Source organism: Staurois parvus, unplaced genomic scaffold (genome assembly GCF_062004578.1).
Source record: "Staurois parvus isolate SC_StPar_1 unplaced genomic scaffold, SC_StPar_1.0 ptg000147l, whole genome shotgun sequence".
NCBI lineage: Eukaryota > Metazoa > Chordata > Amphibia > Anura > Ranidae > Staurois > Staurois parvus.
Window position 1 is genome coordinate 20,215,902 of NW_028317943.1, and position 52,473 is coordinate 20,268,374.

General features: G+C 41.6%; 1 protein-coding gene across 1 annotated transcript; it reads right to left on the reverse strand.

The window, feature by feature from the left end:
- Window positions 1-21,921: 21,921 nt before the first annotated feature.
- On the reverse strand, window positions 21,922-52,105 carry RAB21 (RAB21, member RAS oncogene family). Its single transcript, XM_089674100.1, has 7 exons — window positions 51,744-52,105; window positions 38,906-38,965; window positions 34,263-34,370; window positions 32,759-32,822; window positions 31,437-31,491; window positions 31,247-31,335; window positions 21,922-26,380 (listed from the first exon to the last, which is right to left on the reverse strand). The coding sequence occupies exons 1-7, from the start codon at window positions 51,894-51,896 to the stop codon at window positions 26,244-26,246; spliced, it is 666 nt and encodes a 221-aa protein (XP_089530226.1). The 5' UTR covers window positions 51,897-52,105; the 3' UTR covers window positions 21,922-26,243.
- Between the last annotated feature and the right edge of the window lie 368 nt (window positions 52,106-52,473).

Consider the following 52,473-nt stretch of genomic DNA (forward strand, 5'->3'; position numbering starts at 1 on the left):
GGAAGTTTATCAGAAACTTCTCTGGTCTGGCCTCCCCAGTCACGCAATTGACTAAACAGAGGACCCGCTTTAAGTGGACTCCTGAAGCACAAACTGCCTTTGAAACTCTCAAGGGACTATTCACCTCCGCTCCTATTCTCAGCCACCCTGATTCATCTCTACCATATGTCTTGGAAGTGGATGCCTCCGAAAACGCGGTAGGATCAGTTCTGTCCCAAAGGAAAGGTACCAAGGAGCTCCTGCATCCTGTAGCGTTCTTCTCTAGGAAACTGACACCGGCAGAACGAAATTACGACATTGGTGATCGGGAGCTCCTGGCTATAAAGACCGCTCTTGAAGAATGGAGGTATCTGCTAGAAGGAGCCACACATCCAATCCTCATATTTACCGATCACAAAAACCTTGAGTACCTGAGAACAGCAAGACGTCTGAGACCTCGCCAGGCGAGATTGGGCACTCTTCTTTTCTCGATTTTCATTTCATATCACTTACCGACCCGGCTCTAAAAACACGAAACCAGATGCCCTGTCTCGGATGTTTGAAGACCCCGAAGTCACTCCTAAACCAGACACGATCTTACCCTCCGGAAAGTTCTCATTCTTCAGACGGAGTTGCGCTCCAAGCTTCTTGACGCATCCGTGGGAATGCCAACTCCGCCTGGGACGTTCCTCCAGAGCCACGAGGGGTTGTTTTGGAAGGAAGGACGGATCGTAGTACCAGAAGGAATCCAAACTCTGGTCCTGGGCCACTGCCATGACCACCCAATGGCGGGCCATTTCGGAATCACGAAAACTCTGGAGCTGCTGCAGCGCTCGATTTGGTGGCCAAACATGATCAAGGACTGCGAGCTCTACGTCCAGACTTGTGCTACCTGCCAAACAAATAAGCCCTCCAGAAACAAGGCTTGGGGATTGTTGCGCCCTTTGCCAATACCCAATCGAGCCTGGCAAAGGATTGCCATGGACTTTATTGTCGAACTCCCACCATCTCAAGGCTACACAGCAATATTCGTGATCGTGGATCGCTTTTCTATGATGGCCCACTTCGTACCTCTAAAAAATACGCCATCAGCACCAGAAACAGCACAGATCGTTATCCCCAGACAAATGGTCAGACGGAAAGAACCAACCAAACATTGGAGCAGTACCTGAGATGTTACACATCCTACCTACAGGACGAATGGCTGACGCTGTTACCAACAGCAGAATTCGCATATAACAACTCGAACCACTCAGCTACGGGGCAATCCCCGTTTTTTGCCAACTACGGATTTCATCCTACTTTTCTTCCCGATCTGATGCCCGAAAGTTCTGTACCTGCATCTCAAGATACCTTGAATTTTTTTTCTGTCAATAATAAGGCACTTCAGGAGGCCATTGCAAAAGCCCAGGATGATAGCAAAAGGGCTTTTGATAAGAAGAGAAGGGGGGAGCTTTTGCTACAACCTGGAGATCAGGTTTGGCTGGCAACAACCAACTTGAAGATGCTGTGTCCATCAAGGAAATTGGGCCCGAGTTTATTGGCCCGTTTCGGATCAAGCGAGTAGTCAACAAGGTGGCTTATGAACTCGAGCTTCTGGAGACCTTCAGGATCCACCCGGTGTTTCATGTGTCACTTCTGAAACCAGCCAGGCCAGATCCCTTCCCGGATAGAGAATCCAGACCTCCAGAGGCAGTCGCCATTGGCGAGCAAGAGGAGTTCGAAGTAGAAGCGATCATAAATTGCTGAAAGAGGGGGGGCCAGACGCAGTTTCTGATTAAATGGAAAGGTTATGGCCCTGAGGAGAACTCATGGGAACCCGCTCAAAATGTTCACGCTCCGAGGCTCATCCGGGAGTTTTGTTATGCCCACTCGTGGTGGAGGAATCAGTGGGGCTCCCGGAGGGTGCCCATAAGGGGGGGGGCAATGTCAGGGTCCGCCGCGGCATCGCGCCCGACGCATGCGCAGTCTTGTCAGCTCGCGCCGGGATACGGGCACTAGGTCCCGGCCGGCCGCGGCTGAGGGAGACTCGCGTATGCGCAGTAGGCGCCGCAAGTCTCTGCTGGGCGGCCAATGACAGCGCAGGGCGCAGTATTTAAAGATGCCCTTCGCTGTCATGGATTGCCGCAAGGTCTCTTCCTGTACCTGAGTTCCTGTGTTCCTGTGCCTGTACCATTGTTGACCCGGATTGCTCTGACTACGCTGCCTTCTCCTAATATTGACCTGGATTGCTCTGACTACGCTGCCTTCTCCTAATATTGACCCGGATTGCCCTGACTACGCTGCCTTCTCCTGTCCTGACCCCCGGCTTGTTTTGACCTCTCTGCGGACTGACCTTCCCTATACTGACCCTGCGTGTGACCTGACTATCCTTTGCCTGCCGTTTCTGTACCTCGCTGCCCCCTCGGTGACAACTGGCTAGTTTGACCACGATCCGTCCATCCATCCATCCATCCTGCCTGGGCCTGCCGGTCTCCTCACATCTGGCTCTCCACCTGTATCCATCCCCGGGGGTTCCCTCTGCCACGGGTGGGATTGCTCGGAGGTCGTGACCGGGTCCTGGTCTGCTTCAAGTCCATCCCCACCATCAGGGGCCCTGGCGAACACGCAGACCGGGACTTAGACTCCACGCTCTGGGTAATCCTGCCTAGTGGGCTGCCAGAGGCACCATCAGGCGGATTCGTAACAATCAGGAACCAACTTTGGGAGAAAAGGTACCTTTTTGTTCAGGACACTTGAGCTCTGCTTAAACCAAGGACTTCTGCAAGTATCCTACCTTCTTAAACTTCTGTCTTTTATCTCTCTGTTGTGTTATTGCTCTCTCTATTTATATATATATATATATATATATATATATTTCTTACATCTTTTTCTGTAAATATTTTTATTGGACCATTTTGACCTTTTTAGTAATAAATCCTATTTTCTGAAAAGTGTTGAACTGTTTCTAAAGCTCTTTAATGCAAACTAAGAATCCCTGTCTCTGAAGAGTGCTACCGTGTGTTTAAACCCTCTGCATACATCTGTCTGCGGTGGCAGTGTGTATACAGACGCTTATTCAAACATCATAGTGTTACTGCTAAGATTTTTGAGTTTTCTCCTTCTCTGAAAAAAGGTGGTGGTGGCAGTGTGAAGGATTAATTGCGTAATTAACCTGACCCAGTAACAATCGCTGTCAGGCTGCTGGCACATAGATTGTGGTCCAGTGAGCTGGAAAATCTTTGTGCACGGTGCAGCTGAGAGTGGCATTGTTACGCAAGTGGCAGCGTGGTTTTAGATGGCTGGTCCTTCGGTCACAAGTTGGTGAGAGGGGCTGGGGTCTGACGCCACGCCTGTCACAGTTGCCACCAAGGGTGGCACAACCGGTTATTAGGTTTAGGGGACAATTACTTTTTCACATAGGGCCAGGCAGGTTTGGACAGCCTTTTCCCTTAGTAAATTAACCTCTCTAGTGGTATGATTACGTCAATATTTCTGTGCTGAAAGCGGTACATTTTTTTGCATAGAAATATGTCGTTTTTTTATTGTAGGCCTGTAATTTTTAGGAATAACTCACTGAAATCTGTCCGAGCAAGAGTCTAGTAAACATCCCGGGTATGATAAAATTTGAAACACGAAATCATAAATTAAAATATAATAAATAATCATAAAAAATAATAATATAATAGTAAATTTAATTCAATAATATAATCAAACCAAAAACAATGAAATTTGAAATATAGCGCCAAGTTCGCACATCACTGAGCTTGTTCGCAAAATCGTTTGCAGTGTCTGATGATGAATTTCCCCACAAATCATCACTCAATTCTGCAAGTGGTTCTGATTTAGTATCTTTCTACCGCTGTATTCTAGCTGGTCTAAAACTGCTTTTGACATAAAGGGACGCTTTTTAGACACCATGGACATTTCTCAGTTTCCAGGCAGAAAGAACAGTAAAACTGCAGACAGGGCACAGAACAAAGCAGTAGGAACAAAATGTATGTGAAATGCTTTGAAACAGTAATGTTTTACTATGTGATTTTAGTGTATTAGTGAATGTCACTTTTTAAAATGTTTAAATTCTCCCGCCGGTTCCGGCCCCCGTACATCCCGACGCTCACAGGGACCGGAGCCAGGAAGACGGATGCCGGCATCGGCCAGAGGAGATGGCCGGGGACGCTGTAGAGGACACATTGCCGGAGCACAGGACAAGGTAAGTGATCGAGGGAATCTCAGAGCAACGCTGCAGGGTAATCCCAAGTGTAGCTCGGGGTTACCGCTTTTGGCACTGATAATTAACCCCAAGCTACACTCGGGAATACCGCCAGGGAGGTTAAATTATTTAAAAACTGCATTTTGTATTTACTCAGGTTATCTTTGTGTAATTGTACATTTTGTTTGATGATCTGAATCATTTAAGGGTGATAAGTATGCAAAAAAAAAAAAAATCAGGAAGGGGGAAGATACTTTTTCACAGCACTGTACTGTATTATGTAGAGATTACCCTTTCAATACAAAAACATTCTTAAAAGTGTAGATAGCAACAGTTACCTTGATTTTTATAGCAGCTACTCCAAAAAAGCCATTGGAAAAGTCAGGAAGTGATGTCATCACGTCGGTGAAGGCGCCATTTAGGATTACAAACAGTGCACAATGGATATAAAAAGTCTACACACCCCTGTTAAAATGTCAGGTTTCTGTGATGTAAAAAAATTAGACAAGGATAAATCATTTCAGAACATTTTCCACCTTTAATGTAACCTATAAACTGTACAACTCAGTTGAACAACAAACTGAAATCTTTTAGGTGGAGGGAAGTAAAAATAAAAAACTAAAATAATATGGTTGCATAAGTGTGCACACCCTTAAACTAATACTTTGTTGAAGCACGTTTTCATTTTATTACAGTACTCAGTATGAGCCTATCAGCATGGCATATCTTGACTTGGTAATATTTGCCCACTCTTCGTTGCAAAAACACTCCAAATCTGTCAGATTGTGAGGGCATCTCCTGTACCCAACCCTCTTCAGATCACCCCACAGATTTTCGATCGGATTCAGGTCTGGGCTCTAGCTGGGCCATGCCAAATTTTTAATCTTCTGGTGAAGCCATTCCTTTGTTGATATGGATGTATGCTTTGGGTAGTTGTCATGCCTAAAGATGAAGTTCCTCTTCATGTTCAGCTTTCTGGCAGAAGCCTGAAGGTTCTGTGCCAATATTTACTGCAATTTGGAACTGTTCATAATTCCCTCTACCTAGACCAGTGGTCGGCAAGCCGCGGCTCGCGAGCCACATGCGGCTCTTTACCCACTCTAATGCGGCTCTTCTGTGTGCCGGGCGCCTGCTCCCCTCCCTCCTCTCGGTCGGCCGCTCCCCTGCCTCCTCTCGGTTGGCAGCCCCAAAAGTCCGCGCGGACCTTTTAATCCGGCCCGCGGATGTGGCTGTCAGGATGTGTGTAGGCGGGGCAGCGTGCCGAACGTGAGGGGAGGGGAGCTAGGCTCCTCTCACAGTCCGCCCTGAAGACCCGAACGGTGCGGGAAGACAGCGAGAGGAACGCAAAAGGTAAGTGAATTGACACGGGGGACTTGGCTTACTAGAAGGGGGGGGGAATAGTACTGTGGGGGATGAATTACTATATGAGGGATGAAATACTATATGAGGGATGAATTACTATATGGGGGATGAATTACTATATGGGGGATGAAATACTATATGGGGGATGAAATACTATATGAGGGATGAAATACTATATGAGGGATGAATTACTATATGGGGAATGAATTACTATATGAGGGATGAAATACTTTATGAGGGATGAAATACTATATGGGGGGATGAAATACTATATGGGGGGATGAAATACTATATGAGGGAAGAAATACTATATGAGGGATGAATTACTATATGAGGGATGAATTACTATATGGGGGGATGAAATACTATATGAGGGATGAAATACTATATGGGGGGATGAAATACTATATGAGGGATGAAATACTATATGGGGGGATGAAATACTATATGAGGGATGAAATACTATATGGGGGGATGAAATACTATATGAGGGATGAATTACTATATGGGGGGATGAAATACTATATGAGGGATGAAATACTATATGGGGGATGAAATACTATACGGGGGATGAAATACTATACGAGGGATGAAATACTATACGGGGGATGAATTACTATATGGGGGATGAATTACTATGGGGGATGAATTACTATATGGGGGATGAATTACTATATGGAGGATGAATTACTATATGGGGGATGAATTACGATGGGGGATGAATTACACTATGGGGGATGAATTACTATATGGGGGATGAATTACTATGGGGGATGAATTACTATATGGGAGATGTATTTTCAGTTTTAAAAATGTGGCTCTCAAAATAAATTTCAATCATGGTTTTGGCGAGATTTGGCTCAGTTGAAAAAAAAGGTTGCCCACCACTGACCTAGACTAAAGCCCCAGTTCCAGCTGAAGAAAAACAGCCCCAAAGCATGATGCTGCCACCACCATGCTTCACTGTGGGTATAGTGTTCTTTTGGTGATATGCAGTGTTGTTTTTGAAATTATGGCCAAAAAGTTCAACCTTGGTTTCATCAGACCATAACACATTTTCTCACATCCTTTTGGGAGACTTTGGATGTGTTTTTGTAAAATGTATCCAGGCTTGGATGTTTTTCTTGGTAAGAAAAGGCTTCCGTCTTGCCACTCATAGCCCAGACATATGAAGAGTACGGGAGATTGTTATCACATGTACCACACAGCCAGTACTTGCCAGATATTCATGCAGCTCATTGAATGTTGCTGTAGGCCTCTTGGTAGCCTCCCAGACCAGTTTTCTTTTCGTCTTTTCATCAATTTTGGAGAGACGTCCAGTTCTTGGTAATGTCACTGTTGTGCCACATTTTCTCCACTTGATGATGACTGTCTTTACTGTGTTCCAAGGTATATCTAAAGCCTTGGAACTTCTTATGTACCCTGACTGATACCTTTTAACAATGAGATCCCTCTGATGCTTTGGAAGCTGTCTGCGGACCATGGCTTTTGCTGTAAGATGCGACTAAGAAAATGATAAGTGAGAGATATAAATGGGGAGATAGGCCAGGAAAGTATTTAATGAGGGCTCAGAGAAAAAAAAAATCTAGGAATTATATAGAAAAAATAAGAGACCCCAAAGGAGAATTAGTGTACTCAACTAAAGACATCGCTAGGGTGTTTAAAGAATATTATAGCAATTTATATAATATTTATATAATATTACTCCCCATAGTTCTACAAATAATGATGGAATAGGAAAAATGGAAAAAAGACGGATATATTTAAAAAATGCAGGATTACCGAAAATAAGTGAGGTACAATTAAAATCCCTAGAATCAGAAATAACACAGGAAGAAATATAATTAGCATTAAAAATTACCATGGCTGGGAAAAGCCCAGGGCCAGATGGATATACGGTGAGGTATTATAAAAAATATAAAGAACTATTAGTACCTAAATTAAGGATATATATGAACGCATTGGGGGGAGAAATGGAAATGAGGCGGGAATCCCTACAAGCACATGTAGTTCTCATTTATAAAGAAGGTAAGGATGTCACTCAATGTTCAAGCTATAGACCGATTTCTTTACTGAACACAGATACTAAATTATATGCAAAAGTTCTGGCTAACAGGTTGAAAGACCTAATGCCTGAATGGATACACATATTTCAAGTGGGCTTTGTTCCAGGGAGAGAGGGTAGAGATAACGGATTGAGATCTTTGTCCCTCATTCAAAAAAGCAGAAAAGAGAAAACCCCTGCGGTGGTGATCTCGATCGATGCCGAAAAGGCATTTGATAGGGTAGACTGGGGATACATGATGGTAACACTGGAAGTACTGGGGATGGGAGATAGAATGAAAGAATGGATAAGGAAGTTATATAGTTTATCCTCTCCCGCAATCATGGTTAATGGGGATTTATCAGAGTATTTCGGGATGCTAAATAGAACAAGACAGGGATGCCTTCTGTCTCCACTATTATATGTTTTGTCATTAGAATCTCTACTGTCTAAAATAAGGAATAATGTGGATATAAAAGGGAATATGGATAGGGAACAAAGAGCATAAGGTGGCAGCTTATGTGGATGATATGTTGTTTTATGTGAGGAACCCTAGGATAACATTGCCAAATTTAAAGAAATCACTGAAAGAGTATGGGGAGATATCAAACTTAAAAATTATTCCAACAAAAACAGAGATCTTAAATATAAATCTTCCAAATAGAGAGAAAAATAGGATACAAGAAGAATTTCCCTTCGTCTGGAGGGAAAAAGAATTAAAATATCTAGGAATAAAATTAACTGCTTCCTCCAAGAACTTCTAGAAATTAAACTATATCCCATTGTTAAACAAGATTAAGGATGAACTAAGGAAATTAGGAGGGGGAACCCCGTCATGGATAGGTCGTATAAATTTGATAAAAATGGTGATAGTTCCAAATCTTATATAAATTTCAAATGATATCAATTAAACTACCAGAAGTATATTGCAGAATAATTAAAAAAATGATAACAAGATATATTTGGATGAATAAAAAACCAAGAATAGGTTATGAAATTTTATGTAGAAACAAAGAGAAAGGCAGACTGGAAGTACCAGATTTGAAAATATACTATAACTCGGTAATAATGGCAAGAATTTATGACTGGACACATAACACAAAAGGGAAAAGTTGGGTTAAAATTGAAAATACACTAAGTAATACTAATTTAAGTAGGATCGTATGGTTGCCCACACAATACCGAGGATTAGCAGATAGCACAAGTGGGTTCACATTAAATGTTTTAGGAGTTTGGGATGTATTGCACAGACAGATGGGATGGGAATTTAATTCACTGTTAATGCCCTTAGGGTAGGGTCTACAGCGTTTTTTCCCCCGTGTAAAGAAGGTATCACAGGGAAGTGGATTAAGAAGGAAGATGCACAATTGAGGGATATAATGGTGGGGGTGGGGAAATGGGCTCACTCAAGGAATTGGAAAAAACAAAAAGGGAGAAGCTTTCACGAGAATGGATGAGTGGCGTTATTTTCAATTAAAACAATTTATAGGGAAGCTTCCAAAATCCTTAAGAACAAGAAAGGACTGGAACCCCTTTGAGCGGTTATTAGACACACGAGGGGATGGGAAACACGGAACTTCTAAAATATATAAGATTCTCACTGAAATAAACACAGATATATATAGAAAAATGGGAAAGGGATATAGGTGTAATAATAGATGTGGAAAAACAGAGGAAAACATATAGATTAATCCATGAAAATATAAACATGCGGGAGGTAGAAATGAGCTATAAATGTTTGGCAAGATGGTATATTACACAGAGTGTGGCACATTGATAGTGGAGATAATTCACCTTTGTGTTGGTGGGGATGTGGAGGTAGAGGCACTATGTATCACATATGGTGGGAGTGTCCTAAAATACAGGAGTACTGGGAGAAAATAGTGAACTTGATTCAGAAAATTACAGAGGTTGACATTATATTAGACCCAGAGACTTGCCTTTTCCATAGCTCCAAGCTTTCAGTCAAAAAATATAAAAAATCTGGTGTATTGTATTATTTGAATGCAGCAAAGGGCTTGATACTCAAGTTCTGGTGGAGATAGGAGGTGCTGAAAATAGAGGATTGGGTTGACAGGGTGGATCAAATATGTAAGATGGAGGAACTTTACCATATGAACGAAGATAAGGTGGAGAGCTATCATATAAGATGGAACAAATGGGAGGAATTTAAAAAGGTAAAGTCAAATATAGAGTTTATGGGGGAATAATATAAAATAACATGGTTACACTTTTCTCTTCTCTTTTGAGGACATGGATCTCCAGAAAGGAATAGGAAAATGCAGAGCAGAGGGGGTGCGGGAGTTTGGATGGGTGGTATTTAGGTAGGAGGGTGGGGGGGGAGAAAAGGTGATACGATAAATGTACTGAAAATGTGTCAATGTTTTTAATAGAGAATGTACAATTTATTTCCTTGAAAAATCAATAAATATTTAACCAAATTCAATATCGGGCAATTTTACACCTTCCTGCCCAGGCCAGTTTTCAGGTTCCAGCGCTCTCACACTTTGAATGACAATTGCGCGGTCATACAACATTGTACCCAAACTAAAATTTTATCATTTTCTTCACACAACTAGAGCTTTCTTTTGGTGGTATTTAATCACCACTGGGGTTTTTATTTTTTGCTAAATTAACAAACAAAGACAAAATTTTGAAAAAAGTTTTTCTTTGTTTCTGTTATAAAAGTTTGCAAATAAATAATTGTTCTTCATAAATTTAGGCCGAGATGTATTCTGCTACATGTCTTTGGTGAAAATAACCCAAATTAGGATGTATTTTTTAGTTTGTAGGAAAGTTATAGAGTTCACAAACTATGGTATAGATCTGAATATTGATCAATCCTGAAGTACTGACAGCCAATCTAATTTCTTGAGGTCCAAGAATGTCAGAACAGTACAGATATCCCCAAATGACCCATTTTTGCAAAGTAGACAGTCCGACGTACTTCATAAGAGGCATGGTGAGTTTTTTTAAGTATTTTTTTTGTCATAATTTTTCGGAAAATTAAAAAAATTAGTTGCACTATTTTTTTTTACATATTGTCACCAGTGCAGTACAGCATCATCATATAACTGGCATGGCGGTGATCCGGGACACTGACTGGTGACAGTATGAAGAAAAAAAAATTATATATATATTTTTTTTATTATTTTAATACATTTTTTTCTTTTTTTAAGATTTTTTTTTTCATATTTCACTATGACCAAAGTAGTACAATGTTACCATAGTAACATTGTACTACTTTGGGGAAGTGATCAGTATTTTTTTTTTTTTTTTTACACAATTTGCTTATAGCAAAGAATTACTTTGCTATAAGCAAGCATTTACCTGAATGACATCGATTCATTCAGGGTTTTTTTTTTTTTTTTTTGTGCTTAGCTGTGATTTGGCCACAGCTAATCACATGACATGTGCATGTGATTAGCTGTGACCATTCACAGCTAGGCAGTAGTATACAATGGATGGCATGAATGAAGCCATCCATTGTATACAACTGTCATGTGACCTGCTGTGGTTGGTCACAGCAGGTCACATGGTACCGGCAACGGGGCCGATACGCAGATCTGTCATCGGCCGTGTCCGAGGTACACGGCCGGTGACAGATCGCGCAGGAGCGCAATCTGCGCATGTGCGGGAGGACGCCATATGGCGTCTACCCGGAACGCTGATGACATTTGCCACCCGCCATTCGGCCATAGGGCAGGCTGCAAATGGTTAAATGAAAAAAAAAAAAAGAAAATGTCAGGAAAGACCTACTAGAACAGCTGAACTTTATTTGGGGTTAATCAGAGGCACTTTAAATGATGGCAGGTGTGTACTGACTCCTATTTAACATGATTTTGACTGTGATTGCTTCATTTTGAACACAGCTACATCCCCAGTTATAAGAAGGTGTGCATGCTTATGCAGCTACATTATTTTAGTTTTTTAGGTTTACCCCCCCCCCTTAAAGATTTCAGTTTGTTTTTCAATTGTACAGTTTATAGGTCACATTAAAAGGTGGAAAAAGTTCTGAAATGATTTATCTTTGTCTCATTTTTTTACATCATAGAAATCTCACATTTTAACAGGGGTAGACATTTTATATCCACTGGATGCAGGTTTGTGGCTGGTTGGCACTATATGCAATTTGAATACTTTTGCCTTGTGAGTGCAATATTTTAAATTTTTTATCCTTCAGTAAAAGATTATTGGCTTTGCGCATATTTCTTTGAGTTGCTGGTTACACCAAATTGTGGCTTTGAATACTGAGGAATTATTATCTCTGGGTAGGTGTCTGGAATGGAAAGACAGGATTTTCCTGAGTGCTACATGACCTCTGTTTTAACGAGTAGGTTCTAACTATTGAGGTGAGAGCACACTCATTACTTGAACACGGTGGTGCACTTGGACACTCTGTCATTTCACTTTATTTTTAGCACAGAATGTATTGTGTATTTTATACGTTTTTACTTTTGCAGATCTATGCATTAGGCTACAAGTATAAGAAAAGAGACAGACAAAATGATTTTTGTTTATTCTACCTTAATATACTCAGCAGCTTCACTTATTTTTAACTCATCATAGCAGAGCCATACAAAGCAGTGTGCTTAGAGTGAAGCACACACACAGCCAACATAGTGAAACAGCACCCTTTGATTGCCCCAGATGTTAACCCCTTCCTGCCCAGTGTCATTAGTACAGTGTCAGTGCTTTATATTCGCACTGATCACTGTATTGGTGTCACTGGGGATGTCAGTGACACCAAGTCAGTTGCCCCCCAGTGTCAGAATGCCCGCTACAGTCTCACATATAAGTTGCTGATCACTGCCATTACTAGTAAAAAGAATTTCCAGTATCTATACTGCCATTTGTAAACGCTATAACTTTCACATAAACCGATTAATTTACATGTATTGGGATCTTTTTTTAGCAAAGACATGTAGCAGAATACATATTGGCCTAAAATTTATGATGAAATTTGATTTTTTAAATTTCTTTACTGGACATGTTAAATAGCATTAAAACTGCTTTTTTTTGTTTACAATGCAAAAAATAAAACACACAGGCAATCAAATACCACCAAAAGAAAGCTCTATTTGTGGGGAAAAAAGGACACAAATTTAATTTGGGTGCAGTGTTGCATGACCACGCAATTGTCAGTTAAAGTAACGCAGCACCATAATGCAAAAAATGGCCTGGTCAGGACGAGGGGTAAATCTTCTGGAGGGCAAGTGGTTAAGGCAGAGTTCCACCCTATCTAACAACTGTGGCCCCACTGATAGATAATATGTGTCCCTGTAATCTTTGGGAATTTTTTGGTTTTGTTTAGGTATCTTTTTGATTTAAATTACCTCCACTTCCAGCCCTAGTCACGGTGGCCACACACATCATATCCGATCTCCGTATGACTCCTGGGATATCTGTATCACCAATCCCCAGGAGTCAAGGGGCATCCTCTGCTTCTGGCATAGCGTTATTTCAAAACCAGAAATGACGCAATGCCAGGTGGCATTAGACGCCATTTTTGAACAGTGGATGCGCTGTTGTCATCAAGCAGCGGTGGAGAAGGAATTGGTAGCAGTAGCAGTTGGATCTGACAATTCAGGCATGAGATCGGGAGGTGCATGCTGGGTAGCCAGCTGCACCAATTCCCAGAAGCATATACGAGCAGGCTTCAGCTGTTCACAGTGCCAAAAGGACGCTGTCTGCATACCTGTGGCACTGTAATTGCTGATTTATAAACAATATGAATGACTACATTTATAAAACAGTATCCAATGTAGATTTTACTAGCAAAGAGAATCAAGCGGGTGCTTGTTAAAAAAAAAAAAAAAAAAAAAAAAGAAGGGGAGAGACAAAGAGACCAGAACTCCGCTTCAATAACTGAAATCAATTTACAAGATTTATTTTTGCTCTTCGTATATCCCATTGTTATGGCCACTAGAAAACACTATTTAAAAAAAAAAAAAATGTTCTCCCACATTGGTACTTTAGATTCCAGTATCCAGTACTTTTCATTCCAGTTTTGCAATCATCTACAAGCACATCATTACATTTTCTTCAACAGCACCCTATAAAAAAAAAAAAAAAAAACAGAGGATTGTTCATCCCCATACTCAGCATTTCCAGTAGTGATTTGTTATTTTCTAGATTTATTCCATTCCACTTAACCTATTTCACATACTTTATCTTGCTGTCTATTCTATTCCAGTTTTTTCCCTTGCTCCATTCTGCACCTTCCTAATATATGTACAGTATATATACAAAAATGATACAACACACTTGAGTCTTTCCATGGAGGTGGCTTCGTCAGGAGTCACACCACAATCCCAGATATATACTGTAAAACACAACAATGTTGCAGCACTAAATATTTACTTTAAAGTAGTGCTGTTGTTACAAAACTGGAGGTTTCAGGCTGTTCCAGGTTATATCCTTGGTTAAATTTGCTAGGCCAGCCAGTCCTCCACAAGTTAACAGTTTTTAGAAATCTGTACCACTTGTGCTTGATGTTTTTTTTAGATCTGAAAAGATTTCAAATCATTTTACAATCTTGCAAATCTGAGAAACAGATGCCTGGTGCTGCAAAGACCATGAAGAACTAGCAGATCTGGTATAGTATGCTTTAACAAGGAGGGAAGGAATCATATTCTTCAAAACCATAAGCTCGAATGATAACTTGTCTGGTCCACCTAGAAATGATGGAGCAAGAAGCAGGGAAACACATGCCATATCCATCAGGAAGTACAAAGAAAGATAAAACTATGAGTTTATCTCTCTGCAGAATGATGAACTCTCACAGCGTGCCGTGCACCATACCACAACAGTTTAAGTAAATTTACTAGGAGCAGGACATAAGAAAGGAAGGACAATGTTCTCGTTGAGGTGGAAGGAAGAGACCACTTTTGGGAGAAAGGAGGCTTTAGGCTTCAAGACATTTTCCTTGTGCAGCACTAAAAATGGCCCCTTAAAACATAAGGCCACTGAGAGACCCAGAGAGGCACGATAGAAACAAGAAAGCACACCTTGTGAGTGAAAATAAAGTCTCAACAAGACACAGAAGAGCATATGGGTAGGGATAGGTGTGACACACAAAACAAAGACCTTACCTAGGGAGTGAGAAGCCAAAGGTCTCTCAGGACTGTGGCTTCAACAGCCATGCCAGTAACACCAGCGACCGAGAAGCAAGATGTAACATTGGCCTTTGGGACAAAGGATCTGAAAAATCCACAGATATTCTAAGTATGTCTGAATACCATGTCCCCCTGGGCAAATTTGATGCAATGAGAATTACTGATCATCTCCATCTCAATCCTGCAAAACAGATGAGGGAAAATTTAGAGGGACGGAAAGGCATTCCCCAGATTGAGATGCTGACTGAGAGTCTGCCAGCCAATTCTCCACACATGGGATGTTGACAGCAGACAGGGCTAGACCGTGAAGTTCTGCCCAAGAGAGAAACAAATTCTCTTACCTCATGTAGCTCAACATCTGCTGTCTCCTTGATGATTAATGTAGGCCGCGGCCTAGACATGGTCTACCCTGTGATGGACTTTTGTGAGGACACCTGATGAGAATCCATCTGGACAACCAAAATAGCCCTGAGTAAAGTTTAGCCCAAAGGCAGGAAGATTATACACCAGGTAATCTCCGAAATATTGGGAGATAATCTAATGTTCTTAGAATTTAGGTGGCTATGCAATCTTTTAGGAGGGTTTATGGCTTATAATTAAATGGTAAGAATTTTAATTTGTTCCCTATAGTCAGCCTGTTTGTTTGTGCAACTAAGTGACCTGCAATGTTTGTCCCACATGCAATGTCCCAGTATCATTAAGAGAATCTCTCTTATTTCCATTAAACATAACTTGTCAGGTCAAAGTATTTATATCTGTATCAGGGGTCTCCAAACTATAGCCCGTGGGCAACATCTGGCCCACTACCAGATTTTCTTGTCCACTGCAACTCTAATGTGATGGGGGATTTTGATGCGAAAGAGGGACTTTGGTGGAAAGGTAGGGGGGCTCTGATATGATGGAATGGGCAGGAGGGCATCTATTGTGAAATGGGGGACTAATGTGAAAGGGGGGACTTTGATGCAAAAGGGAGATTTCTGACATTAAGTTATTTCTTGAACTATGTTTATTCATTCATTTACATTTTCATCTTTCATTTACAAAACTAGATTTTTGACCTGCAAAGTGTTTGTAAAATGTACAATGTTGGCCCTCTTACTGAAATGATTGTAGATCCTGATCTATATGACAAAATGCAGGTTGTGTTATATAAGGAAATCATACTGATGTTAAAAGACTGCATTGCACAACAGTTTTAATAAACACATGGAATTGGCACTAGCAAGACATCTTGTAGAAAAAAACCCCAAAAAAACCCCAAAAACTATTTTTTGTTACTCCCCGTAAAAAAACCCTCTCTCTGAGTTCATTGACAGACACAGCTCTGCTGAATCTTGACCATAGGGTTATATCGCCACCTATAGGAGTAGTTAAGAAGGAAATGCTATTCTGCAGCTGGACGTGACCTAAGTGGTGGGAGTAAGGGAGGTCCACGGTCCAAAATCAGCAAGGACGATCCTCTAACCTGAAGAAGGGTGGATCAAGCCTTCATGCCGAGTAGGACTTATCCACGGACATAGTGTACTTGTGGGTTTAGGAGCCCTTGCCCCCATTTGAAGGGCTTTAACTGGTCTGGAGGAAAAGTAGAAAATCGCCATTATGTGGCCTGACAGACACCGTACGTGGCCCCATACTGTGGAATCCTAGGATCCGCAAACAAACAATGGTGACATGCCACCTGGTAAACCAAGGGGCCAAGGCATGGCGGCAGGCTTGGAGGGAGATTCACCCAACGTGGCAGCCAGTCAAACCACCCAGAGGAGGCTGGCATGCAAAGGAGGACACAAACTGAGGCCCCACAAGGGAGTCAACCTGTTGAAGCACCACAAGGGAAGCCACCGGATGAGGCCCTGCAAGGGATGCCGAGTGAGGCCCCGCAAAAGGAGGCCACCAAATGTGGACCCACAAAACGAGGTCACTGGATGTGCCCCTGCAAGGGAGGCAGCCAGATGAGGCCCTGCAAAGGGTGCCAATGGAAGAGGCCCTGCAAAAAGGGCAGCCATTTGAGACCCTGCAAGGGAGGTCATAGTCCAAGGTCCTGCAAAGCAGCCCACCGTCTGAGGCCCTACATAGGATGCCACTGTATAAGACCTTGCATACGGGCCGACGGCTAAGGCCGCGCAAGAGAGGCTGCAGTCTGAGGCCCCACAAAAGAAGGAGGCAGTCGGCTGAAGCCCCTCAAGGAAAGTGGCCAGCACAGGTCCCAAAAAGATGGCCACAAAAAAAAAAAAAGTCTACTGCCTTTACCTCTATGTTCAATAGCAGGGAGGAATGTGAGGGCCTCATCTGGAGCAGGCATGCCAGCCAGGCTAGGATTCAACTCCTTCCCGCATCCCCACAGCGAGCGGGACAGAGGGAACGGAGAGGAGTGCTAATGCTCTAGATGAAAATGGTGGCTAAATCCTCCCTTAGCTAGGTTCACCCCCACAGTGCCACCCAATCCAGATGGAGACACCTATTAATCAGCAGCACCATACAGAAAGAGCAGCTGCACATAATACAAATAGCGGCACTGCCACACAGTCAGTAGGGGGGCCTAACTCCATGGTGCGTGCATCCACGGTGGTCAAGCAACACACTCCCTAGGCCCCTTGCAACATCCAGACCATCTAAGGTGAGCAGGAGTGGTACTGTCCAATATGACACCCCACCTCTGGTGGGTACCAAACCGAGGGAGGGGGTGAGACCTGCAGCTACCCAGGCCAGTCATTCTGGTATGGATTCAAGTGCCAGTGTAGCACACCAGTCCACACAGCTGAGCATACCTCAGCTATCCCCCCCCCACCTTCCGCAATGTAGGGATTCAGGCAGACTAGGGCAAGAGTCCCCACTCCACACCAATATGCCTTAAGCGATCTAGGGGGAGAAGGAGCGCAAGCCTGGAGGGAGGAGGAGAACCCCATAGGGACCACATCCCACACTGCGTCCAGGGAAGGAGGGGAGGTGGCATCTACTTACCGATCTAGCAGTGCATGCAGGTAATACTCCCAAGACAGAACCTCCTCTCCATTGAAGTGGGGGGGCTGTCAGCCAGGGTAAGACTGTGATACAGACCATAGACGCCCAGTCATGTGTGTTCCCGTTAGACGTTTAACTCACTGGCCGCCCTGGTCCAGGATGGGGCATGTCATTGGCTGACCTAGTGCGTAGCTAAAGGTCTTCACGTGCTCGCTGGGCAGACTGGGGTGACCACTGGATCTAGATTATCCAGCCCGTTGCCCAGCCTGGCTGTTGATTGAAGGTCTATGGTGGGGAAGGAAAAAAAAGAAAAAACCACCTAGGAAAAAGACAAAGGAAAACGCTTATGGAACTGCAGGTCCTAGTAGGGAGCCAGATCTCTACTCCGAAATACTAGGCATAAAAAGAACTGAATTGCCCTTTGCAGAGAGGGGGTTTTATGCCAGATGGGATTGCCCATTGGCGATGCTAAGTTTTTTTTCTGCCTAGTGTCCTACTCCTGTAGGTGGCAATATAACCCTATGGTCAAATTCAGCAGAGCAGTGTCTGTCAATAACCGTAAGAGAAACAGAATTTACCATTTTAATCTATGGCTATTGTTTTCATTACTAAGTTGGAGAGGTAACCAGAAACTTCTGTTCAAGAGGAGATAGGTGAAATAAACAATTTAAATATATTACAACCAAAACGGATCTCAGTATAGAGTTCAATTTACACTTGTTTTTATGAATGAAGTATAATGAAACTTAAAAAGGCTGGCGCTGTCCTCTCCTTTCTGCAGGTGCCCCCACAGCCAGCCCTGTGCAGGGCTGTGTGTTCCTAAGCCAGCCATACATGAATCCAAATTCAGCCAGTTCAGCAGGGACCAGCAGCATTTTGATCCATGTACAGGCAGCCTGGTTGTACACAAGTCGATAAATTGACTTGTGTATGACCAGCCTGTTGGATTTTTCCTGAATGATCAGTGCAGCCAGCAACACTGAGCATTCTATTCTGATGGCGAGGAAGGCTTGTATTGCATGTAATTTTCAGTTTAGTATGTTATTTGAATTCATGGGTATGTTGTAATGCTTCCAAGTCAGGCAAAAAGAAGAAAAAAAAAAAAAAAACCCTTCCAGCCACCCTTTATGATTGGCTGTCACATGTTCCCACTCAATCAGTGACCAGGAGCTGTCTGTGAAAGTTCAGTCACTGTGTCGTGACAGTGCTCTCAGCACAGAAACCTAAGCCACCAAGGATAAGTGTGTGTGTTTGTTTTAAGGCCCACCAGCCCTGCCACCTTATTATATGGTCCGCCATAGGTTAAAAGCGACTGGTGTTAGCCCTAGCTCCCAACTATGGGCCATACAGTATAAAGCAATGCACAAAGAGTATGCTCATCTGGAAGCAGCACTTTTTTTTTTTTTTTTTTTTTTAAAGGAAAGACAGCAACAAGGTGCCAAGATGTAGCAGTGTGGCTGCCACCTATACTGTATTTGCAAAAGTATGCAGCCAAAATCTTTAACCTAGGTAGTCAAAACAGGTAATTTTGTTATCCAGCTTGCTAGGGACACCCTTTGTACGGTTTTGGCTAATTTCAAACATGTCAGGGCAGCTGCCATTGTTGCTATTTTGGATATGGTGCAGGCACACTCCCTTGCAATGGCGATTTCTTGTAATCCATTGAGGACACTTACAAATAAAGCAAAATCATAACCTAGCATAACCCCTCCTTCACCCAGCATTCCTCAGTTTTGTGGAAAAGTAGCAGCAAGGGGAGGAACAAAAATACAGAGGGACAGGGCCTGTCTCACAATGAACTTCACAGTGAGTATAAAAATACAATTTTTTCTTTCTTATCCATTGAAGAACACAGAAAATGAGATACAGTTGGGGTGTCCAAAAGCAATCTGAGGAGTGGGCCAAAAAAAACAAAAAACAAACACAACAACACATACACACACTCACACACAGGCCCAGGAGCCACATGAAGGATCAAAGCATGAATCTGAATGGATGGGGTGGCGGGAAGCACTGAGGATCGACCTGATGTTCCAGACCCAGTAGAGCCAACAGGGAAAACCTAGACCTGAGCCAGCAAGGAGCTGATAATCTAAACTAGCAATAATAGGTGGAAAGCACAATATCCAACAGGGAAGATACAACTAACAACTGATGTCAACAAAACACTTGTGGGCACCCCCAGAAGAAGCAGGTCCTGACAGAACCTAGCAGAAGACAAACAGGCAAGAGACCAGCCAGACTGCAAGAAAAAGCCTGCGGCCTAACATCCCCAATACTAAAAATCAAGGTAAATCAAAACTCAACTAAAAGTAAACTAGCCAGATAACTGACCATGCTAAGGAAGGTTTTTAGGTCTAGAAGGGTGTGAAGAGCACCTGAAAACCCCAGGGGTTGAACCAACAGATTCCTCATGATAGATGGGAGAAGGTACAAAAAAAAGACACCATAATTATAGGTAGGAATGAAAATAAGGCATCAGCTCCAGATTGGTGGGAAGGAGACCACCAGGGCCTTGCGAATGAGAACTAAAGCATCTCATTCTTAGGTGACACCAGAACCTACAGAAGAATGCTGCAGGATCTGCCTAACCTTGACCAGTCATACATCTAGGAGGCTTTTGATGCCCACTGGTCCAATGAAGCAATAACCATGAAGAGGGTCTGCAGTTTGTCAGAAGACCCCCAAACACTGAATTCAAGACACAGTACACTGTGAAGACAGTGAAGCATGGTGGCGCAAACATCATGATAATGGGAATGTTTCTCATACTATGGTGCTGGCCCTATTTATTGCATACCAGGGGTCATGGATAAATCCGAATATATCAAAATTTTTGAAGAGGTCATGTTGCTCTATGCCAAAGAGGAAATACCCTTGAAATGGGTGTTTCAATAAGACAACCCTAAACACCAGAAAGCGAGCAACATCTTGGTTCCAGACCAACAAGATTAAAGTTATGGAGTCGCCAGCCCAATCCCCATACCTTAATCCAATAGAAAACTTGTGGGGTGATATCAAAAATGCTGTTGCTGAGGTAAAACCTAGAGATGTAGAGGAATTATGGAATGAAGTGCAATGGTACTGGGCTGAAATACCTGTTCACAGGTACCACAAGTTTGTTGACTCCATGCAACACAGATTTGAAGCAGCTCTCAGAAACAGTGGTTATACAACTAAATATTAGTTCAGTAATTCAGAAGAATGCTAAATCTTAAAGCATTTTTTATAGTTTCTACAGTAAATGTTTGAGTTAGAAAAAAAAAAGCAGTGTCTGCATTTTTCTTTACAAACAGCCTAATATTCCTCATTCTTCACTTTCTGTAAAGGAATCACAAATTTGAAACATTTTTCCTCGTTTTGAATTGGAATAGTCTGTGCAGTAATCCTAATGCATTTGTGTGTATGGAAATAAAAACTATTATACTAAATCTTTCAAAAGGAGGGGAGTAGCCCCTTAAACTTTAGTTGGTATTTAACTTCTGTATTCATCTGACTGACAAAAATCACTGTGCTCATGCTCAGCACCAAGTTGAAAAAAGTTCACCATGTTTCAGGTGTCGGAATCAGTCAAACCAACCAGAAGAAAACTAAAGCTGGGCTGTATGAAGCCCTAAATTAATTTTTGGAACTCAATATAAGTTAAAACACATATCTAAAAGGAATATTTCAATGTAGAGAGTGAAACCTGTTCTCAGTGTTATATTTTAAGTAAACATCTTGCCTATGAGCAGACAACTCACAGTTGGCCAGAAAGCTTCTTCTGTGCTCCTCTGATATAATTTGCGTTACTTGGTCTTCACATTCGTTAATAAAGTCACTGCACTGCCTACAGAGGATTGCCACAGTGGCCATTGAAGAGAACTCACACAGCGGGTTGCAGTCAATGGAGTTAAAAAAAAAAAAAATTCACAAGGACTTTTCTGGGAAATAAAGAGGTTAGAAGCATCTTGTAGCATTTGCTCCTAGAAAGGCCTTTTACAAGCAGCATTGTGGTTCACTTAAGACAACCCTTCTTATAGTGAACTTGGTAGTAGTTGGTGCTACTTTAGGCAAATGATTTTCTACACCAGTAAGTACACAATCTGCAGCCATTTTCTTTTGCTTTTAAAATCTGCATTTCAACACTATTTTTGTTTTGTTTACGGAATCTCACCACAGATGTAATACTATATTCAAACACACGTGACAATATTCCATGAGTAATAGCATTTTTTTAAAGTATGGTTAAGTCAATGTAGAATTACAAAGTATCTCAAGGCTAGACATTTTACTATGAATAACAGTTTATTGTGTCATTAATTTACAATTAAGTGCAATTGGTACTACCATGAGTATCTTACAGAGTCAGGCAGCACCTTGTTATCATAGACATGTCAGAATCACTCCCCCCTCTGTGAACCGCCTAACATTCCACCAATTCATAGAGAGGGGTAGAATACCTGCCTTACCAGTCTACATTGACAGCAGGTCACACAGCCATACTGTAAAATTGTAAAGCCATAGTAATACAGTTACAAAGGGGCCATTAAGAATGATCAAAACACAATTTTATTTGAAGGGAGGTGATTTACAGTTGTGTCCAAAATTATTCAACCCCCAATGCTGTAAAGGGGTTTAGGGACTATAGTGTACATTTGGAATTGTATTCAGAATCAAATCCTACAAGGACGTTGTAACTACCCAAATGCAACTAAAATGACATCAATTGTTTATGTAATACAGTAGTAAATGGTTCTTATGTGGTTTCTTCATTGCCACAATTATTCAACCCCTTAAAGACTACCACTCTGAAGAACAGAGGTTCATACAGGTGCTTTCCATCAGGTATTGAAAACACCTGTGGATGTCACCGAGCAGCAATCAAGCATAATAAGCACCAATTAGGCAGCTTTAAAATGACTGTGATACTCAGCTCCTTCTAGACATTTACTGGTGTGGTTACAAACATGGTGAAGGCAAGAGAATGGTCCAGGAAGACAAGAGAAGAGGTGATTTCTCTTCACAGGAAGGGCAATGGCTATAAGAAGATTGCAAAGATGTTAAACATACCAAGAGACACCTTAGGAAGCATCATTCGCAAATTCAAGGCAAAGGGCACTGTTGAAACGCTACCTGGTCGTGGCAGAAAGAAGATGCTGACTTCGACTGCTGTGCGCTACCTGAAGCGTAGAGTGGAGAGAAGTCCCCGTGTGACTGCTGAGGAACTGAGAAAAGATTTGTCAGATGTGGGTACAGAAGTTTCAGCCCAGACAATAAGACGCACACTGCGTAATGAAGGCCTCCGTGCCAGAACTCCCAGGCGTACCCCCTTGCTGTCTCCAAAGAATAAGAAGAGTCGACTGCAGTATGCCAAAAGCCATGTGGACAAACCACAAAAGTTGTGGGATAGTGTTCTGTGGACTGATGAAACAAAATTAGAACTGTTTGGGCCCATGGATCAACGCTATGTTTGGAGGAGGAAGAACAAGGCCTATGATGAAAAGAACACCTTGCCTACTGTGAAGCATGGTGGAGGGTCAATCATGCTTTGGGGCTGTTTTGCTTCTGCAGGTACAGGGAAGCTTCAGCGTGTGCAAGGTACCATGAATTCTCTTCAGTACCAGGAGATATTGGATGGAAACGTGATGCAGTCCGTCACACACCTGAGGCTTGGGAGACGTTGGACCTTTCAACAGGACAATGATCCCAAGCATACCTCCAAGTCCACTAGAGCATGGTTGCAGAGGAAAGGCTGGAACATTTTGGAGTGGCCATCGCAGTCACCAGACTTAAATCCGATTGAGAACCTCTGGTGGGACTTAAAGAAAGCAGTTGCAGTGCGCAAGCCTAAGAATGTGACTGAACTGGAGGCCTTTGCCCATGAAGAATGGGCGAAGATACCCGTAGATCGCTGCAAGACACTTGTGTCAAGCTATGCTTCACGTTTAAAAGCTGTTATAACTGTAAAAGGATGCTGTACTAAGTACTAAGATTGAATGTCACTTGGGGGTTGAATAAAACTGATAATGCTGTGAGCACAGAAAAGACATTTGTGGTTATTTCATTATAACTGTTATGTTATATTTGTCTGACCTACAAGTGCCTCTTTAATGTAAATGTAAGCAAGATGACTGAATGATCAAAAGCAATGTCAAACTGGCCAAAACACTCAATTTCAGTGGGGGTTGAATAATTTTGGACACAACTGTAACTAGCTGCCCAGTTAGATTTAGCAGACTTTTCTTATTTCCACATACATAATGCCAAAACCTGTCCTACAACATTCTTCAAGTTAAAAAGAAAAATTACAATTATAACCAAGCTCATATATATATCACTAAACCACGGTTAGGCTAAATTCACACTGTAGTGTAATAAAACCACTGCATGTTTAATAACACTTATGCACACATTAACTTGCATTAAAACACACAGCAAAGGATGCTCTTTAAAAAGGAAGTGAAATGCAAAATGCAAGTCAAAAGTGCACAATATTAGGTTACTTTTTTTTTTATAAAGCTACAGTGTAAATCTTCTCTCATCTCATACTCTAGATGTGACCGTCAAGACCATCAGGCATAAATCAAGGAGCTCTTAGATACTTACTTTTTCTTTGTGAACGACATTTAAATGTTCAAAATCATTTCCTTTTAGTCCATTTCACTAAAAACGGAAAAGGTTCTGATTCACAAAATAATGCAGAAAACCATTATACAGAAATGAAACAATGCAATTTCTAGGAAACCATAAAAGGTCATTAACATGTCCTTCAAATCCTCACTGAATTGCCCTTTGAAATTCAAATACATTAATAAACCCACACAAATATTAAGTGTCTCTCACCCCAAAAAGAGCATTTAAAAAAAAAAAATAAAGAAATTTAAATTTAATATTCAATTATCAATGCTTTAGGGTAAGCTCACCCAATCACAGGTACACAGCAGTAAGGTTCAATCATGGAGGCTGCTCAGACTCTGCAGTCTTTTTTCCTTTCCTTTTACATCAAGCAATGTGATCACTGCCCAGAGAGAAACCAGCATTGATCAGCATAAGGTAAAATGAGTCGTTTTTGGTCTGTATGCATGTATGCAAAATTGTGAGAATCTCCCAATCTGGGGTTCATGGTAGTTTAAAAAAGCTGATAGGTAACAAACTACCAGCAGGTGCCAAAAACAGAAATTAATTTTGGCTACACTTAAAAATGGTTCATCTAGAAAACAAAAATAAAAATGCTTTAGTTTGTCATGGGGTGTAGGGCATTTGAATTATCCATGATTGGACTTCTACCTAAATCCCAATTTCAACATGGATGAAAGCACAGCCAGGTTTGGGTTTCACACAGCAATTTGATGTCCTTTGAAAATGTATAAGGACCCATGTTTAATGTAAAGCATGTAAAATACTAGTAAGCTTCAAAAAGCAGTCACAGAGATGTTTGCATATATTGTTACATAGATTCCAAGCATATAGCTGTAGGTTGACTTGAGCAGATTAAGGAATCCAAGATTCCGGGCTTCTAGGGTGCCCAAAAAGTTACATGAATGCAACTGTAGGTACCCACTTTTTCAGCCTCTGCAGCATTTTACCACCTTTACAGTTCACACAGGATTAAAAGGGCTACAATTCACTGAAAAGACATTCTGTTTAAACTGCATACAAAAATTTTCAAAACTAAAAAGATTACATTGTTAGACACAAATGATTTATTCTACAACGAATAATAGCAATTACATGGAAGGAGAGATTAATAAGTACCAAGCAGCAACTGCTGGTTCTACACTTTGCAATGTATACGCTTTCCAAACGTATTTTCAGAGCATCAAGATTTCTAAGATAACATTGTACTGATTGAGTCATTATAGATTCTCCGATTAGCAATGCTATTTAAAAAATATTTGTTGGTGAGAAAAAAAAAAAGTATATAGATATGCAATCACAGCAAACCAGAGCAAGGTATAAGGACAGACAAGTGAGAAGTGTTAGTGGCGACATTACAGATCATTTGCAGAACAGTATTTAACAAAACCTGCCAACTGCAAATCCACACTCACAACATTCTAGTACAATTTTCTGCACATGGAAAAGCAGATAAAATATTTAATAAGTAATGCACAGAGCACATTAATCAGATCATCTTACAGAAATGAACCGAGTATAACCAATGTGGACATTTAGAACATGTGCAAACTTTGCAAAAATAGAATGACTGGTATTTGCCAAAACAAAAAAATGCTTTTATGAGTACAATTAGTTTTCCACAAAATACAAAGGGCAGCAAAGTGCATACCATTCTAACAATGTACATAAGTTATTAAATAAGGATCAGATTTAAAAAGAATATAAATGAAGCTTTAAGTAGGTCTCTTCTACATGCATATTATTCTTCATTAAAGAAAAACATATGTAAAAAGGCCATTGGTAACTGCTAGGTTAACAGCTGTAGAAAATGCCAATTCTCTGGTCACAGACTCCACTAGTATAGAGCTTGGTCTTTGATTTTGTTATTGATTCAATACTGTTAAATTCTGTTACTCCAATGGTAAAAGAACATGTGACTTGGAATATGGCAATCTTCCTGATAGGACAAGCATCCACACAGTTTTTACATTTATCCAGAACAACATCCGCCAGCGCTCTGTGCCTGTGGTTCATCATCTACGATCTGTACACCTCTCCTTGCACCTCCTGCCTGGCTGGGACCATTGCCTTTAGCCCTTTCGTCTACTTGTGCCGTTTCAATCATTCCTAAGAAAGTGAAAATTAAAGTCAGTAAATTAAAGAAACAATGTAAATGGTTGAAAACAATGCCAATTGCTACTTTATTTGTAAGCTGATAACTTAAAAAAAGTACACAGTCATGTCAACTTAAAGTGGAACTTCACTCTCTCAATCAACATTGACTATTTTGATTCTTATACTGCTAACATTAGTAAAAACACTGCTCAAAAAAAAATTAAAGGAACATTTTTAATCAGATTATAGCATCAAGTCAATTAAACTCCTGGGATATTGATCTGGTCAGTTAAGTAGCAGAGGTGGTTGTTATTCTGTTTCAGCTGCTTTGGTGTTAATGAAATTCACAACAGGTGCACTAGATGGGCAGCAATGAGATGACCCGCAAAACAGGAATGGTTTTACAGGTGGAGGCCACTGACATTTTTTCCCTACTCATCTTTTCTGATTTGTTTTTCACTAGTTTTGCATTTGGCTGGGATCAGTGTCACTACTGGTAGCATGAGATGATACCTGGACCCTACAGAGGTTGCACAGGCAGTTCAATTCCTCCAGGATAGCACATCAATATGTGCCATTGACAGAAGATTTGCTGTGTCTCCCAGCACAATCTCAAGAGCATGAAGGAGATTCCAGGAGACAGGCAGTTACTCCAGGAGAACTGGACAGGGCCGTAAAAGATCCTTAACCCAACAGCAGGATAGGTATCTGCTCCTTTGTGCAAGGAGGAACAGGATGAGCTCTGCCAGAGCCCTGCAAAATGACCTCCAGCAGGCCTCTGGTGTGAATGTCTCTGGCCAAACAATCAGAAAACAGACTTCATAAGAGTGGCCTGAGGGCCCGACATCCTGTAGTGGGCCCTGTGCTCACTGCCCGGCACAATAGAGCTCAATTGGCAGTTGCCAATAAACACCAGAATTGACAGGTCCGCCACTGGCGCCCTGTACTTTTCAGAGGTGAGAGCAGGTTCACCCTGAGTATGTGACAGACGTGAGAGGGTCTGGAGAAGCCATGGAGAATGTTATGCTGCCTGTAACATCGTTCAGCATGACCGTTCTGGTGGTGGGTCAGTGGAGGTCTGGGGAGGCATATCCATGGAGGGAGGCACAGATCTCTACAGGCTAGACAATGGCACCCCGACTACCATTACTGTAGGTATCAGGATGAAATCTTTGGACCCATTGTCAGACCCTACGCTGGTGCAGCGAGTCCTGGGTTCCTCCTGGTGCACAACAATGCCCAGCCTCATGTTGCGAGAGTATGCAGGCAGTTCCAGGAGGATGAAGGAATTGATACCCCTGATAGGCCCCCACACTCGCCTGACCTAAATCCAATAGAACATCATGTTTCGGTCCATCCGACGCCGCCAGGTTGCACCTCAGATTGTCCAGGAGTTCAGCGATGCCCTGGTCCAGATCTGGGAGGAAATACCCCAGGACACCATCTGTCATCTCATTAGGAGCATTCCTCGAAGTTGTCAAGCATGCATACACACACGCACGTGAGGGCCATACAAACTACCTAGTACCATTTTGAGTTGCTTCAATTAAAAATTCAGCAAAATAGACTAGCCTGCTGCATACTTTTTTCACTTTGATTTTCGGGTTGTCTTTGATAGAAATGAAAAATATCAACCTACAGGAGGACTGAATTCAAATGATGGGGCATCCTTACATTCCTAACACATTACCCAGTCTATATCAGTATAGATATCCAGCATATTTTTGTCCATTGAGATCTGATGTGTTTTCAAAGTGTTCCTTTAAAAAAAGAACACATGATATACAGTACATATGTATCTACACTGCTCAAAAATATTAAACTGTACCCCCCCCATACCCTCCGTTGATTCATAGTTTTCCTAGGCATGGAAACTATGTCACACTTCCCAAGACTCTTCAAGAGGAGTTCTCAGCTAAGCAAATCCTCCTGTCTGCATGACAGAGCTAGGGGGAGATGGATTCCAGGAAGTAAATGCCACATGAATCATCTGCCCTTACTCAAGATGGCCACAGCCAGAAATATTAGGGGGTGTCTTTCTAAGAAATTTCTCAGCATTTTGGTTTGGTGTGCTCAGGTATAGTGTAGTTCCACTTGAATGAAAAGACAAAAGAAAATACACCCAAAGTTAACATGAATAACAGGAAATAATGGACTTGCTTTTAATACATTTTAAAATTAGGGTAGTAAAACACACCTACATGTTTAAGGGAGATCATGACTTTACAAAAATAAATGGGTACACCAAGGAAAGCTCTGCATAAAAAAAAAAGCCTTTAAAATGCAGTTGGGTTAAAGACACCTATATCATTCTTCTTACTATTCCATCCAAGGCCTTGTGAAAAATGCTTAACGCTTGGAAAAGTTTGGCAGCGTCAAGCAATTGGGCATGAATTCATTTCATTGGCCAGAATAATAATTTATTCTGTCCACTGAAATTAACTAATGCTCAAGAGTGAAACGTACCTAGCGTCAATATGTGTTTACACGTGCCAAGCGTTTTTTTCTGCCAAAACGCCATTGCGCCTATTCATGCTGGCAGCATTTTTTTTTATTTAGAGACAGGTAACAGGAAAAAAAAAAAAAAAAACACCCAAAGCAGCATATGCCCCTAGGAACAGCTGCAAAAAACGTCCAGTAGTCAGTAGTTTTGAAAACACTAAAAATCTACTCTACTTATTTCACTTTAAAAATTCTACTGGTAAAAAGATTATGAAAGGTAACTTCTACTGGCAGACCTCAGACATTACAAAAAAAAAAAAAAAAAAAGTAAAAAAAAGTAAATAAATATCAGGTCAAACCATAAAAATACGGGGATATTATCTGTTTTTTTTTTGTTTTTTTTTTTAATGACAGGAGTAAAGCTATCAATACAGTTCCAGCACTTAGACACCGGACCTTGGGGTCTCAGATGTAACATAGGGGAGGGGCAGGCAATTACACAGCAGCCTCTCTCCTGACAGCTGTGACAAGACAGAGGGAGCAATAAAGAACTTTCAGTAGCCTCTATGCAAGGAGGTATCACAAATGGGGTGCTAGACTGTTTTACTGCAAACCACCACAATAAGATTTCACTGCAAGGCCAATCAATGAAAGGATTGCCGATCAATTAGGTAAATGAAATGTCCACCTTCCTTTACCCAGGTAACATAACACCATGTACTCTTTTTCAGCTACTGTATTAAGTATGTAATAGCTTTAATTTTGCAGCTTAAATAATGGAGCTTAAATAGCAAACAAAGCAAAGCTTAATTAAAAAGTATTTGGAATGTGACAGCAAGGTTTACCAGGATACAGAAGGGAGGCCATATGTTGTACATTCATTTCGGAATGAATGCACACTTTTTTCTAATGGTGGCTGAGCTTCAGTCTTAGAGCGATCCAAGGGACAGAGTTCACAAACATACCCAGGACTAATACAGATGTATAACCGTTATATTTAAAGTAAAAAATGCATTTTTAAAAATGTTACCATCATTCATCATTTTCTTCATTAGGTCTTCAAAAACTAACCCTAGAGGCTACTGTTCCAAAGGTGAAATTATTCTCTTGCTACCAAGACATGTACGGTACGTACTTGCTGAAAGTCACCCGATTAGGCCAGGGTTACATAGGAGATTTTCAGTAGATTTTCAATCTTGCTACTTAGAAGAAAAGATTGGGATTTGAAAAAACAAACACGCATACTTATCTAGGTGGACCGATGCTGCATCTGTTCCCTGATGGCTCTAACACCGAGAACTGAACAATCAAAGACTGATTACTCAGAATCTTCAGTGGACAGAGAGCCAGTGACTGTCAGTCACAGGTTCTGTGCTGCTCCAGCACTGACTGGAGGGCTTGACTGTGCAGAGGGTGGGAGCTGTTGACTCTCAACGGCTCACGGAGACTGAGTCAGCTGCTAGTCAGGAATCTGGGTGGATCCCAGCTTTAAAATCAGGATCTCTCCAGAGCCTGGACTGGCTTAGTGACATCAGTTCACAGTGGGCTTTAGCCTGCCATCAGCTGAATCTGGGTCACAGGAGTACAGAACTAAGTGCACACCTGTGGTCAACAGGAGAAGTAGGACCAATAGAGCTTTGGCCCTACTTCTCCTTTAAGTTGTTAGTGATTTAATAGTTGGGAGTACCAGATGATTGTGAAACAAATTAATTTATGTTCAGTTGATCAACACAAGATGCCAGTACATGCTACTTGTATATAGCCTACACCATGCAGTGATATTTTCTCCATTTGTTTAGCGATCATTCACTATACTTCACAATTAAAATTTCCAGTAATTTAAGTAGCAGAATTAAGCTTCTAGAAGTAGCTCTATCCTATTCAGGTGAATGCCAGCAAGTAGTTATCTGCAAGCATCAAGGTATTAAAAATTATCATTGTAGCACGAAGCTTAAATTTGAACAAGATCACTGAAAATAAGTAAACTTAAAAACTACCTTTCTGAATTAATCTTAATGAATTAGGAGTTCTATACATTTTTTTCAGTGGCTTCACACCCATGCCCTTCTTCTTTCACAGATTTTTTTCCCCAATTATGTGCTCAGATCTAGGGAGGTTTGAGAAAACATGTTTTTTTCCAAATATAGCTATACCAAGAACACAGGTGCCAGGGTGGGTTTCAGTAGCTATGTGTTTTCATGAGCTCCTATTGACTTCTATAGGCTCTTTGACATGCGTCTCAAGATGAAAATATGTATCTAAATGATTTTCCATAATATGTGGCAATGCGTATATGTGATCCAGACCAATTGAAAAAAATGGGATGCCAAATATCATGCCTTTTGATGGTTCGTAAAGCATGCATTATAAAAGCATGTTCCTTTCACTGTAATCTTGGCTGATCAGGGGAATCTGAAACTAGATACTGGTACTTACTTTTACAAAGATCAAGGAATAACTCTTCAATTCCCTTATTTTGCTTGGCTGAAGTATGGTAGTGCTTTGCACCCACAGATTCTGCGTAACTTTAGAAAAAAAAAAAAGATAAGCAAACATAACTTAACAATGCTTCATCAGGAAATCATATAAGACAAACAAAAAAAATGAAAAAAGAAAACAAACATACGCTTCTGCTTCTTGAATAGAGACATGCCTCTCTTTTTCCAAGTCTACTTTGTTACCTGTGTAAAGAACCGAAATATATTTTCAGTCACATTTTTTAGAGAAAAATCTCTGGGTCTTGATGTATTTAGAACCTGTGAAACAAGAAGAGATAAGCAGACAAGCAGAGTGGGGAAGGGGGGGGGGGGGGCAGTTTCAACATTTGCGTCTGGTTCAGGAACGGGATCCTATGTTTAAATATCGTCTCAAAGATAATGTTCCTTTGATAACGCTTAGTCCCAGATCACATCGGGTGTGATGTAGCATTCAATGTGCATGACAGGCGACTTACAAATCACATGCCAAGTCACACCCTATTGTCTGCTATTAGAGAGGTCATATCGGTGTGTTTCCGACTTGGTTGGAGCAGCACCGATTTCTAAAGTAGTGCATACAGTACTTTGATTGCGATTTGCATAGACATCTGTGTCAGATGTCTTGCAAATTGCAAGGAAATTGGCAGGTCACTCGATTTTGAAATCGCGCGACTTCACTGTAAGTCGGACGATTTCAAAATCGGCTTTGATGTGACCAGGGTGTTAAGCAGGAATTTCAATCCATGTATAGCCAACATAACGTGATGAATTTAGATCAGTGGTTGGGCATTCTCATTCATGAGAAGTTGATCTACTGATCAGCTTTTCATGAAGGGTTTGTTGGAAAATCTCAGCTTGATCAACACAGGCAGCTAATGGGCTGCAGCACTGATTGGCGTATTCTGACAGCAGGGAAGTCCCTCTGCACAGGACACAATGAGACAGCAGGGAAGATTTCCCCAGACACCTTGAATGTGTGGATAGGGAAATCATCTCAGTCTTTGTTCTGCTGGCTAGCTGAATGAAAAAGGCCAGCATTAGGCTGGTTCCACTTGTTCAACACCATTTGTGCATATGATTCCCACTGAAGGACTACACCAAAGGCCCAGGGCTACTAGCAGGTATACAGTATACTTAGATTAGGTTAACAGACTTTTGGAGGGATTGTGGTTAAGTGGAACTCAAGCAATGTTTTTGTTTTACAACTATAGTTTATAATTTCTTGTGATGGGAGCCCCAAGCAGGGAGTGAAGGAAAAAAAAAGTGTTCACAAACAAAATATTCTGTCACTCGGGCAGAAAGTGAATGAAAATCTCTCAAGGAAGATGCATCTTGACCACTATCCAAAATTTTTTGCGCATCATTACAGCACATACATTGCACGACAAACAGCCTAAGAACGCCTGGATGTCCGAGTGACAAAAATTTAAGAAGTGTATGTAGTTATCAGGCTAAAAATAATGTAACTTACCTACTATACATAAACAAATTTCGTTTCCCAACATTTTTCTTAGTTCCTTCACCCAATTTTTTACCTACAAAAAAGGGGGGAAAAAAAAATTTTTTTTTTTGCCCTTAAGAGTTCTTTTAAAACATTTAACATGGAAAATTGACTTCAAATTGTAATTTACCTCTTTAAACAGTAAATGCTGTTGGCAAGATGGGTTTTTCCTGCACCCCCTAGATCAGGGGTCGGCAACCCCCAGCACGCTTGCCACACATGGCACGTACCTGCATTTGTGATGGCACCCGAGGGAAGCCTGGGACACCCACCTTCCACAATAGCAAAGCCGGCAAGTATTTGCAGCTACATATACTGGGATAACAAGATTGGTTCTTACCCAGCTCATGTTCCACCCGCCTCTGTTCTCGCCCACCTGCATTTAGCCAACACTGCAGTGTTGAGTGGTAAGCACAGCCCGATCCCCTCCTTCTATGGAAGCCGGGTCTGCTCGGGTTGGTAAGCTCCTCTCCCCATCCTGGGAGTGCACTCTTCATCTTCAATTGACATGTAGTGGAGCTGCTCCTTTCCACACTGCACACAGCTGACACCAAAGTGTTTTACAAACACATCCCAGATCTGCACAGTGTGACTGTAGCTTGCTGTTGTAGTTCTCAGATCGGAAAAGCAGTACAGCTACAACAGCCAGTTACACACTGTGCAGATTGAGGATGTTTTTGTAAAATAATCTGATCTCATCGGTGTGCAGTATGGGAAGGAGCAGCTCTGTTGAGTGCCCTACTACCAGTAACCCCATCCACTGACCTGCGGACCCCTTCCCATTTGGGTGACATGAGGTGTGAAGGTGCAGGAATCAGGGCTGACCTGAGATGTGAAGGTGCAGGATTCGGGGCTGATCAGAGGGGTGAAGGTGCAGGAATTGGGGTGATCTGAACTATGAATATGCAAAGCTCAATATTCAAGTCAATTACAGCATTTCCTTAATTAAGTATTTTCGTGATTGAGAGTTTGAAGTCTACTTTTTTTTTTTTTTTTTTTAATATAATTTACCAGCACTCTCAAATTTCTTTGAAAACATTTTTTGGCGGCACACAATGCTAAAAAAAAGAAAAAAAAAAAAAAAAAAAAAAAAAAAAAAAAAAAAAGAAGAAGGATGCCTTCCCCTGTCCTAGATTGTACTGGGGATTGGGGGGGGGGCGGGGACACCGAGAAGAGTTTCAACACCATCTAGGAATGACTATTTACTGGTAGAGCTATCAACAGTATCAGCATCTAAGCAGTTACAGCTGTAGCAGTACAGCAGCAATGCTTTAAGAAATTCACTACAGAAGAAAGTATATTATAATGATATATGGCAGGATCAACAGCTCCCACCACTCAAAGTGAGTGCAGCAATGCAAGGTTCACAATGCGACCATGAGAACCATGGTTTTTTTTTTTTTTTCTTAAAACTAGTAAATGTGAAAGAAAGTTTAGTTTATTGCTTTGTTTGAGGGTGCTCAGACAGGTTTACCTTTTGGAAAGAGTCCTCATCAGTAATGTCATACACTAAAATAGCTCCATTAGAGTCTCTGTAGTATATGGGACCAAGTGCGTGAAATCTCTCTTGTCCCGCAGTATCCTGTAGGATGTAAGCAAACACAAAGAAAAAAAAAATCACAGTACTGAAGCCAATAACCATTTCTCCATCCCACACAAAAAAGTCAGCAACAGTATTTCTACCCTGGTTTTCTTAGGGTCTATTCATTCCGCTACAAAAACTTGCTTCATTTTCCATGCACTTTCATGTGAGTCACATAGTTCAATAGAAATACATATAAAATGCCTGACACTTAAAACAGAAAAAGTGTGGCGAAGGGTGGTGTATATTTACCTGTATTTGCAAGTTGCTTATTTTTACACTAGTAGGGAGGGCTGACTTTATAAATTTGGGGTTTTTTTGCACTGTTATAATAACAATAAACAGTTGACCATGGAATATTTAGTAGCAAGGAAATTTAATAGATGGACTTATTGCACAGGTGGCAACCTATCACGGTACCACACTTGAATTCACTGAGCTCCTGAGAGCGAATCCAATCCATCCATCTGAATCCAATGATTTTGGAGGGGTGTCCCAATACTTCTGGCAATATAGTGTATATAGTGTATAGGTCCAACAAGAACCAGTGATGTACTGGATTTTTAAGTGGATATACCAGGATGATTCCTGCAGCTACAAGCAACATCCTGGTAAAGTTTATTTTCAGCTGGCGGTCGGCTTTCATGTAAAAGCAATCCTAGCGGCTAATTAGCCACTGGATCGCTTTTACAAGCAATGGGATGGGATGCCACCTTCCACTGCTTTCTCAGGTACTTCCATCGGGAACCCGAGAATGCCAAATAACTGAAAAATACCCTCCATGCCTCTTATCAAATGCATTGGGGGGTAAATTGTACTCTCCTGGCATTTTAGGGCCTCCGAAACTGTGATAGGTAGTGAGGAAGTGACATGAGGAAATATGCCCTTTGAAAGCTTGATGGTGGTCTGTATGTGGCTAGGCTGCCAAAAAGTCTCTCACATATGGCATATCCATACTAGGGAGAGGTAGCAGAATGTGTTTTTGGGTGTTATTCCCATACCCATGGCATGGGTATGGCATGAGCAATATAACATTTAAGTGACAACTTTGTGTAAAAAAAAAAAAGTTTTGTCATTTTCCAAAACATTTTGGCAAAACATGAAATCTTCCACGGATTCAACATGCCTCTCAGCAAATTCCTTGGGGTGGCTACTTTCCAAAAAGGGGTCATTTGGGGGGTTTTTGTACTGCCCTTGCATTTTAGCATTTCAAGAAATGCGATAGGCAGTCAGAAGTAAAAGCTTTGGGAAATAGTATATACACACACTTTTTTCTGGATAAAAGACACGTAGCAGAATACATTTTTGGCCTAAATGTATGCCAAATTTGAGCTTATTGGATATTTTTTGAAAAAAAAGTAGTAAATATTTTTTTACTAAAAACTTTTAGGTCTTTTTTCCATCTATATCTCACACACAAAAAAACAAAACAAAAAACAAAAACAAATCCCACCGGTGATCAAATACCACCAAAAGAAAGCTCTGTGTAAAAAAAAAAGACAAAATTAATTTGGGTACAGTGTTGCATTACCGCACAATTACCAGTTGAAATACAACAGTGCTGAATAGCAAAACATGGCCTGGTCAGGAAAGGGGGGGTGGGTAAATCTTACGGAGGGCCAGTGATTAAACGAAGCTAAGACAAGTTTAAGAAAAAAAAAAAAAAAGAGGTAGACTGAAAATTGAGGGCAGCAACATGTCTCAAAAAAAGTTGGAACAGGACAACAAAAAGCTGGGTATAGTAAGGGGTACAACATTTTGCAACTAAATTAGGCTAATTGGCAAAATCAATAACATGATTAGGTATAGAAAGAGCATCTTCGAGTCAGAGTGTCTCAGAATACTGGCAGAGGTTCACCAATCAGTGAAAAGGAGGTGCCTAAAAATGTTCGAACAATTCCGGAATAATGTTCCTTAACACAAAATTGCAAAGATTTAATATATCGTCATCTACAGGACATAGTACCAAAAGATTACAAGAATCTGGAGAAATCTCTGCACAAGGGACAAGGCCAAAATGCAATATTGGAAGCCCATGATCTTCTTAACCTCAGAAGGCACTCCATTAAAAAACAGGCATGATTCTGCTATGGACATCACTGCATGAACTCAGGAATACTTCCAACTGTCTGTGAACACAGTTCGCCATGGCATTCAAAAACGTAAGGTAAAAGCTATATCATGCAAAGAGGAGGCCATATTCTGAACATTATCCAGAAATGCCACGGTTTTCTCTGGGCCAAAGCGCATCTAACCATTTGCCAACCGTGCTATTGCCAAAGGACAGCTACAGCGTGGTTGTGCAGTTCTGGGAGGGTGTCATATGAAGTTCTCCCAGAACACATCCTCCCACGTGCCCTCCCGCACGCCCCCAGCTGTGTGCACCCTACGGACACAGATGATCACATGATGAGGTAAAAGGCCAATCACAGAGGTCTTTTAGCACGTGATCAGCTGGGTCTAATGACACAGCAGATCACAATATAAAAACAGTTGCCAGTTATCGGCAGCACTTTCGCTGTTACAGCCTGGAGGAAAGTACTGCCGATAACCAACAAATAAAAAGGACATCTGCAATGATCACCAGGGCACTGATCATCAGTGCCCAGCAGTGCCTCCCACCAGCAGCCAGCAGTGCCACCAATCAGCGCCCATCAGTGCTGCTTATCCGTGCCACCTCATCAGTGCTGCCTATCAGTGTAGCCTCATCAGCGCACATCAGTGAAGGAGAAAAATTATCTGTTTGCAAAATTTTATAATAGAAATAAAAGAATAACTTTTTTTTTCCAAATGTTTTGCTTTTTTGTTTATAGTGCAAAAAATAAAAAAAACACCCAGTAGCGATGAAATACCACCAAAAGAAAGCTCTGTGTGTGTGAAAAAAAACCTAAAAAAAAAAAATAAAATCATATGGCTACAATGTTGCATGACCGAGCAATTGTCAAAGTGCAACAGCACTGAAAATTGGCCTTGGCACAAATGGGGTAAAAGTGCCCCAAAAGTGCAAGTGGTTAAAATGGTCTGTTGCAAAGTGGCAACCGGTTCTGTGGCCAGACAACTTGAAATTTGACATTTTGGCAACCACTGGCACGGTGTCCTCCAGACTGGAGAGGAGAGGCACCTTCCGGCTTGTTATCAGCACTCAGTCCAAAAGCTTGCATCTTTAATGGTATGGAGTTGCATTCATCAAATATGGAATGGGCAGCTTGCACATCTGGAAAGGCACCATTAATGCTGAAAGATATATCCAGGCTTTAGAGCAGCATTTCCTACCATCCAGACAAAGTCTTTTTCAGGGAAGGCCTTGCATATTTTAGCAGGACAATGATAAACTGCATGCTGCATCTATGACAACAGAGCATGGCTTCGTAGTAAAATAGTGTGGGTACTTAACTGGCCTGCCTACAGCCCAGACCTTCCACCAAATGAAAATATTTGGAACATCTTAAAATGAAAAATAAGACAACCCAGTACTGTTGAGTTGTCCCATTCTTGCCTATATAAGGCAAGAATGGGACAACATTCCTCTCCCAAAACTCCAGCAACTGGTTTCCTCAGTTGCCAGACTTACAAAGTGTTGTAAAAAGAATAGGGGTGCAACACTGTGGTTAACGTGTCCCAACCTCAAAGTTTGAGATGTGTTGCTGCTATCAATTTCAAAAGGACCCTTTTTTTCCTCTAAAACTGTACATTTTCTCAGTTTAAAATTTTAATATGTATTCTATTGTGAGCAAAATATTGGTTTATGAGATTTGCAAATCATTTCATTCTGCTTTAAATTTTACACAGCGTCTCAAGTTTTTTGGAATTGCGGTTGTACATGTATTTAGTATACTCATGCTTTTACTTACACATTTACATGCAGGACTGGCTATCCAGCAAAAGTGACAGTCACAACAGTAGTGGTTGGACAACCAGCAAAAATAAATAAATATCGATGATCTGCCATGAGATCAGAACAAGGGAAGGAGTAGGGGATTGTCACTTCCACTATTGCTTTTTTCTTATGTAATGTTCAGGAAGGAGAGGCATTCAATTAGAAACTGCAGTGACAGTCTGGTCATCACCTCTGATTGGTCAGAAAGGAGAATACAGAACACACAGGTGATCAGCACCTGGGTCACCTCCCCCCACACAATATATACTGTGTCTCTTCATTGTCTATAAAAGGGCCCAGACATGAAGACTCCTCCACTGCGCTAAGTATGATTTAAAAAACAGTTAAAAAAACAAACAAACCACATGACAACTGTAATTGCTTAAGCACTGTTGGCAGGTTCAGTTTGTTTCAACCCCTTCTTGTCAGTGAATTCAAGTACTGAGAGAAGAGGGTCAGCATAACAGCAAGGCAACTAGCATTTTCAGAATCAGAGGACAGCAATGACAGCATCCATCTTTCTCACGAGTTCCCATGGTTTTCTTTAATGCATTTTAACTTCTGTATTTGTTTATTTTTAAAGGGAGTCCCAACTTCAGCTTTCAGAAGTGTTATCAGTTCTCCTAGCCTGTACAATAATGGAAAATTATATTCATACCCAAATTGCAAGGTTCACCCGTTTTCCTCCAATGTTCAGTTTCTTTGTTAAGAAGGATGCCTGGAAAAAAAAAAATAAATAAAAAAAAAAAAAAGATTAGGCAAACGTAGTTAAACAACAGTATAAGTAACAAAATTGATTACATTTTTAGGCCAGTTGTCCTGGACAGACGCAGAGCAAGATGTTAGCCAATATATGAGGAGGAAAACAGCTTGTGTACATCAGCTTTGTTTCTAGCCAATCTGCTTTTCTGCCTCGTACACGTCAATGCAAACACAACTCAACTCTACCATTCACCTTTATGGAACATGTAAATGCACTTGCACAGTGAAGCATAGCAGCTGGGGAGAAAGTAAAGGTAGACAGTGCTGGGCATGGCCAGGCAGTGTAGAGAGGTACCAAGATGCACTTAGGATTAGTTTTAGCTTACTATCCAAGGTGGGGGTGGGACGACAAGTAAGTAGACAGAGATATATATATTTACACTTTAATCTCCTTCGACTGCTCACTGCAAATATACTGCAAGCGGGAAGCAGGTAGATAAGATCACGTACATGTGATCAGTCTTCTCCCAGGCATGTCTGCAGCAGGGAGCCATTGGCTGAGAGTAGCAGAAGCCTGCTGCTGTCAGTTAAAACCTGTGGAGCAGAAAGCGGGGCCGAGGCAAGCTGTGTATCGGAATAGATGCAAACACCAGACACAGGAGTGACCATAGAAAGTGGCTTCCTATGGTGGGCACTCAGTGAAGGGAAGGAGCCAGGAGTGCCCCCTCCCCAGAAGAGGAGGGTGTGGGCTGCTCTGTGCAAAACAATAGCAGAGTAGGCAAGTATAACTTTTTTTTTTTTTTATGAAAAAGGAATGTTTACAAAACTCTTTAAAACCAACTGTCACACACAGGTTTCCACCTGCCTCACATCCTCCATGACTGCAAATATCTGACTCCCCTTTAAACAAGAATATTTTAGAGCAGTGGTCTCCATACTGTGGCCCAGGGGCCAGATGCGGCCCTTTGGGCACTATACCATCCACTAACTCCAACACTGGGGCACTGTTCCTCCCAATGACACCGATGGGGCACTATTCCTCCCAATGACACCAACGATGGGGCACTATTTCCCTTGCAATACCAAAGATGGGGCCTTGTTTAATCCCACTGACATGAATACATTTCCTACTCCCACTTGTCTGAGTTCAGCCCCCTAAAATCTGAAGGACAGTAATCCGGCCCTTTGTTTAGAAAGTTTGGAGACCCTCGTTTTAGAGGAAACCCAGAGAAACAATGGGAGAACATAGAAAATTCAAGCAGATAAGTGTCCCTTAAGGGAACTGAAGTCAGAACTCCTTTACTGCAAAGCTTCATTACTGAATTACTGTACTGTCTTTTGTATATTCCACGGTATCAATGATTAGCCTGATTGGTCCATTGCAATTTTAATTTGTAATGGCTCACCCAGAAGATAACAGTCATGTGAATGACCTTGCAGGAGGAGTAACAACCATGAAACTGAGCACATACGTGTTTTATGCTTGAAAGTTAACACTGGAAAATATCTTGTGAATGCCTTATGACTTCTATCTCCTTGGTGTATGCATCCTCCTGACTACTGAACAATGCCAAAACGTACAAGCCCATTATAGGGCAGTGTTGTGACTGGTAATACCAAAGATACCATTTCACAATGCCTGTTTTAAACAGAGAATTTACAAAATAATACTGTTCATCTAAATGGCATTTATAATAAATCACAAAGAGCTATATTTGAAGCAAACTGCAGGGGAAAATAAAAAAGTTAAAGACATGAAGTATATTCCAACTCTAGCTCTGCTACCTATTCTTTTTACAATGTATTTTTATGTCAGCTACTTTACCGCTGCGACTAGGAGAGTGGAGTCTCATATAAACTAAGCCATACTGTCATTTATCTGCCCTCTCTCGCCCCTTGTCCATTCACAGAACTCTTTATATTCTGTGAGGCAAACACAAAATACAATAGATTTTTTTCTTTTGCTCTCTCAAAAGCCAATCTTCCCCTACTCTTCTAAAATTTCTGTGCTACTTCTGGAGCGTTCCCTCACTTCTTGCCCTGCTAGCAATGTTTTACCAGACATGAGAAGAAAAGTCTCTTCAACGGAGCCCCAAATAGCTTGACATGCACAAAGAGCCATGTGTCCACTATGTACCTGAAGCATTCTATAGGTAATCGTAGTAGTCTATTGATCTATATACAGGTGTAACAATTTACAAAAGATGAACCTCTCCATTAATAAATGTTGTAGTTGAATTAAAGTAACCCATATAGGAATGCCATTTGCTGAATTAAACCAAACCTACAGAGGATGTTTTTTAAAGACAACTTTAGGTTCACCTTTGGTGAAAAAATAAAATGCACATATTTCTGCAGGAAAATAAACATACATGTATAATACTTTCTTGTAGACATGTCCTCTGGTTTTCAGCCCATACCTCTGTATGCGGTCGGTTTGAAAGCTGGGCCTTGGGCTTTGTGCATTATGTACTTTCGGGAACTGTTCTGGACTCACAGAATGAAACAGGAAGGCGTGAACTTATCTCTACATGGGCATGCTAGAAGCCATTTTGTTCTGTATATTCTATTTTCATGGTTTCTGAACACAGATCCTAAGAGCATTCCAAAGTCATTCCAGCTAATGTTCCAAGGTTATAAATTTGGGGCGAGGCATGTTGGTATCAGACAGCTACAAGATAAGACTAGACATGATACAAAGTTGTAAGATAAATAGATGAATCCATGTCTAGATTGAACAAAGGACAAAAGAACTGTGCACAATGATTTTTTTTCCCCCATGAACCTCTGGAAAAAAAAACTTAACATTGCATATGGTGTTATAATTATATGGCACATTTACCTAAGTCAAAAATGTCAATTATTATTAGTTTTGCATGAAGTGAATACTTGCCTACTTAAGTAATTCAAGTTTTAGATTACTTGATTCAATATACACACACTTTTTTTTTGTTTAATAAAATTGGTATATTGTGTATATTATGTTTTTAACGTTATAAAATAATTATAGTTCATTATATTACAACATTGGTATGTTACAAAGACTTTAAAATAATAAGAAGTCCCAGTAAAATCACGTAACCTTTTTTGTAGGATATATTAGGTAGATTTTTTTTTTCGTCTCCAGAATCACTTAAGTAATACATTATTTTTAGTGACATTAGTCACAGCATGTCTGACCAATTCTGTCAAAAGAAATCTTCTCAATATTTAGAGTTTTCTTACTAGCCAAAGTTAAAAAGTCAACCTTTGAAATGGTACAGAAGAAATGTCATAAACCCAAAATCATTTTTAATCCTATATTACCCCCTTCAGGTAATTGAAATCAATTGGTAGAGAAAATGACACCTTGTCGGACGTCATTTTTAGGTGAAAATAAGCTTTGCCCGCCTAGGTTTTTTGGGGGGGATAAAAGCAGGAGACAGACAGGGACACATCACCAAAATGACGGGACATCAGAAGGCAAAACAGGAGACAAGGAACAACAGACGGATGCAGACATACTCTGAAGTGAGCGGACATCACTGACACCATAGAGTCCATATTGGTAACTATAAACTTTCATTTTCTTCAGCTAACTTGTAATAGCCTTATTTCTCCAGCTAAATTGTTTAGTCTGATAACGGTTATGGTTACCACAGCAGTTGATGTGAAGTAATTTTAACAGTATAAATTATTTTAATTTAAATTCTCTGGGGGAAATTCTTCTTTAAAAAATCCTTGAAGCTGATTTTAGCTTCTAGTGAAGTCAATGGTATGGTTAGTTCTGGTGGTTTTTTCAAGCCAAAAACCGTTGATTACAGTCTGTGTGTGTATCTACACATGATAACATGATGGCGGGGGGGGGGGGGGGGGGGGGTTTTACTGGCTGTGGAAGGAAAAAAAAAAAAAAGTCAAAAGCCAAAAACAGCAGCTGTAAAAATGTCCAGTGTGCATGAGGACAAAAAGGTGAGTGTTTACTTATACTTTGTTAGTATTATAAAAAAAATACATTTGGATAGCTGGTAGAAATCTTCAAGCATGATAAAGTAGTTATTTAGGGGAAAAATAAAGTCCTATGTTTTCTACAAAATAAACATGGGACAGATCAGACTCAAAACAAGGGTGAAGCTGGTAAAACTCGGAAATTCTAATATGCATGCTAATTCCAGGTCAGTGACTAAATAAAAAACACTGATATGACTGAATCGGCAGAACCAAGTAACTTGTTTCTTTCAAAAGGAAAGATCCGCAACAGAAGCCATCATATACAATTTCCTTTAACATAAGTGCTCTTATCAATAACTTTTAAGGAATTAAAAGTATTTTTCTGATGCTTATATTGTAATGTAGATGGAGACAGTCAACTGGAAAGCACTCCAAAGCCCAATCTCGGTTTCCTTCAGAGTGGCCAATGGCGGAGTGCTGCAACAATCCCTAATACTATTCTGGCTTGTGAACTTCGGTGGCTCAGTTTAATTTACATGGTCCTTGCCTGCTCTCTAAAGCCAGGACTTGGGCTGAGTGCACACTCAAGCCTCTGTGGCAGAATATAGAATATGAATCATACTCAAAATTCCCCATGGGGCCAAGCTTCTGAAGGTTTGGGAGCGTTGGAAAAATTTTAATAAACATTTGGGCCTGGATTGCTTCCTGTCGATATGATCCTTGTTGTGACTTGCCTTGGGTTACCACAATAGAATACTCCACATGGGATATCCTTTTTCCCTTTTCTCTTCCTTTTCCCCAGGCAAGCTTCGCTCTCTTCCTTCCCCTTTTCCTTTCTCCATTCCTTCTTTTTGAGTGTACAATCATGTAGGCAACCCTTCTACCTATGGAACTATGTAACATGCCCTTATGACATTAATGCATTATTTACCTTTGCCCTTGATTCAAGTAGACCGAAGCTAGTCATATGGCCATTTGGGCTCATTCTTATACTCTGTTACATGCTGTAATTTTGTAACCTCTGCTTCTCATTTTATTGTACCCCCTTGTGTTTTGCATTGTCTGTTATTTACCTTACAATTCTCAAAATTCTTTGCAAATGAAAATTCCCCATGGGGAAAAGAGGAGGAGGAAGAAAAGGCACAGGGGTCAGGGGGCTTCAGGAGTCAGCCCTCCCAGCATAGAGGGGGGCAAGATCCTGGAAGAGAAAAGGGGAATCCTTCTGATGCAGGAGGTGGTCCAGGAACCATGGGCCCCAAGAGATTTGCTGACCTATCGACTATCCAATCAGACATACAACAAATGTTGTGCTCCTCCTGGGGTAGGAAGCAATCTAAACCCAGAGATGAGGAGGGTTGGAGTGGCTTCTTATGGTTCTGCTTGTCTTTCTTGAAGAAAGAAGGACCAATCATCTCTCAGGTTGTTATCCTAGAAGATTATTGTGCGAAATAAGTGCTCTGCAGTAATGATTAGTAGCTAGAGACCAATTGATCTGGCTGAAGGCTAGAGAAAGAGGTACTTGTCTGTAAAAGTTTACATTTATCCAGGTCATGGTATAGCTAGAAGTAGTCACATTAATATGGACTTGTTCTGTATTGCTGAAGACATTTCATTACTCATCCAAGTGGCTTCCTCATTTCCAAAGAATTTCAGGAGTATACCCCCAGGATTTACAGCCACATGGGTAATTTAAAGAGAAGCTCCAGTCTCCCTCCAAAAAAGTAAAAAAGGCAGCAGCTACAAATACTGTAGCTGTTGACTTTTAACCACTTGCTTACCAGGCCAATGAAGCATGGTGGTGACAGGATCATGCTGTGGGGATGTTTTTCAGTGGCAGGAACTGGGAGACCAGTCAGGATTGTTGTCATTATGGGGTATTGTTTGTAGAATGTTGAGGGAAAAAAATGAATTGAATCCATTTTGGAATAAGGCTGTAACATGGCAAAAGTTAAGCGCTGTGAAGTGTCACCAGGGAAATCTAGTGCTAGAATTATTGTTCTCACTCCGGAGTTCGCGGCGGTACCGCACGTGTGGTTTGAACACAGTTTACATATGTGGGTGTGACCTACGTATGTGTTCACCACGGCACAAGAGCACGGGAGAATGGGGGTGCTTTAAAATTTTTTATTACTTTCTTATTTTTACACTGTCCCTTTAAAAAAAAATTTTTTTTGATCACTTTTATTCCTATCACAAGGAATGTAAACATACCCTGTGATAGAAATAAGCAGTGACAGGTCCTCTTTATAGATATCTGAGAGACATGAGAGAAAGGCCCACCGCTTCAACAAGATATCCAGCGCCGGATCCGCTGCTAGGATCACTTTTAGCAGAAAGGAAATTGCCGGCTGAAAAATTATAATAATAGTGGCAGCCATAACCCCCGGAATTCCACTTCCAACTGAGGGCATCTTGACTATTGCCCGGTTGTGAAGTGGTTGATATAAGGACAGTGGGACTCTCCACTGTCAGGACTTAATGATCAGCAGCTGCTGATCAACAAAACTTTTTCAACTCCTCTAACAATCAACATCTGTCAAATGGCAATGGCCAAACACTGATCAATATTTGACCGAATATCAATCCATCTACTACCAGCTTAAGCCACCATAGATTGTGTGGAAGCAGACCAAGACAGTCTGGGAACATAATGGGAGGTGTAAAAGATACTTATTTACCCAAAAATAATAATTTGAAATGTTACTGTTTACATGTGGCTTTCTGATTAATGTTGGGTGTGACTTTTAATGAAAGGTCTACTTTAAACACTAAATCTGTTCACTAGCATACAGCTCAGTATTACAAACAACTATTTTTGCCTTGCCAGTGCTGCACTTAAAAAAAAAAAAAAAAAATCTGATAACATCTGAAATCTGTAAGGCACACCACGTGACTAACCGTTCTACAGTACATTAGGAAATGGTCTAGTAGTTTTATTTTTCCTATTTATGAAAGCCTGCCTCTAAGAAAATTAGATTTTTTTTAACCAAAGCATGTGCTACTGTGTGCAGCATGTTAAAAAGCAGCACAGCATTAATATCTCATTCAGTCTTATTGGAATTAAAGAGCTGTATCTGGACTGGTCTTTATCCTTTTTACCCTAAAGAACCCTTAAAATAATTTTCAGGTCTCAGAACCCCTGATAAAAAAAAAAAAAAAAAAAAAAAAAAATGATTACACCTACAGAACGTGACCTAGAGAAAAATCAGTAAAGCCTTAATTTAGGGCTCATGTACACTGCAGCTGATAAACTCATGTTCAGGAGCTTTTCTGCATTTTTTTCAGCAGCCCCTGAACTCTCCCTAATGTTTTCCTATGTGTCCATGTACACTATGTCCTTTACAGTTGTTTCTTTGAACACACCAAACTTGAGTTCAGGAGTAGATTTTATCAGCGTTTCAAACACCAAATGCTTGGAAACGCGGCTAACCGCGTTTATAAGCGTTTAACTGTTCCATATCCAAATGCTGTCCAGAGAAATGCATGCAAAGAGTTTTCCATGTATTCAAGTGGACCCAGTACACCAGCGCAGTCAGTTCCAGGTTTTGCGTGAAGGAAAAAAACCGTAGAATGTGCTGCATTATGCTCATGATGGGATCCATAGTGAATACAACCAGAAAAGACAGGTAATCCCAACACATACTGCTCTCTATTTCTCTCAAAATGTCTGAAATAGTTAATTTTGTACTGTTATTCTGGGCATTTTGGAAGGTCTCCTGAGGTCATCTTTAAAAAATGCTTCTAAACGCAAACACGCATAAACGCGGTATGCAAACGCGGCTAAACAGATGTTTAACCTACGTTTTCCAGCAGTCAGTTTCCATCATTCAAAAGTGTTTTCCAAACGTCCCGAGTACATGGGCCCTTATTCACATGGCTGATTATGACCATACATAGCCAAGCATTAGAGTATTTTTGCAGTGGGGATCCCAGGTGGGTGCGATCAGCTGTGACCAGCAGTCTGCACAATTCAATGAAAGCCTGACAGATACCGTGGCTGTATGCGTGTAAGCGCAAATTGAGTAGTTACATGGTGTAAGTGACAGATAAGTGGCCCCGGATGCAGATAATTTGCATCCAGGGCCACTCATTCATCCATGTATGCATGCAACCACATGAATGTGCCATTACATGCATGTAGCCGTGGCATCGGTCATGGATTTGTACAGGCTGCTGGCTGTGACTGATAGACGCCAGCAACTTCTGGGTGCAGGTACAACTACTTGACAGTATACAGGATGAGCCCCAAAACAAATGCGGGCTAGTGTCTGCTGTGTAGGGGCAGTGGAATATGTTACAATGTGAAGCACGGTTTACATCACTTTTAACTTTATCAACAATGTCACAAAATGACACTTAATTCAATTCTATGCACTGCTGCCTTTTTTTTTTTTAATGCAGTACACACCACCGCTCATGTATGGTGTGAACAGGATACACAGGAAACTATAATTTTTTATGTGCCCTGTTGATGAGGCTGCATTGAGTTGAGCAGATTAACATGGTGTGCATGAGCCCCATTGGTCCATTCACACTAAATGCATGCTTTGAATGCAGGTAAACATACCTGTGATGTGGTTTTAATATGCACCGCACCTTGTCTCCTAGAAGAAGCCTTTTGCCTTACTTCCAGGAAGTTGTCAAGGGACTATGGCACAGCAGTTACCACATGTGTGCGGGGCTGTTCTTGGAAATGCGCACTCACTGCATTTGTGCGCATTTTGCTTACATGCATTAAAGTCTGCAAAAACAAAAAGTAGGGCTTGTGCTATTTTTTTCCAGTGCACATCAACGAAACACACTGCCGTGAACTGCTCCCTTTAAAATACAATGAATTTAAAAGTGTTTATTTGCTGCTATGAGATCACATGCTAATCAACGCATATCTGGTGTGAATGGACCTTAAACCCAAAGCAAACACTTATTATATTGCAGTTTACCAATGCTTAGATGTGATGGATGCATCCATTTTTTTCCGGCTTTCTTTCCTTTATTTTTATCTGGTGACTCAGCCAGTTAGTCTGTTTTACAACAGATCAAGCTGTTCTGCAGATGTAGCAATTAGAGGGTGGAGACAAATCATTAACCACTGACTGGGGTGCTTACAATGTTCAGCTTTATGTAAAACCTTTATCCCGAGAGAAAAAAAAACAAATCAAATCCTGTCCCTGTAACTGCTCATCAGGTATTTGCTGGAGTTTAGCTTCAATTTGTTAACAGCTTCCCTACCGCCCTAACGCAGCACCAAAATGCAAAAAAAAAAAAAAAATGGGCTGGTTAGGAAAGGGGGGTAAATCCTCTGGAGGGCAATTGGTTAAGCTGGCCATAGATGAATTGAAATCCGTCTGGTTCAGCAAGGACCATCCAAATTTTGATCCACCTATGGCTGTTACAAGAAAAGTTGATCATTAGGTTGACTTCACTGCAACAGCTTGTTGGAAAATTTTCCTTTGATCAGTGAGGATTAGTGTATTCGGATAGCAGAGGAGTCCTAGCTGTCAGAATACAACACAGCAGAGAAGATTCCTCGGTCTACCTTGCTTGCTTTTTTTTTTAAATCAGCCAGTGGAATGATAAAACAAAGGGCATGAATTCCCCCCAATCCATTCAGTTATTTTATCATTCCACTGGCTGATTAAACCCCACCCCCCAAGCAAAACAACAGACCCATGTATACCCATGTTAGTGTATCTAAATCTGATTGTCCATCTAACACTCCCCTCCCTACATACTGAAAATGCTGTTGTCTGCTGTGCCCCCTATGCTCCTTCTATGCAGGTACTTGAATACAGGTAGTGTGTTACTAGCTAAATCACTGGGTGAAAACAGAGGGGAAAAAAGCCTGGTTTATTGCCAATTTAAAGTATATGGAAATCTTCACCTTATAAGCAGACAACCCATTCTGTTTAATATATACACATACATGTTCATAAAGAGTGTTCATATGTGGTACAAATAAGTCCGCAAAGCAGAAGGTATTCCAATACGATAGAGATCAAATGGTGCAATATACTCCTGGACGCTTCGTGAAGAGATAGTACAATAATGCACTTACCAGAAGTACATACAAACTGAGCGTTGTATGTAAATAATCCGTGAAGACGTCAAGGTCTGGTCACTGGTATGGCGTCATCTAGGGCTGTAGCAGACTCCCAGGAATGATGTCACTCACGCTTGGGGGTCACCTCAGACTCACCAGAGGGTCCAACGCCGTCCAGACTCCTGAAACCGCTCCACCTTAGATGGCTCGAAATATAACGAGCCCGGGAGGCAAAATAGTGCTAATAGTGTAGTATCGTTTATCATCAATGAACTGCAGGACACTCACATGTGACACAGCAATGGCTTACAGGTATATCCCCATGAAAAGCAATCGATCAGAAAAAATAGCGACAAATTGAGGGATTCCCCTGACATGTTTCGTGCGAATTGCAAGTTATCAAAGGGGTCCCCTTTGGAGCAGTTTCAGGAGTCTGGACGGCGTTGGACCCTCTGGTGAGTCTGAGGTGACCCCCAAGCGTGAGTGACATTCCTGGGAGTCCGCTACAGCCCTAGATGACGCCACACCAGTGACCAGACCTTGAAGTCTTCACGGATTATTTACATACAATGCTCAGTTTGTACGTACTCTCTCTTCACGAAGCGTCCAGGAGTATATTGCACCATTTGATCTCTATCGTATTGGAATACCTTCTGCTTTGCGGACTTATTTGTACCACATATGAACACTCTTTATGAACATATTTGACTTTTTGTTCTTTATGGTTATTGCCACAACATTAATTTTAAGCGCTGCATTATTAAGACTTTTATTTCATTACTGAGGTGTCGAGGTATACCTTTATGCTAGCAGCTGTCTACTAGTTTCCGCCTAACATATATTAAGTTGTCATATCAAGTTGCGCTCGTTCCAATTTGTTAAGCTTATATGCATACATATACACACACAAAAATAAAATTTCCCCTTTTTTATGAGGGATCACATTCCCTCTGTTTTCAGTGGCATAAGAGCTGTGGAGGAGAAACAGCAGCACACCAGTCTTCCCAGTGAATGACTGTACCGGAAGGGGAGGGTGTTTGGGGCATTGTCAGATCACTGGAGAGCAGGTGGAGTTCCCAGTACAGCTAGAGAATTGACCACGCTGTGTTCTCCTGTCTAGTGTGGTCAGTTTTTAATAGAAAAACCAGAGGGACTTGAAGGAACACCAGAGATTTCAAACAAAGGATACTTTTTCATACAAGTAATTAGTACAGAAAGCACATATAAGGAACAGGAAACGTTGGGTTTACAAATTCTTTAAGGCTAGGTTTACACTTGTGATTGGTAAAAACAGGTGATTAAGCTGCCTTTTTTGCCATCCTCATTACAACCTTTACGCCTCAGTAATCTATATGTGCAGTGGGACAAAGCTAGGCTTTAACACCCACACTCTGCACATATATATTACTGGGTGGGCAATGTTCAAGGGACAGTTCACACTACAAAAAAAAAAAAAAACCGCACTCCGGTTATGTTTTTGCTTACAGTTCACACCACGTGCAGTTCCTGTGCAGTTTTAAAGCTGTTTGCTATGTTCCAATATGGTTCTGTGCAGAAAAAAATACAGCATGTTCTACTTTTTTTTCCTGTACCAGAAACTGACTGCACTAGTGTGAACTAGGGCCATTGGAATACACAGAAAACACTGTGCATGCATTTTTGATGCAGAAAAGAGTGCAATGAACTGCATCTATGTTAAACTAGCCTTAGTCCGGGGAGTACGCTTTCTGAATGCTCCAAGCACAAAGCCCGAGCTGACAAAAACAACTGTTGGTCCTGAGAAACTGCCAGCAGCCTGCCGGACTGACTTCTAATCACGTGACCACCAATCACAGTGGTCACATGGTTGCTGATCCTTCTCGCCACCTAGGCAATAAGAACTTTTAATGGTGATGCCAGGGTTGCTCTGGCCACAAACACTTTGCTTCCTGGCCAGAATTCTAACTCCTGGTCAAAGGAATAGGGCTGTGCCGCAACCCATCTGCAGCTGCATGCAATACATCATCATTACACCATTTGAAAAGTGAGCCACCGCTGATCGGAACTAGTCCTAAAAGTGATCCCAATGTTGAAAGGACAGTGCAAGACACTGTGATTTCAACTAATGTTTACTGCCATGGAGCTGCAGGTTAGACAACACAAGTTTGCACACACACAGCAGCAACAAGTCACCCGGGCTGGTGGAGGAGGTGTACTGGTGACTACAGGAGAGGACCTGGGAGGTGTACACAATGACACACACACACAGAGGAGGCCCTGGGACACACACAGCAGCAACAAGTCACCCGGGCTGGTGGAGGAGGTGTACTGGTGACTACAGGAGAGGACCTGGGAGGTGTACACAATGACACACACACAGAGGAGGCCCTGGGACAGACACACACACAGCAACAAGTCACCGGGGCTGGTGGAGGTGTACTGGTGACGACCTGGGAGGTGTACACAATGACACACACATAGAGGAGGCCCTGGGACGGACACACACAGCAACAAGTCACCCGGGCTGGTGGAGGAGGTGTACTGGTGACTACAGGAGAGGACCTGGGAGGTGTACACAATGACACACACACACACACAGAGGAGGCCCTGGGACACACACACAGCAGCAACAAGTCACCCGGGCTGGTGGAGGAGGTGTACTGGTGACGACCTGGGAGGTGTACACAATGACACACACACACACAGAGGAGGCCCTGGGACACACACACACACAGCAGCAACAAGTCACCGGGGCTGGTGGAGGAGTGTACTGGTGACGACCTGGGAGGTGTACACAATGACACACACACAGAGGAGGCCCCGGGACAGACACACACAGCTGTGTCACCTGCAGGGTGGTGATGTGTTTGTCGTTGAACTTGTTCTCGCAGTATCTCAGCACCAGAGACGTCTTGCCCACACAGCCCTCCCCGAGCAGCACCACCTTGAACGAGTACGTCTTACTGCCCCCGGCTCCGCCTCCTCCTCCTCCAGCCGCCATGGGCGCCGACTCAAGTAGGGTAACACGGAGCCCAGGCTACAGCGCAGGCCTACGCTCAGTCCCGGGAAGCGTCCCTGTTCTCTCAGACGGCTGGCACGGCGCTCAGCTGATCGGCGGCTCACTGACAGACCAAGGTCTCTGTGGCAGCCTATACACCTCCCTCTAATGGCGGCTTCTTCCTTCTACGTCACCGATACACCACGTGATGTGCCGAGACACTGGCAGGCGGGTGGGCGGCCGCCCTGAGGGAGTGGTCAGGCCAGCGAGGGGCGAGCTTTTCGGTGCTTTCTCTGGGCAGTGCGGTGACATTGCTGGTTTCGTTTCACGGAAAACTGGAAGTTCCCAGAGTACTGTGGGAGATGAGCCTGACTGCACCACATGTGTCAGAGAAGTCACCAGCCTCTGTGTAGTCAGGACGTACAGTTCAAGTGATAATGGTGGCCAGAAATGCTGCAATAAATCATTTGTTTTCCGATCAATCTCTTATAATGGGAATGTGCCAATCTCTAGTAGCATTTTCTCCTGACAAAACATGGAAAATTTACTGACGGAGCACTTTTTTTTACTGACAACCTGA

What these genes read in the sequence shown, in the direction of transcription:
- RAB21 (XM_089674100.1), bottom strand. Translation starts at nt 51,896, where the DNA reads ATGGCGGCTGGAGGAGGAGGAGGCGGAGCCGGGGGCAGTAAGACGTAC. An exon ending in GGGTGAACCTTGCAATTTGG is followed by an intron (nt 34,371 to 38,905) that starts GTATGAATATAA and finishes TACATCCTACAG; the next exon opens with GATACTGCGGGACAAGAGAG. An exon ending in ATGAGGACTCTTTCCAAAAG is followed by an intron (nt 32,823 to 34,262) that starts GTAAACCTGTCT and finishes CCTTTTTTGTAG; the next exon opens with GTAAAAAATTGGGTGAAGGA.